Source organism: Psittacula echo (assembly GCF_963264785.1).
Source record: "Psittacula echo genome assembly, chromosome: 7".
Classification (NCBI taxonomy): Eukaryota; Metazoa; Chordata; class Aves; order Psittaciformes; family Psittacidae; genus Psittacula; species Psittacula echo.
The window spans coordinates 1923984-1992596 of NC_137740.1; the positions used below are offsets into that span (position 1 = coordinate 1923984).

The 68613-nt window shown below is 51.3% G+C and overlaps 3 protein-coding genes across 6 annotated transcripts in view; 2 read left to right on the forward strand and 1 right to left on the reverse strand.

The window, feature by feature from the left end:
• The first annotated feature begins 1764 nt into the window (after positions 1-1764).
• GNG12 (G protein subunit gamma 12) lies at positions 1765-25375 on the forward strand. Its single transcript, XM_080623155.1, has 5 exons — positions 1765-1843; positions 9926-9983; positions 10593-10692; positions 22453-22569; positions 24319-25375. The coding sequence occupies exons 4-5, from the start codon at positions 22474-22476 to the stop codon at positions 24442-24444; spliced, it is 222 nt and encodes a 73-aa protein (XP_080479281.1). The 5' UTR covers positions 1765-1843; positions 9926-9983; positions 10593-10692; positions 22453-22473; the 3' UTR covers positions 24445-25375.
• Positions 25376-28767: 3392 nt separating this feature from the next.
• GADD45A (growth arrest and DNA damage inducible alpha) lies at positions 28768-30878 on the reverse strand. Its single transcript, XM_080623341.1, has 4 exons — positions 30748-30878; positions 30544-30645; positions 30253-30466; positions 28768-29563 (listed from the first exon to the last, which is right to left on the reverse strand). Exons 1-4 carry the CDS (start codon positions 30789-30791, stop codon positions 29450-29452), a joined length of 474 nt encoding a protein of 157 aa, XP_080479467.1. The 5' UTR covers positions 30792-30878; the 3' UTR covers positions 28768-29449.
• Positions 30879-52501: 21623 nt separating this feature from the next.
• SERBP1 (SERPINE1 mRNA binding protein 1) overlaps positions 52502-68613 on the forward strand; it is a 16237-nt gene continuing 125 nt past the window's right edge. Inside the window, exons 1-10 of one of the 4 annotated variants that reach the window (XM_080624325.1) lie at positions 52502-53053; positions 56051-56210; positions 57127-57264; positions 57383-57478; positions 58065-58139; positions 60295-60472; positions 63608-63655; positions 66201-66374; positions 67330-67368; positions 68349-68613. The exon at positions 68349-68613 is cut by the window's right edge and continues 125 nt beyond it. In XM_080624325.1, the coding sequence (XP_080480451.1) occupies positions 52669-53053; positions 56051-56210; positions 57127-57264; positions 57383-57478; positions 58065-58139; positions 60295-60472; positions 63608-63655; positions 66201-66374; positions 67330-67368; positions 68349-68405 (1350 nt within the window). In that variant the 5' untranslated portion in view covers positions 52502-52668 and the 3' untranslated portion in view covers positions 68406-68613. The remainder of the gene's footprint in view (positions 53054-56050; positions 56211-57126; positions 57265-57382; positions 57479-58064; positions 58140-60294; positions 60473-63607; positions 63656-66200; positions 66375-67329; positions 67369-68348) is intronic. The other 3 variants (XM_080624326.1, XM_080624327.1, XM_080624328.1) reach the window with 3 other exon arrangements.

Consider the following 68613-nt stretch of genomic DNA (forward strand, 5'->3'; position numbering starts at 1 on the left):
GGGGCCTGGCTGGCTGCGATACTTGGGGAAAGTGGCAGCTCTTTATTTAGGAATTCGTTCCCTTTTCACAGTTTTCCTAAGGGATTCGGGTTTTTTATTTGGCACTGGGCTGTAACACATGACAATGTCCTGAGCATCCAGCACTTCACAGCACTGAAGTGTCACCGGATGTAACACAGCAGAAACACAAGGAAAAGGAGAAAACCAGAATCATACAATCCCAGCCTGGTTTGTGTTGGAAGGGACCTTAAAGCTCCTCCAGCTCCAACCCCTGCCACGGGCAGGGACACCTTCCACTGGAGCAGCTTGCTCCAAGCCCCTGTGTCCAACCTGGCCTTGAAACTGCCAGGGATGGGGCAGCCACAGCTTCTCTGGGCACCCTGTGCCAGCGCCTCAGCACCCTCACAGGGAAGAGCTTCCTAATACCTAACCCTGGATGTTCCTGTGTCCTCCTGGAGTTTAACAGCACGAATCTGGTATAAAACCAAGGCTGAGACCAAACCTCACCTGCTCTATGGAGTGCTCCTGCAGGCTCCCAGGCGGCAACCGGTATTTAAGCATTAATCAACGCCCTCCTCTGCTCCGTAGACAAATGTATTCCCAAGCAATTCACAGCATCAAAGCATTCAATCCCACAAGCAGAGGCACGTTAGGCCTGTCTGGGCAGCAGACAAGTCTTCGCAGAGGCCAGGCCTGCTCCTCCCCATGCTCCCACAAATCCTGTAGAATGCCCAGCTCATTCCTTATGTGGGGGAACAGGGATGCTCCTGGTCCAGTTCCTGGGATGCTCTGCACAACACCCTGTGGGGTGTGTGTGCTCCAGGGCCCAGGGCACACACTGCTCCCATCATATTCCATTTGGAAACTGTTGGCAGGGCTGAATCTGGCCTTCAGAGCAAGGGAGACTGGATTTGGCTGTGTAATCTCCTGTGGATCTGGAAGAGGCACTTTGCACATCAGTTACCTGCAGGTCTCTGTAGGGCTTGGTGGGTGATGGGGTTTGGAAATCCTAGAATGGTTTGGAAGGGACCTTAAAGCTTACCCAGTTCCAACCCCTGCCACGGGCAGGGACACCTTCCACTGGAGCAGCTTGCTCCAAGCCCCTGTGTCCAACCTGGCCTTGAACACTGCCAGGGATGGGGCAGCCACAGCTTCTCTGAGCACCCTGGGCCAGTGCCTCAGCACCCTCACAGGGAAGAGCTTCTGCCTAAGAGCTCATCTCAGTCTCCCCTCGGGCAGGTTCAAGCCATTCCCCTTGGCCTGTCCCTACAGGCCCTTGTCCCAAGCCCCTCTCCAGGTCTCCTGCAGCCCCTTTAGGCACTGGAGCTGCTCTAAGGTCTCCCCTTCAGGAGCCTTCTCTTCTCCAGGCTGACCCAGCCCAGCTCTCTCAGCCTGGCTCCAGAGCAGAGCTGCTCCAGCCCTCGCAGCATCTCCATGGCCTCCTCTGCCCTCGCTCCAACAGCTCCACGTCCCTCTTGTGCTGCTGCCCCAGAGCTGGATCAGGGCTGCAGGGGGGGTCTCCCCAGAGCACAGCAGAGGGGCAGGATCCCCTCCCTGAGCTGCTGCTCACGCTCTGGGGGTGCAGCCCAGCACACGGGGCGGTTCTGGGCTCAAGCGCTCACTGAAGCCGGGTCATGGGGAGCTTCTCCTCAGGGATGCCGAGACCCGCGCCCGCAGGGAGCCGCGTAGCCCCGCCCACTCCGTCTGTCCCCGCCCACCTCTGCGCAAGCCCCGCCCCGCCCCCGGAGATGGGCGTGGTCTGCGCGGTCGGTGGGCGGGGTCAACCCGCAGTCTCCGGTCGCCCGTGGAGACGCGCTGCGGGCGGAGGACTTCAGCGTCGGGGGTGAGTTGGGGCCGGCCTGGGCGGGAAACGGGCCCCGGGCCGGGGGCTCCGCGGGCGGGGATCGGCCGCTCGGTGCTCTGTGGGGCCCCGCCTGTCGCTGAGCCCCCCCGGCTTGGGCCGCGGGCAGTGCTGGGCCCGGCGGGGCGGGCTGGGCCTGGGCAGTTTTGAGGTTGTTTTGGGTTATTTTGTGGTGGTTTTTGTTTCATTTCCCGTCCTTCCTGAGGAGACGTTGAGGGAAGAGGCTCAGTGTGGAGCTTGGAGACGCTTTGCTGTGGTTCAACAAGTTGTTTGTGGCTCCGGAAAGGCACAAAACATGCTTAATTCCTTAAAAACAACGCTTAAACAAGCCTTTCCCTTGAGGAATGGTCTCTGCAGGAGCAAACGGCATTCCTGCTCTATCCAATGGGATGGATACAGAAGGCCGGGAACACAAAGTGCCAGAGCCCCAGCTTTTGGATAAATCACTTAAAGTTTGTGTTGTAACGTTCCCAGTGTTCCAGCATTCCCACCCTTCCAGGCCACGGGCTTCCCATGGCGGTGGCGGCTCTGGCTGACGGAGGACACTTTCCCATGTGCGAGGAGCTGTGGGATGAGTGTGGGAAGCAGTTTAATTAGCGGTGAGCGTCATTGTTCGGGGAGGTTTCGTGTTGGGGCTGGGGTTACACACCCCGCTGCTGTAATAACTTCACTTTAATCACTTTTAAATTGCGATATTCTATTGGGAGCTTAAATCATAGAATAGTTAAGGTTGGAAAGGACCTTAAGATCATCTAGTTCCAACCCCCCTTTCCCCTCCCGAAAAACAAGTAGGGATTTGGGGTGTATAATGTGTGCTTAGCTTGGTGCTGTTGGGAAGGAGGACCCATGCCAGGCTGCTCCATCCATCTCCGTTTCCCCTCACTAGCACTGACCCACTGAGGGGGGGGGGGCACTGGGGTCTTGTCACTGCTTGAGGAAGGGTGGTGGGACACACATTGACACGTGGCTTCAGCCTGGGGGGGGATTTGTCACAGCAAACACAATGGAGATGGACGTGGGGGTTATCCCAAAGCCAGGGAGGGCGCAGGAAGCCAGGCTGGTTATGTAGGAAGCTGTGCCTCGTTAGTTCTGATGATCAAGAAAACCATTTGATTAGTACAGCTTATCAAATTGAATTCCCAGGAACTGGTCAGCCCATTAGCTGGCATTTTTATGGACTGGGAGCTAACAGCATCAGTGATGAGTTACTGGTTTGCATTTATCTTGGTTGGAAATTTGTTTAGGAATGAAATTCAGTGAGTAACTAGCAAGCACTGGACAGCAGTTGGGGTATATGCTACTGCAGTGCCACTAAATGGGATTGAGGGATTAGGATGTAGTTAATGACTTCTCAATCCCGTATTTCATCCTTGTGTTGAGCCTGTTGCAGTCATGTAGGGTATCTTTAATCAAGCACTAGAGCGGCAAATAAACTCTAGAGGATAGCAGTGGATGGCATCTAGGGCTGCTTTTGTACTCACTGGGCTGAGGGGGCCAACATCATGTAAACTGGAGCTGTGCTGATGTTTGGAGAAGCTTCTGAGGGCTTCCAAACAGCAGAACCACTGCCGCCATCTCTGATCTTGCTGGTATTATACTTAGTGCAAATATTGAGTTGTGATGAAGGTTTTAGATACTTCTTTTGCTTCAAGTTGATGTTTCTCTGTATATAGTAACTTTTAAAATGAATACTGTAAATTCTTAATTTCTTAAGCTCTGTTTCTCAAAAGACTCAGTATGTTTAAGCCAGGCTTATGAGAAGTTCTCTACAGCAAGGTCAGGGATGCAAACAGCACTGGAGTGATGGCTCCATGATCCCTGCAAGTGCTGGAGAGATCGAGTTCCTGCTTGAACGCTGAGTCTGTTGTGGAAGATGCTAAACACGACAGCTCTGCAGTGTGGGAATGTGCTTCCTTCCCAAAGCTTCCCAATCCCTGATGCATCACCCTTTGATGAGGCTCTGTTGCAAAATGCAATTCAAATTGCTCCAGAAGTTTGTGGCCCAGTCTCATAAGTCCTCACCCTTGGCCCTTTCACTTTGTCCCCAGTGCCAGAGCAGAGATTTCTGCAGGAGCTGGCTCCGTGGGGATGCAGGGGAGTACTTCCCAAGCAGCATGTAGTTAGCATGGGAAACACCACCACAGCTTTGGCTGAGCTATGGAGCAGCATTCCCAGGAGGATTGTATTGCTGCAAGTTCATCTGAGCTTACAAAAAGCCATAGAAGTGGGCAGGGCTCGTGGGTCGTGTCTTCTAGCACAGAAAAGCCCTTGTGCGGAGGTAGGAATTGGTAGGGAAACTTTGCTTAAGCTGTAATGGAAGAGGAAAGCAGGTTTCCCAGATCCTGAAAGTAGTTGTGGACTAGCTGTTTCTTGGGAAATGGAAGCTGCAGATGTTTGGGGACTCTGGGGATTTGCTCCACATTAATCACTGCTGGAATCGTGCAGCTATTTTCTGGATTTTGCAATATTACACAACTAGACCTCGTTTTTTGGAACCTGAGTGTGCCCCTTGCTGTCAGCATTGTGACCTCTCCTCAAAGCACGTCTCCTGCTCTGAGCAGTAACCTATCAAGTAAGGCAGAAGGGAGGGAGAAGAGGAAATCCTACTGGCATGAGCAAAAGGTTTTCATGCTGTATTTTGCAAGGATTAATGAGAGGGGCATGAAGAGCAGGGGAGTGATAGAAGTCCTCACAGTGACTGAGTTAGGATTCTCTATGGGTTTTTTGGAGGTGGGAGCACAATGTGGGTACATCCATCCCCAGAGAAAGAGGCAGCGTGGGGGGATCCAGCATTCCCATGGACCATGATGTAGAGCTCGATACTGCGAAGCTGCTCAGCCCCTTTCAACTGGGTGTCCATGGGGATGAGAAGGTCCTTAAACCTGAGATCTAGGGTATGGTGTACCCCACATCAGCAAGTTCTTTGATGCTTGGGCCCTGCAGTGTTGGAAAGGGTTTGTAGCTTTGTGATGCTCGGGAACACCACTGACTGTATTTTTAGTCATGTTCCTTCGTGTTTGGTCAAACAGGCAATGTGCTTATACTCAGCTTCCTGTATCCATATCAGCATCTTGGCATGTGATGGGGTTTCAGAATAAAACAAGAAACCAAGTGTGTTAGAAGGGTTATTTGTACTGCAACAGCTGATGGCTGTGGGATGCAGCCTCTGGGATGCTGCAGATCCTGAGACCACGTACAAGAGCTGGTGCCATATTGGCTCCTGTGGGATCGCTGGGACTCGTGCATTGGCATGGGGTCATCTCCTCTTGTTTAATCAGCTCAGCTCAAAGCAAGGACCAGGCTTGCTGTGCTAATCATAGTGGGGGTATAGGATTAGCTATGAGGAGAAGAAAAGGTTTTCTGGTGCTTCAAGTTGAGGAGAGCAAGAATTAAACCCCTTCCCAGTTTCCGTCATAAGATGATGCTGGAGGACCCAGCGCTGCCCTTGTAGCACAAAGCATAGGATAAGGTGTAGGATGTTCTCATGAGGGACTGGTGGATATAGAATCATAGAATCACAGAATGTGGTTTTGAATTGGAAAGGACTTTAAGGTTCATCCAGTTCCAACCCCTGCCACGGGCAGGGACCCCTTCCACTGGAGCAGCTTGCTCCAAGCCCCTGTGTCCAACCTGGCCTTGAACACTGCCAGGGATGGGGCAGCCACAGCTTCTCTGGGCACCCTGTGCCAGCGCCTCAGCACCCTCACAGGGAAGAGCTTCTGCCTAAGAGCTCATCTCAGTCTCTCCTCGGGCAGGTTAAAGCCATTCCCCTTGGCCTGTCCCTACAGGCCCTTGTCCCAAGCCCCTCTCCAGGTTTCTTGTAGCCCCTTTAGGCACTGGGAGCTGCTCTAAGGTCTCCCCTGAGCCTTAGCTCCAGTATCATTGGAAAGAGAAAAGCATGGGCTGAGAACTAGGGGAAACTGCTATGGCTATGAAAGCTGTGCTGTGGGTCTGGCTTGCAGAGCAGGAAGGGTTGGGAAGAGCTGCAAGAGGGGACTTGGTGGTGACAGAAGGTATAAAGGTGGCCTGGCAGCAGAGATGGCTTATTCAGCAGAAACAGGAATTCTAACCATTTATAGATTTAAGTTTTCATTTATAATTAGTTGTCATGTAGGAAGTCTGTCCCTGGAGGGGCCTTTCCTGAGCTGGATATGTTTAGATTTCTGGCCTCTGTTGTTAGGTCTTTGGACTTCAGTCTCCTCAGTGACTGGTGCAGTTTGAACTCAATGTGTCTATGTATACCTTTGCAGTTAATAAAGAAGGTTCTTTGCCATGTCATCAATCATCCTGATAAACAGCCAGAGTATTTCCAGAAGAAAATTGCCTTTCTGTTTTTAAGACCAAACATAAGCAGATACCAAAGGCATTTACACCATTTCTTGCATGCTGCTGTATCACAGTGGCATGGAAGAAATTCAGTCCCAGGGCTGTTCATTAGAGTTTGTGTTAGAAAAACAAAGCTCCTATGAAGGATTCTGTGCTGTAGTGTGGGGCAGCTTTACATGTGTTTTCAAAATCTTGTATTAATGATCTTCTCTCTTGCTGATATCCCTCATCAGTTGTCCTTATGAAACACTGTGACAAGAAGCTGTCCTCTCTGGAAAGCTGTGCTGTTGTAGGAAGTACTCAAGGTGAATGTAAAACAGCATGAAACAGGGATTTGCAGTCGTGTGGCAGTGCTGAAAAAGCCCAGGAGGCCTTTGTGTCTGAGACAAAATAATTCCGAAAGCATCTCCAACTTCATTCACCAGGCAAGGGTCTGTTGGTGCAGAGAAGGAGGGTGTTAAGCAACAGAAAGTCTCATTTCTGAGAGATTAAGTGGAAGGGAATTATTTTTGTTGACAAAAAGCCTTGATCTTTCAGCCAGTCTTGTTTTCCTGCATCATCATCTTCTCGTAAGAACTCTTCGTGCTTCACAAGGTTGTTATGTACTCCAACCAAGGCTGAGGCTTTGCAGCCCTCTGAGGCGTTAAACCGCCAGGGTCACTGCCCTAACAATGTTGGCGCTGTTTGTAAGTAAAATCACAGAATCCCAGCCTGGTTTGTGTTGAAAGGACCGTAAAACTCATCCAGCTCCAACCCCTGCCACAGGCAGGGACACCTTCCACTGGAGCAGCTTGCTCTAAGCCGCTGTGTCCAACCTGGCCTTGAACACTGCCAGGGATGGGGCAGCCACAGCTTCTCTGGGCACCCTGTGCCAGCGCCTCAGCACCCTCACAGGGAAGAGCTTCTGCCTCAGAGCTCATCTCAGTCTCCCCTCGGGCAGGTTAAAGCCATTCCCCTTGGCCTGTCCCTACAGGCCCTTGTCCAAAGCCGCTCTCCAGCTTTCTTGTAACCCCTTTAGGTATTGAATACTGTTGTTTTGTTGTTTGTTGTTGTGAATAAGTTTGAGTAGATCTCAAAGCATATTTTCAGCTCCCCAAGAAGTCAGGCTTTTTGGTCTAAGTGTGGAGCTGGGATAAGCAGAAAGTGTCACTGACAGTTTTGGAAGATGGACCATCATCTTCCCAGCTGAATCTGGTTTGCCTTACTGTAAAACTTGCAAGGGGTTCATCCTGCAGACAGGGATGCTCCGGCTGGAGCTGGCTGCCGGGGCCTGTTGTGCAGGAGGACGTAGGCTCGGGATGCTGTCTCAGAACCATTTGGCAGTGGTATTCCCTCATCTCTTCCCTCCCATGCACCCTTTTCTGATTTATTCCTTCCAAAGGATGTCTTGACCTCTGCACACTTACACCCCAGCTATACAGCGCAGAGGGGGTGCATTACACCAGCCTCAAACTATCCTTGTAACATTGGGTTTGTGGGTTTCTATGACTAATTTGATAGGAGCTTGGATTAGGCAGGAGTATTGAGTCTTCATGGCTCCAGGGTGAAAGTGGCCTCTATGAGCTGTATGTCTTTGTTAGATGCTTTTACAGATGGGGTAGGACTAGATGACCTTCGAAGGTCTCTTCCTAACCCAAACCATTCTATGTGAATCTGTGTTTTGACTCCATCAGGAAGCAGAAGTAACAGATTAACGTTCTTCTTGCTGTTCCTTAACAATTTTCAGGGATGTGACTGGAGGGAGAAGCCACGTATCAGCAGAGCAGAAGTTTTCCCATTAAACCCCCTATTTTGCACAGCACAGTTGTCACGTGTGTAAAGAGGGTTCTGGGCTTGATTTATTTGTGTTCCTGTATGTGGAAAGCACAGCTTGGCACTGGGACAAGCCCTGGCTGCGGTGACAGAGTCTCTTTTCCAATGCAGTTTATTTCCCTGCTCCACACAATGACTTTAACTGCTGCTATTAAAACGGTGATGCTGTTTCCATCCTGAGAAATGGCGTGTGATTTATAAAGGGGAAATTTCCACCTCTCTGCCTTGTTAAGGGCCATCCCTTGGGAATCTGCTGTGCCGGGAACCAGCTTTGCATTTCATGCATACCGGGGCTGGTCAATCTCAGGGCTCATTGTGTTACTGGGCCTGTTGCTGAGCAGTGCCAGGGCTCGAAGCCAGATCTGCCCTGACAAATGATAGTTGGTTTCCCTCCAAGAGGTGTCAGTGGCAATCCTGGATCCTGCTGTGCCCTGGTTAATGAGTTATCGGTGTCCCAGCAGCTTTGCCAGGTTAGTAAATACCCCATGCAGTTAATCCATGTTCTGCACTGTATTTGACAGTGGGTGTCTCTCCAGGGACACAAAACAGTCTAAAGCTGTTATAAATGACAGGAAAGGTTAACATAGCAATTACCAGTCAGTGTTAGGTTATTAATTTCTGGGTTTAGAACCTGAAACATGTATTTGTGTGTATTGCACTGAATGTGCATGTCCTTAAACTTCATGCAGCAGCAAAGCAATGTGAGTGAAAAGAAAGACAACTTTACCTGACAATGAAGTCCCCCACCAGCTATCACAGGAGCTTATGTTTTTATCACCTTATGTTTTCTATCACCTTCTCTTTTACCCATATTATCAAGGCAGCCAACTTGGTCTGTGACTGTAGTATACATGTTTTTAAGCAAATAAACCCTTGGAATCTCTCAGGTGTTCTTCAATCGCTGGTTGATGCCCAGTTGTACATTTCAGGTGCCCAATTCCACTGTCATTCATGACCAACACTCTTGGAAAACCGCTGCCGTCATTGGATTCTCTTTGTTGCGTAGTTCTAGTTTTAAATAGTGTTTTATACAATGAAAACTTAAGAAGGGTGTTAAGTATCGTGTGCTCTGGATTTGCCAGTCCTGCAGCAATGAACAGTACCTGGTACAGGAACTTGTGCAGCTTAGGACTGATCAGATTCCAAGGTATTTTCTGAATGTGTGTCCTGGTTTTGTCTGGGACAGGCTGAAAGGGGTCTCCATAGGAAACGTGGGCTCCCAGATTTGTGTTTCCTGTGGTTTAAACCCAGCTGCTGGCATCTGTCAGCGGAGGCTCAAGAGATGTCTCCAGGGAGCAGAGTAACACACGTGCTCAGCACCAGCTATGATGGCACTCAATGGAACTACTACCCCGAGTAGTTCAACTGGTTCTAAAGCCAATAGCAATTCTACCTCTGCCTCTGAACCTCACCTGCTGTAGGTCTGGGCGGAACCTCTGCCGCAGAGCGTGGGCTTCAGGAGGAGCCGCGGTGGCAGTGAGGAGGAGGTGCAGAAAGGCTGCACAGACTTGTTGGCTTTGTTCACATTTAGGAGGTGCCAGAGGGAATTGGCTACCCATGGCCATATCTGTGGATATCTTCATAGCACAAATGGGAAGTGGAAGTGTTCAGGGCCCTGGGAGTGATCCAGGCCAGGTTGGACAGGGCTTGGAGCAAACTGGTGTAGTGGAAGGTGTCCCTGCCCGTGGCAAGGGTTGGAACTGTATGAGCTTTAAGGTCCCTTCCAACTCGAACCATTCCATGATGTCCTTAGGAAGGGAAATAGGGGAGGTTGCCATAAGAAAAGTTTGAAGTAGAGTTTTCACTGAGGCCAGTCTCAAAATACTGCAGTTCTGGGGACTAGAATTAACCCACAAGTGCTGCCCCCTCTTAGCTTTGGCTTTTCTGCACCATGAAGTACTCAACTTCTATTTTGCTCTGTTTCAGGATCATTGCACCGATAAAATCAAGGCACGCCGGACAGGTTGCAAGGCTTCCTATGTAGGTGAGTTTCCAGTACACACTTGTTCCTTTCTTTCTTGCAAAATGTAAATCAGCAGGGCCAGTCCCAAACCCCAGTGATTTAATTTCAGTCTGGAGTAGAACAAACACAAAATCCTTGGAGGCTTTATGGAGGAGAGGCCTCAAGGACAGCACTGGCTCTATGGCAGCCGGGCAGGCTCTGTGTTTGTGGCTTGGTGCAGCGCTGGCTGCTCCCTGCTCTCCAAGGCATTAGCAGCAGTGGTTGCTGACACTCATCCACCTCCATTTTTAGCTGTCTGACCACTCTCGCTTCGAATTTTAGGAGGCAGAAACACTAGTAATTTTAGGAAACTGATTCTCCCACAGGTATTAGGCTTTTCCTTGTTTATTCCACCAGTTAGGAAGGGACAGTGGGTGAGTTTTCATCACTGCTGTATTCACTGTGTTAATGTTTGACCATCTTAGAATGCAGTCTTCCTGTATTCAGCCCATTCCTAGAACAGGTACTTCCTTAAATCCATGTAGCCAGAAGCTGGTGAAGTACTTTGCACCCTCTCAGTGGCTGTGACCTGAGAAGCAGCTCTTCACAGAGCATCTCCCACCACCGTCCTCTGCTTTATCTCTCTTTCAGACTGAAGAATTTGCTGAAGGTCACATAACCTGAGGCCAAGCTGGATCTTGTGACTCCCAGTCTGGTGCTTTAATCACGTACGGCTCCTGCTTTACATGCTGTAAGATGAACTGATTTTGGTACAACTAAAAATCTCCTTGCAAATGCCTCTTTGTACTTTGTGTATGATTTTTCTGGTGTGAGTTAGCTGGGTAGTGCCCCATAGGGAGAAACAGGTACCTCCTGTGGAGAAGCTGCAGTTTGTTAGGGACCACAGGCTCTCTTTTCTAATGACTTCAGGCTGATGTCTCTGAAATAATAACTCTCAGATGTTTTTCAAAGTAACCTTGATCTAGAAGTCAGTTTCCATGGCTGTTATTTGTACTTAAGACACAAAAAGTTAAGTCAGAAGAAACACAGAGGGAAATAAAAGCAGGTTTTTCCACTACTCTTTTCCTCCAAGTGAGTTGGATTTGACCGAATCCCCTCTATGGAGGCTAACTTCAAAACCAAAATGTAGCTGTAACCTAGTTTTGATTGGCAGGATGGTACTGGCAGAGCCTGTGTTCCTTCATAACCTCTAATCCACAGATGTGTACTGTAATCCAGGCAAGAGGCAGCTGAACAGAGCTGAGGCTTGCAGGGCCCCTGCTCTCAGCTTGCTTTTATACCTCCTCTGTGTAAAACCCCATCTTGGTATTTTCTTGGAGCTCACATCAGATGTAAGATCTGTGTTTGTGCAGACTGTATAAAAGACCAGATGACTCTGTGCAAACCAAAAGTTCAGTCTTCTAGGGCGCCTGAGTTTACTTGATGACTTCAGCTGGGGTGCTGTGCAGGGTGTGTATCGCAAAGCATCCACGTCCTTCACCATAACACTGTCTGCAAGCACTGCAGCTTTTCTGTGTGCCTGGCAATAGTGCGATCCTTGAAAATGCAAAGGAGTTGGTTTTGTCTGGGGAGGATCTTACTTTCTTTTACCAAACCCAAACTTTCCAGTGCATATAAAATATTTGTACTGTGATTGTAAATCTTGCCTGATGGCTATTTAAGTCATAGATCAAGTCATAGAATCATAGCATGGTTTGAGTGGGAAGGGACCTTAGAGATCATCTAGTTCAAGCCTCCAGTCCTTCTGGAGCCAGGAGCCAGGTAGCATCACTGTCACCACTGCTGTGAACAGTCTGGTTTGCAGTAGCTGCAGAGGCAGGAGCAGAAACCTTTCCCTGGCCACTGCAATGCCACATCTGCAGCCACAGCCTTGCTGCTGAAGGCTGCCCAGGCCTTGGTTAGGGCTGTGCAGGGGGAGAGCGAGGGAGCTGCTCGCAGCCCCCAGAGCCAACAGGGAGCTTAAGGGCAATCCTGGTCACTGTTTCTGCTGGGAAGTTTGCATTGTGGATACAGCGTTCAGCACTGCAGAGTGCAGGAGTGTCTCGGAGTCTTTCGCTTGCTGATGTCGCACAACCTTGTGTCCTTTCATCGAGTGTTGGAGCAGGCTGCCCAGGGCAGTGCTGGAGTCACTGTCCCTGTACGTGTGCACACACTGTGGAGATGGGGCCTCAGTGCCATGGGTTAGTGGTGGCCTTGGCAGTGCTGGGGAATGGTTGGACCTGATGAGCTTAAAGGGCTTTTCCAATGTCGCTAATTCTATAAGTACCATAAAGCAAGAAATGACCAGAGAGCATCTCTAATCCCTGTTCCACTTTCTGAGGGCAGGGCTCTGGTGTTTTCCTGCTAGCCAGATTTTGTTTTCCATTCTATCGAGTAGCAGAGCAGAAGGAAGTGATTTCAGCTGCAGTTTCTCTCTACGGGCATCTCGCCGTGGTTTCCACTGGGTGTCAGCACCGCGCTGGGGCCGGGGCTTTCCCTTTAGCTGCACCCACCGCTGGCAGGACTCGGTTGGCTGCATAACCAGAGCAGGGTGCTGGCTGAGGAGCAGCTTTGCCACGATGGGTTCACCGTGCACAGGCGCAAGGGAGGGTGAGCTCCAAAAGCGCTGTTGTGCTGGAGGTGCTGCTTCCCTCCGAGCAGAGCAACCGGTTGGAGCAGGAGGAGTGTTGAACATACCCTCCTCATTCCAGTGCTCTCTAATTAGGGTTACATCTGGGACAGCGGGTGCCCATTTCTGGAAGATCAGCCTGGATAACTCTCACAGTGTTTGCTTTGAAGGTGTGGATGTGATATGCATGCAGGAATCGGTGTGTGCTGGGCTGTGTCTGGCAGGCGTGACAGATCAGGGCTGCTCACCCTTGTGCTTCCTCCATGCTGATTCTTCCTCTCTTTTTCCATGCTGGATATGCATACTGGCTTCCCAAGTCCTTTGTAAAATCCTTTGTCCTGCCAACCCAATGCACCACCTTCAGGCCCCCTGAATCCATATGCTTGATGTGGGGTGAGAGGCAGTACACCCCAGGGCAATTTGGGTACGAGGTGGGCAAAAGCATCCCCTGGATGCTCATTTCTCCCACCTCATGCTGTCGGGCACCTTGTGCTTCTCCCACCCTCCCTGAGGATCACCTCACAGGGCCAACAAGCCTGTGCAGGGAAGAGAAGCTGGTGCTGGAGAAGGGGCCTGGGGATCTCCAACCACCCCAAGCAGCAGCAGCTGGAGCCCTACACTGAGATGCTTGACCTCGGCACAGGGAAGAGGAGAGCTCCCAGCCAGCTGTGGGAACCTGCATCCCATTCCAGCTGTGGAAAGGCACCGCTGCATGCTGGGACATGCAGGGTCCGGGGGAGCTTGTGCCAGCGCTCACTGAGACTCTGAACACTGCCTCCCCTCCAGGCCTGCTCCAGCACAGAGGCGAGTGGTTTGGCTGGAGGTAGTGCCAGGTACTTTGAGATTCCTCCAACTGATTCTTCCATCAGGGACTTCACCATTCAAAAATGGAGGCCATGAAATACCACAGTTACAGAGACTTTTGGCCACCTGTTTCTTGCACCCTGACATACCTGGTTTTGCAATGATGCAGCCTCGGAATAGAGTTGCTTATTTCTGCACCCAGCTACAACCTTTAATGCCAACATCAAGCTTCTTGGCTTGGACTGGGAGAGTTTTTGGGTTCTGCAAGTTGGGACAAACCCGTTCCCGAGCAGCCACGTCTGCCCTGTAAGAAAACCCACAACCAGCATTCAAGTTCCAACCAGCCACCAGCCTTCCCGGCTCCCAGAGGAGCCCTGGGAAAGTGGCACGTGCAGAAGCACTCGCAGCATCCAGAGGACCCAGGGAACCTCACACCAGAACAGCCCTGCTGCACATAGTGGTAGTGGGGCAATAGCCCAGGTGATGGTGAGGGGCTCTGTCTTCACACCCTCCTTGCACAATCTCTCCAGGGGCCATCAGGACTCTTCTTCCTCACTCTCTGTGAGGATTGACCTTGACTTGTTTGCGGCTCCTCTCCCTTTTGCTGCTTTCTGGCTCATTCCACCCTCTCCAGCCTGTGCAAGGTGTCCTGTTTACCCAGTCTGTGAGTGAAGGCAGTGCTTGCCTCCTGCAGTGCCTGTTCCCCCTGAGGCAGAGCTTTGAGAATCTGCAGGGTAAGGGCTGATGTGGCGGGGGAGGTGCTGCTCACCATCAGGAGTGCAACAGAGCCTTTGCATGGAGGCAGAGGAGCTGCAAAGTGCAGCTTGATCGAGGGTTACTCTTCTGAGGAACAGGCAGTGAGCCCTGGCTGGCAGCTCACTGCACTGTGCCACAGGCAGTGGTACAGCTCAGCCTTGGGAGGAGCTTTATAGAGCAAAAGCAACCATAAAAATGCCACCTTCCTGCCCAATACACATACTCTGTTTTCAGGACGAAAAATTGCTGACTTCAGAGCTAGGAGTGAGCTCCTGGGTTTTATTCCTGGGCGGCATCAAAGGGAGCGTGAGCAGCAGCTCAGGGAGGGGATCCTGCCCCTCTGCTGTGCTCTGGGGAGACCCCCCCTGCAGCCCTGATCCAGCTCTGGGGCAGCAGCACAAGAGGGACGTGGAGCTGCTGGAGCGAGGGCAGAGGAGGCCATGGAGATGCTGCGAGGGCTGGAGCAGCTCTGCTCTGGAGCCAGGCTGAGAGAGCTGGGCTGGGGCAGCCTGGAGAAGAGAAGGCTCCTGAAGGGGAGACCTTAGAGCAGCTCCAGTGCCTAAAGGGGCTGCAGGAAAGCTGGAGAGGGGCTTGGGACAAGGGCCTGTAGGGCCAGGCCAAGGGGAATGGCTTTAACCTGCCAGAGGGGAGACTGAGATGAGCTCTGAGGCAGAAGCTCTTCCCTGTGAGGGTGCTGAGGCGCTGGCCCAGGGTGCCCAGAGAAGCTGTGGCTGCCCCATCCCTGGCAGTGTTCAAGGCCAGGTTGGACACAGGGGCTTGGAGCAAGCTGCTCCAGTGGAAGGGGTCCCTGCCCGTGGCAGGGGTTGGAGCTGGATGAGCTTTAAGGTCCCTTCCAACACAAACCAGGCTGGGATTCTGTGATCTACAGGTTTGGGTTATCCAACTTAAAAGCTGTTTTACTTCCAAAGAAATAATGACAGGATACTCTTTTGAACCTTTATTCCCTTGCTTGTTGGATTTCAGAGCTGCTGTTTAAGCTCACTTTACATAACTGGAGTGAACTGGGAGCTCCTCACACAGCAGAGCTGCTGGGCCATTCTTGGTGTACTTCAGCAGTGGGGATTTAATTACATGTTCACTCAACAGGTGGTTCCTAAGTCCTAGATCTTAAAGAGTAAGGAAGGATTAAACTGGTGTTTAATTATCCCTGTTGGAACTCCAGTTTGGTGCTGCTGTGTGGTAACCTCATTCCCCAAAGCCTCTGGGAAGAAATAGGGCAAGGCCTTGAAAAACAGGGATTTTCTAGGGAAAAGGGGTAGCTCCTCCTCTTTGCAGGTGTTGCTGCTGGTTATAAGAAGGAAAAAAATACAGGTGAATGGCCTGTATGGATTGCATTGGAAGTTTCATGTGCTGGTGAGCATCCTCCTCTTTTGAACCAAGTCCTCAGTTTTCCATGGGGAAAGGTATTTTTCCCTAAAGGATGAGCTAAGCCTTCCCACTGGCTTATTTTCTCCTTTTGTTTGTTGCCCACAAATTCCAGAGCCCAGGCTGTGCCTCTCAGAACTGCTGTTCCTGGAGAGGACTGGCAGCCTTGCTCCCTCCCCATCCAGTAACCATTCTTGTAGCTTCTGATGACTTTCAAGCAGAGCAGGAGTGGGAATGAACAGGGAAAAAGGGGGGAAAGGTGACCACGAGTGCACAGCAGCGTGTGCCCTGGTGCTTTGAGGGCTGGATGTGGGTCCGCTCTGCAGCAAGCCAAGGGATACTGGTGGGATTAATGGCTGCTGCAATGGAAAGTGTTCCTCCAGTTGTTTGCCTCCCTGCCCCCTTCTGCTCCTGCAGTCCCCTTGTGTTGAGAAGGGGAAAATCAAAGCTGCATGATGGAAATCAAAGCAGCAGGTTGAGGGAGGGGTTTCTCCCCCTCTGCTGTGCTCTGCAGGGGGCTGGAGCTGGGTGAGCTTTCAGGACCCTTCCAACCCAAACCAGGCTGGGGTTCTGTGCTTTCAGAGCCTTTTCTGCAGGAAGGCTTTGCCTTGGGCACGATGGCCAGAGGACGCTGTTGGTGGGACTGGTTGTCTCTTTTTAGGCCATGAGTCAGACCCAGAGAGAGTTGCAGCCATGCCCGCAGCTGCTCTGGGCTAGGGAATCTCTGTCATCACCATCCCTGGGTCTGGCAGCCCTCCTTTATCTCTTGGACAAGGCTGTCACTCACTGTGTGTTTCAGCAGCAGTGGGCACAGGGGACTCCCAGGTCAGCTCTTGCCTAGAGCAGCCTGAGCTCACACCAGCCATGTTTTGGTGGTGAACTGGAAAACCTTTTGGAGCTTTGCTTTTGGTGTGTTTAATAGCGAATGAATATCATGGCTGAGAGTGCTGCAGGACACGAGATCCCAAAGAGGAAAGTGATGGGAAGAGCTGGGCTCTAAGAGTGCCTTTGGGCAGCCCAGAGCCAAAAGCAGTGAGCACAAAGGCTGGATTCCTGGACACTGGAGCTGTGCCCTCCCCAGCTGAGTGCTCTTTTCTTTAAAGGGTGACTTAATTCTCCTGGGAGACATCCCTGGAGAATCCCTATCCCAGAATCCCTGCCCTGGCCTCTGAGAGCACAAACCCCCAAGTTCTGCAGGGCTGCAGCCGCCCCTGATACAAATCTGCAGAGTTCTCTGCAGGTTCTTGTGCTGCCTGAAACCGAACGTACCCTGTGAGAAACCCCAGGGGTTGAGATGGCCACAGAGCTTAGCGAGCGGGGTAGGTTGCCAGGAGCCCAGAGAGAAAACAGTATTAGTGGGTGATGACCTAGTTGTTTGTAAATCTCCCTGCAGAAGAGCTGTGCTAACCTTAGGCGGACTATTAAAGTCATGCTGCCAGTGTTTGTTTGGAGATGAGGAAACACAGCAATTTAATTTTCAAATGTGATGGTTTGGGTTGTTGGAGGGGATTTTTTAAAACATTAATTTATTAACAGAGCTGGGAAAATGAGCACTGCCGCTTTCCTAACCAGGTCATCCCTCTCCGATGGGAAGGCACTGCAGAGACACTCTAGCCTGTCCAGTAGAGAAAAGGGTTTAGGGCTGTGGCTCGGAGGTGGAGAAGGGAAGGCTGAGCAGAGTCAGCCTTGGCTTGTCCCAGTGATGTGAGAGGAGAATGGTTTAACCTGTGATTTTACAGTAACTGATTTGTAACTTCATGTCTTTAAAAGGAAAGTACTAAAATTGGAGGAATTGGCAAATGTTGAACTTGAACTCTCTTCTTGGAGATTCATCCATTGCTCTATAGAAATGAATTGCTTTGAGTTGTTTTTTTTCCCACACTGTAGTTTTTCAGTATAGTAAGTGAAAAGTGCAGGGTCTAGAATGGGGTTTGAGGCTCGGTTTGTTGTCGATCCATGTTTCTGTGTCCATATGAAACAGCTTGTTACTCCAGAGTGATTACTTCAGAGCACTCGCAGTCAGTTTGTGACCCACCAGCAGAGTTTGTTATCAAATTCAGCAGCTGCATTTATCCGCTCCAACAGCGTGTGTTGGAGGCTCTTGGCTGGAAGTCTCATTTTTCATGAGCCTGTCTGGTATGGGGAAGCTTTGGCAGCTCTGACCCTCTTCTGTGAGTCCTTCGGGACAATACCTGCACACAGTGAAGCTGTTGGGTTTAGGGTGCCTATGCCTCAGTCCCAGGGTCCCACAGAGGTTCTGGCCAGGTACTCCCAGTGCTGGTGATGGTAGGCAGGGTGAATGCAGTGCTCTGATGCTGTAGTTTTACTCTGATCAAACCCCTCTAAAGGTTGGGTCTTCTGATTTCTCACTGTATTCCTTGCACTGTAAATTTCCCAAAGTAGCCACTAGTCTCATCTCTATTATCTTTCCATAAGAGTGTGACCTAAACATGAGAAATTCCTTTTAAATTCTTCTCCTACCATTTCAGTTCCACGTAGCCAAGATGCTGGTTTATATTTGCACGGGTCCCACTTGGTGCTTGTGAACTTGGTGTCCATCCAGAGCAGGGTCATTTCCCTGTACTCCTGCTGGGAGCTGTTGGAGCGAGTGCAGAGGAGGCCATGGAGATGCTGCGAGGGCTGGAGCAGCTCTGCTCTGGAGCCAGGCTGAGAGAGCTGGGCTGGGGCAGCCTGGAGAAGAGAAGGCTCCTGAAGGGGAGACCTGAGAGCAGCTCCAGTGCCTAAAGGGGCTGCAGGAAACCTGGAGAGGGGCTTGGGACAAGGGCCTGTAGGGACAGGCCAAGGGGAATGGCTTTAACCTGCCAGAGGGGAGACTGAGATGAGCTCTTAGGCAGAAGCTCTTCCCTGTGAGGGTGGAACGAGTTACAAACAGGTTAAGCCTCATTTACATGTCCTGGTTGGACTCTGCAGCCAGTTGGCCTCAGTGAACACCAGGGTTAAGTGACAAAACCCCGGTCCAGGAAAGCCTTCAATCTGGTACTTTCCCATTGCTTTCAGAGGGAAGGCATCTCAAAACTTAGGTTTGAATATATTAATACATGTATATACTAATAATTAATATTCTGCTTTGAGCAGAATTGGGCCCAGGTGCTCTTTTGCCATGCTGAGAGGGGACAGTGGCAGCAGAGCATCCCCTGCCTGCTCTCATGGTGTGCCAGGAAAGGCAAGAAGTGTTCAACAAAACCTACAAACTCTGTGTCCTTTTAAACTTCCTTTCGAGGAACTCCAGCTTAACAGTGAAGTTTTCAGTGAGTAAATTCCTCAGATTATCGTAGAATAGTTTGGAAGGAACCTTAAAGCTCACCCAGCTCCAACCCCTGCCACGGGCAGGGACACCTTCCACTAGAGCAGCTTGCTCCAAGCTCCTGTGTCCAACCGGGCCTTGAGCACTGCCAGGGTTAAATACCCCAAATGTCTGCTAACTCCTGTTAGGTTTCCAAGTGCTGTTTTAAAGGAACATGTGGTGCTGCAGAATGCAGCCGTCATGATCCATCCGATCTGTCACTGACTAGAAATGGAAGAGGCTCCTTGTCTGAGTCAGAGCACTGCAGGGCTTACGTCAGAGGTGGGTAATGCGCCATGGCTTTTGCCTTGAATTCCAGGGAGTTTTTACTTTGTGTTTTCCAAACAATACGACGTGCATTCAACATACACCTCCTATCATCACTTACAAGGAGAACCGTGATCCCAGTAGCCTGCCCTTTCCCAGCAATCAAGCAGGATGTCTGAATATGCAACCTTTGCAATCAGATTTGTGACCTTTTCCAGACAAAGGTGTTTATGCTGCGTCAGTCACCTCCTGCTCTTGAGTCACTTGCAGGCTGAATCACTAAATGTGCCTTCAAAATGTGTTTTTAATATTTGGGTGCTGCAAATATTAGTAATTCCTGGTGCATACTCTGTGTACGTGCTGTGGGGTGTCACAGCTCTGTGATGAGCAATAACTCAACTGTAGTGTGTTGGATCTGGGTTACTGAGAGTTTCTGTTGTGATGTTGATGGAGAGGGTATTACAGACTCTTGTGCATCTCAACTCTCCTCCTGACAGCCAAAGCATGCTGTGCTGGGTCTCAGCTGCCGTGCACTGGCTCCTGGTTTGGATTTGTGACCTCCTGCCTTGTGCATGGATTAAACAAGGGCTGGAAGAGGCTCACGGGGCTGGAGGGGGAGCTGCTTTCGTGAAGACAATCCTGGCTCCTTTCCTTCGTGCTGCTCTTAAGGCAGCACCGTGGGGCAGCAGGGGAATGGGTGCTGAGGGAGGATGAGTGCCTGTGTCTTTGGTTAAGACAGTGCCATAGTGGGAACGCTGCTTTGGTGGCTCTTTAAGCTTTGCATTAAGTCCCTTCCATGGGTGGTGAGCAGTGACCCATGTGCAACTCAGTCCATAAGTGACCCCTCTAGAGGGAACTTGGAGGAAATGTGGGGTCGATGAGGGGCTTGTGGGAGCTGAGGCAGTGGATGACAGCCATGGACCGAAGCCTGGATGAGTGCCCGGGCTGTGGTGGAGGTGAAGCAGCCAGGGTTTACAAGCTGTGTGTGCACAGTCAGGGTGAGTCAGCTGGCCTGGGCAGCTGCTGTGCTCAATGCCCTCTGCTTTGCTGCAGCTTTACTCCTGGTAGCTGTGTGCAGAAACCCTGTGTGTAAGTAATGAGAGGAGTGGAAGGTGACTGTTTTCAGATGCAGCGTGCTTCTGAAATGGCTGAAGCCGCTCCTGCTGCAGGAGCTGGCACACACTGAAAGGCTCTAGAAGTACAAAAGGCCTTTTGTGCTTTCATAGAATCATCATAGAATGGTTTGGGTTGGAAGGGAGCTTAGAGCTCATCCAGCTCCAACCCCTGCCACGGGCAGGGACCCCTTCCACTAGAGCAGCTTGCTCCAAGCCCCTGTGTCCAACCTGGCCTTGAGCACTGCCAGGGATGGGGCAGCCACAGCTTCTCTGGGCACCCTGGGCCAGCGCCTCAGCACCCTCACAGGGAAGAGCTTCTGCCTAAGAGCTCATCTCAGTCTCCCTGGATTTATTTGCCCTGGAATCAATCATTTGGAGCAGCATTTTAAACTGTTTCTGCGTGTTGTGCTTGTCTCCTTTTCCTGGGAAGGGTTACAGGAATGTTGGCCAGGGAGCTGAGCAGGGGCTGTTACACAGCCACTTGAATTCACAGACATTGGAGAGAGTCATCAGTATGTTCTTAATATTTGTTTCAGGAGCTAAGCTTATGAATTAATTCAGTTTGATTATGACTGTCCCTCCTACCTTGTGTGCGAGCAGGAGGTGTTGTTACCTGCCACTTGGCAACTGCTCTCTGCCCAAGGCTGTTGCAAGGGAGGTCTTCCCACGTCCTTCTGTTCCCCAGCTATAGCTGCATCCCTGTGCCGCTCCTGTGGCATCTCACCACCAAGCGCTGCTGGTGTCCGCTGTGCAGAGGGAGAGAAGAGTGCTGAGAACCCAGGCCCTGCTGAGCAGTGTGGAAACAACAGCGCGTGCCGGAGCGGGGCCTGGGTGCAGAATAACGCTGATCCAGCTGGCAGGGCAGGCACCAGCACCGTGGGAGGTGTGAGAAACCTGAGGCACGCGAGGAAACGCTGCACGCAGCACATGGAAAGGTCAGATGGAGCTCCATGGGACTTTGGGACCTGTAACGCAGGGAGTGATTTATGCGGCACTATGGAGCCAGTTATTGCTCTGGATCTGTGGAAACAAGCAGCAGGGTTTGTGGATGGTCCTGCTAGAAATTGTGTGCAAGGGCTGGCAGAGAAAGGCAGTTTCACAGGCCAGGGCTGTTCTAAACCAGCTACTCATTGAACTCCTGGCTATCTGAATAGCTTCCTAGAATCACAGAATCCCAGCCTGGTTTGGGTTGGAAGGGACCTTAAAGCTCATTCAGTTCCAACCCCCTGCCATGGGGTTGGAACCACTAGAACAGGTTGCTCCAAGCCCCATCCAGCCTGGCCTAGAACACTGCCAGGGATCATACAGCCGCACATGCATGAGCCTGGTTCATTTCTTGCACTTTGGGTGGGGTCAGAAGCTTGTCTTTATCCTTGGTCCAGCTCTCAGGGAAGCATGTGGCATCCTGGCTTGGCTCCTGCCCTTGTGCTGCTTGGGGCTGTGCTCAGGTCACGTCTGGACCAATGGAGAGCATCCTCCCTTCTGATCACCATCCAAACACTGCCCCTGCTTTGGGATTGATGCTTTGCATTCTTACCCCAAGAAGGAAAGTCCTGGAGCAGCTCAGGATTTTTTCCACACCCCCCCATGTGTGTGCACACAGGAGCAGGCAGCAGCTGGAAGCACATTCTGAACTTGGCCTTCTTGTTTTCCTCTCACATGTTGTAAAGCTGCTGAAGACCTGAAACGCAGCCCAGATGAAGGAGATGGAGAGACTGAGCTGGCACGGCTGGTGTTGCTGTGCTTCTGCCCATCCTCCTCACTGCAACAGCTCAGCACAGGGACAGGAACCAGCCATGAAACTTTCCTTTGTGAGGGAGGATGCTCCTCACTCCCATTGCTCAGGCAGGCAGCAGCTCTCCTCCATCCCAGCCCTACCTGCTGGCTCTTCCCATAGCTGGATCCATCCCACTGGTGCAGAGACTGACCCTGTTGCATCCAGCCCTGTGCAGGTGGCAGGAGGAGCAGTGGCTGTGCTGCAGCTTGGGAAAAGCACAATGCACAAACCCATATCACCCATTAGCACAGGGAAGAGCAGGGCAGAAAGATGCACAAGACCTAATGCATTTCTCCTGGAGACTGTTTTGGCTCCAGAGCACCATTTCCTGAGCTGCTTCTCTGCTGCTGTGTGAGATAGTCATGAAAAAGAAAAGCACTTTGCCTGCAGTGTGGCACTGTTGCCTCTGTGTAAAAGCAGTTGAACGTGTCCTGCTGCCTTCTGGCACAATAACTTGCTGTCTTTCACAACAGAACTTCACCACTTGCCTGAAAATGTCTGGCAAAACAGCTAGCACGACCAACAACATCGCTCAGGCCCGAAGGACTGTCCAGCAGCTAAGAATAGAAGCCTCCATAGAAAGAATAAAGGTGAGAGCACATCCTCCTTCACCCCTCCTTTTATTCTCTTATGTTTTCCCCCTTCCCTGTGTAGGGTGGTAACAGAGTGTGTTTGTGTGTGTGCCTACAGTTCAATGTTTTCTCCCTCTCAAAATACATCTACATTTCAGCCCAGCAAACCTGAATAAATCTAAATCCTGTCACTGCTTACAGCAGCATCCTCAGGGAGCTTGGTGCTCTATAGACTTGTAAGAGAACCAAAGCGAAATCCAAAGTGCAGCTCAGATGGGTGAAACAGAAGGCAGGGATGAGTTTCCAGTTTCCTGCGTATTGTGGGATTTTGTTCCATCCTTTGACTGGCTGACTATGACATCTGCAAGGGAGGGGAAGATGTAGGGACACTGGAAAGATAAGAAGGTAGCAGTAACTGGATTCCTTTAACATAAGGCAGAAAATAAACCACACTTTTTTTCTAGCTGGCAGGGGTGGGATATTTGCTGCACTAGGCTTTTTGTGTCTTTTCATGTTTTGCCAGGTTCCTTGCACTGCTGCCCAGCTGTTTTTGAAGACCAGCAAACCAAATATACAGACCCATAGAGCAGCAGTGCCCTGCCTTGGTGGCTAGTCGTAGAATCCCAGAGTGGTTTGGGTTAGAAGAGGCCTTAAATCTCACCCAGATCCAACCCCTGCCACAGGCAGGGACACCTTCCACTAGAGCAGCTTGCTCCAAGCCCCTGTGTGCAACCTGGCCTTGAACACTGCCAGGGATGGGGCAGCCACAGCTTCTCTGGGCACCCTGTGCCAGCGCCTCAGCACCCTCACAGGGAAGAGCTTCTGCCTAAGAGCTCATCTCAGTCTCCCCTCTGGCAGGTTCAAGCCATTCCCCTTGGCCTGTCCCTACAGGCCCTTGTCCCAAGCCCCTCTCCAGCTTTCCTGCAGCCCCTTTAGGCACTGGAGCTGCTCTCAGGTCTCCCCTTCAGGAGCCTTCTCTTCTCCAGGCTGCCCCAGCCCAGCTCTCTCAGCCTGGCTCCAGAGCAGAGCTGCTCCAGCCCTCGCAGCATCTCCATGGCCTCCTCTGGCCTCGCTCCAACAGCTCCACGTCCCTCTTGTGCTGCTGCCCCAGAGCTGGATCAGGGCTGCAGGGGGGGTCCCCCCAGAGCACAGCAGAGGGGCAGGATCCCCTCCCTGAGCTGCTGCTCACACTGAGGGTGCAGCCCAGCTCACAGGGGGTGGGGGTCTGGGCCTGGGCTGCAAGCTCATGCTGCGAGGTCATCTGAGGACACTTGTGTTTACTGTCCCTGCTTTGTTCCTCGTTACAAACCTGCTGTATTATTTTGAACCTCCTCCTGTTTATTTTTAGTCTTCTGTAGAAGGCCTGTTGGGGCCAGGCAGTACCGCCTGGAGTCACACACTAACCCGAGAGAACTAGGGTTCATCCTTTCCTCCTCCTGCATGTAAAGCTGGAGCGAACCCAGGTCTCTTTGCAGGAAATGAGGCCCTGGAGAGGGTGTTGATCTCCAGATACCTTTGCCATCCCACACAGAATCCCAGACTGGTTTGTGTTGGAAGGGACCTTAAAGCTCCTCCAGCTCCAACCCCTGCCATGGGCAGGGACACTTTCCACTAGAGCAGCTTGCTCCAAGCCCTGTCCAGCCTGGCCTTGACCACACACATCACACACAGATCACACACAGGGGCTTTGTACCCAGCAGCAGCACATGTGATCCTGTTACCATGGAAAGCACCATTTTATTGGCTTTTTCCCCCTTTATTCTGCAGGTGTCAAAAGCATCAGCAGACCTAATGCTCTACTGTGAAGAACACGCCAAGAAAGATCCGTTGCTAATGGGCATTCCAGCTTCTGAGAACCCTTTCAAGGACAAGAAGACCTGCATTTTGTTATAGGAGAGTGACAGCAGCTCTGCTCCCTCCTGGGCAAAGCCAGCCACCGGTGGGCCTATAGGCAAATACTCTGTAAGGTACCAGCTGCTCACTGTGTAAGAGTAGCTGTTCTTTTACCATGTGTATAAATGATTTCTTAAGCTTTCTAAAGCATTCTGTTCCCTCTCTTTATTAGGAAGTGAGGTTTTAAACTGAATTAACTTCTTTCTTGGCCAAGGGAATGGGGTTTTGGATGCAGTGGGATGGGCAGGGTGAGCCAGGGCTCTCATCCTCTGCAGGAATGGGGTTCACCTCTCCAGTTACACAAACAAAACCAAAGTTGCCTGAGCTTTGCTACCAGAGCAGAGGCAAAGGTGTAGAAACCTGATTGAACATGATTGGGTCTGCACCTTTTTAAGATGATGTCTGTGCTGCCTGTCTTTGTAGCATGTGTTTAAGCACAGACACATTTAGAAGTGCATTATCTAGCAAAAACTACCTTAAAAATGATTGTAGCAATGAGTGGTGAGCTCGAGGGAGCCATGCCTTCAGCCTTCCTTACGCTGGCTTCTCTTGACAGGCGTTTCGAAGTGTAAAACCTCAAGAATGGGAGATCTGCAGGTTTATTTGCCTGCTTTTTAAGTTGAAAATGCAGGATTTTCAGCTTTGATCCTGCTTCTCTACATATTCTTCTGTAGTATAAAAACCCTGTCAAGAGAACCAAAGGCTGCGAGGTTGCGCTGCTGAGCTGGAGGCATGGTTCTGGCACACCACATCCCAGTTCCATTCTGTGCAGGGAGTCAGAACTTGACTCTTCTTTTTTAAACTCATTTTTTAAAGGGGGGGGGGAATGCCAAATTCTATCCAGATCATGGTTCTGCAGCTAGAATGGGAGGATCTTTCCATCGAGTAAGTGATTTTATATATACACATAATAAAACATTCTTTCTCTGTCTGTGTGTGTGTATATATATATATATAAACTTTCATAGTATATTTATACAAACCTTGCATCTTAACATCAAACTTGGAAGGGATTGAAATTAATGCTGCCTTCAGCTGGCTACAAATGTCTTTCTCAGTAGCTGGTGGTTCAGAGGTTGGATGTGTGATCATGCCATAACTGCATTTCTGTAATTACATTTGCAGAACTTATTAACCACTTGTAATTTACTGTCTTACATTGCGTATTTGTCCTTTCTATATTAAATTATATACACACTATTGAGAGAGATTGAGAAAGTCTCTGTTTGTTTAACAGGCCTCTCGAACAAAGAGTTCAAAGATCAACACACAAGGCTGACAGGAGCTTGGTTCTGATGATTCTGTGCTTCCATGCAGCTTATTTTTATAAATAGAGTATACTTCTAGTGACAGTTTTAAAAGCAATAATGTAAATTCACACTGTTTTGGGGTGTTTTTACTTTTGTTTCATTTTATAACACCTCTTGTTACAAATAGCGATTCACTCAGGCTGTCGAGAGAACTCCAGCCTTGCTCAGGAGTGTGCAGATAGGTACATGGGGAGGGTGAAGAACCTCATGCTGTTGCCTCAGTATTGTCCTCTCGCCAATCTGTTGTCCCTGTAGTAATCTACCTTTTTATCCTGTTAAGCTCCCTGCCTCTAAAAACTCGCCTGTGGAGCTGCAGAGATGCTGCTGTGTCTGCCCTTAAAGCCTGCAGCAGGGACTGGTGCATGATCCAGCTGTGGGGCACTGGTTGGAGATGCAGCTGTGGGGTCCAGGCAGCGCTCTGAGCTGGAGCATGGCCACTTCCTCTCACCCCATCACACCATGTCCGCAGTGCTGGTAACTCTGCACTTCCTAATAAAGAGCTCCTGGCACGTTCCTCGGGCTCGCTCCCTCTCTCCTCTCCTACAAACCCATTATGTTTGCCAAGCCAATGCTGAGTGTGCCCTGGCTGGGGCTGGGGCTCCATCCCGGCCGCACAGCTGAGTTTAAGTGTGTTTTTCAACCTTTTTCCGTGTCGTTTTGACATCCTTGCAGCATGTTTTGTGCCAGCAGCTATTTCACGCTTGCTTACATGCCCAGAGAACAAAAGGAGTGATTGTAAGTGGCCATGATCAGAGGAGCAGGATAAAACCACTGTGCCAGGTTCTCTTTTTCAGGTGCTTTCTCAGTTTTAGGCAGAAGACTTGGAATCAGCAGCTCATCACCACCAGCTGCCTGCTTCTGATGGTGTTTAATGTATAGTCACTAAACTCCTTATTTTTTAAATGCAATATATAGGGGCTTGGGTGGCTACGTTTGCACTTTCGTTTTTTGCTGTAAATACTCCTATGAAGGAACAGGAATGGTAAAATTCAGAGGAAATACAGACTCTGCTGTAGTAGAATGAAAAGGAGAAGTGAGACCATCTGCACCCGCAGCTGCTGGGAGAAACCCATGGAGGTGGCATGCTCTTTATCTCTCTTTTATATCAAGCTCCAGAAGGGGTATTTATTCTATTTTCCCCCCATAAATTAAGCAGCCAGCTTGTTATTTGTGATTATTTGCTCTTTATGTTCTAATTTGACTCTTTCATGCTGTGTTCCATTAACAGAAGAAGGGCTGGTTGGTGGCTTGGAGACCTGACTCTTGCTAAAACAACCCCTTGCTAGAATATGTCTGCTTTTCCTATGCTTCAGGCTTATCATCTTCATTTCCTTGGCCTCCTGGAGCTGGTGAGCTGCAAAGGTTGGACTCTGCTGCTGCACTGATGCATTGCTGGGTGTTTCTCCATGGGAAGGGTGGTGGTGGGGTTGGGATGGGGATAGGGCCTGGTGCAGGTGCAACTAGTACCCCCTGCTCCTAGTCTGCTGGGGGTCCCTGGAAAAGCCTGGTTGTCCCCATGGTGGCAGCAGGAGGGCAGCCCTGAGGTGGGATGATGGCCAGGGTGTGCCCACCAAGAACCTCAAGTGTGCTTGGAGGCTGTGTTTAAACCTTGGGTGAGAGCTGTTCATGGGGCTGGAAGGTGGAAAAAGGAGATCGCAAAAGATCTGCTCACAGTTTGCTGGGCATTGGGATGGGTTTATTTGGGTGAGCGCTGCAGCAGGGGTGAGAGCTGCAGGACACCAGCCCTGGAGCAGCCACAGGAGCTGGGTGTTCAAGGCCAGGTTGGACGCAAGGGCTTGGAGCAAGCTGCTGTAGTGGAAGGTGTCCCTGCCCGTGGTAGGGGATTGGAACTGGGTGAGCTTTAAGGACCCTTCCAACCCGAGCCAGTCTGGGATTATGTGATGCTGAGGGTGAGCGCTGCCTCTTTGCAGCCCCAGCACCGGGCAGAGCTGGCTGTGGGGTACCTCAGAGTGGTGTCTGAAGCTAAAAATGTTTAGAAAACGCCTTTTGGCGCAGCTCCTGGGCCAGAACCTGACCTGATCTCTGTGTTTTAAACACTCAGACCTTTCCCTGGGTGCAGCTCATGGTGGGCAGCGAGGGTGCCTCCTTCACAGGGTGTCCATATGCTGATGGTGATGCTGCTCCTGCACCATCCCATGGCCCCGGGGACTGAGGACGGCGCCGGCCCCGTCCCGAGCTACGTGCCGGACCCGGCTCGGGGCTGACGTGTCCCTGCAGCCCCGCGCCGGACGGGGCTGGGAGCGGGCGGCCTCAAGCCGGAGCACGCCATGGGAGCGGGAGAACTGGTCCAGCACCTGCCGGGGGCAGCGGCGCTGGGGCCGGCGTGCCCAGGGCTGCGGGCAGGGAGCCGCGGGGCAGCGCACACATGCAATTAGGGGAGCCCTGATGTAGGTCAGCGGCGTCCCTGTGGCTGCGCAGGCACAAGGAGGCTGCTTTCCAGCTCTCTTTGTTAAGGCTTGGAGAGAGATTCCCGCCCCACGGAGCGCAGCTTTTGCGTGCCAAGAGTATGTGTGCAGTTAAAGCCGGAGCTTGGCACAGAAACCTCCTAACCCTGGAGGGGTCTGGTCCCTGCTGGGGGGGGCACAGGGAACACATCCAGGAGGGTTTGCAGCAGGCTGTGAACACCTTCCTGGGAAAGGAAGCACTGGGTCAAGTTTTCCTCCTCTAAGGCATCAGGTTTCCCCACTTTCCAGGAAGGCTCAGGCTCTGCGGAGCCTCCAAAATAACTCCTCCTCTTGTTGTTCTTGTTCAAACTCTGCTGTGAAGTGGCAGCACTGGAGAAAAAGAAACACAATTCCCAGCATTTCCTGCTGCACATCAGCTGCTTTTCCCTTTAATGGCCTGGGAGGGGCTAGGAATAAACCCACACAGGAGCAGCACAGCAGGACCTTGCCCAGGGCCAGGACAAGGAAGAAGCTGCTAAATGAACCCTTTTGACTCTACACTAATGAACAGGGGGAAGAAAGCAAACCCCAGGACCCAGGGTTGGAGTTTAAACTTTTATTTCCAAAAGAAGCCAAAGCCAAAAACCCAAACCCCCCCTAAATCCTATCAAATTTCAAACAATTCCATTAATGTAGCTGCTTCCAACAGCCAACTGTTGAAGAGTGGCTGCAGATGAACTGCTTAAGGGCATTCTGGTTCTCAAACCTCCCGGTATAAATAATTTTTCCATCAATAATAGCATAAAATAACTTATTACATATCTTAGCATAAAAACTTGAGAATTAACACCCCAAACAATATATTAAAAGGGGTTGTAAAATGCTTTGATTAATCTTACGGGGTTTCTTTTGCTCTTTAAGGTATTTAATCCAGAAGCTGTAAGTTGCACTTAAAATAGGTGGAGGCTGTCGGGCGTTTTCCATGAGGAATCTGGCCGTGCAGCACCCCGGGGCTCACTCCTCCAGCCACGCAGGCGCTTCTCTTCCCTTTACTTCCACGCTCCTCCGTGTCGCTTGGCAGTCCCACACAACGCGCGGCTCAACTCCAACCTCCCCCCCCCCCCCGTGATATCAGTTTTATCTGGGTATTTTTTTGTTGTTTTCTGCTTTTTTCCCCCTGCCCTCCCTCCCGGGTGATCCTCGTGCCAGGGCAGGGAGTAACTTCCTGAGCAACTGCTTGTAAAGTGATTGCGAAACTCGAGTGCAGTCGGGTTCAGCCGAGCGCTACCGTCACCGCTCGGGGAGGTTAATCACAGGCACCCACTGATCCATGTACCGGCTCTCCCGGCAGAAGCACATCAGCTGACTCAGCGCTGGATCCTTCCACTGCGAGGCGTGGGGGTTCTGGAAAGAGAAACAAGGGGGGGGGGATGCTTTAATACAGGAGCAAAACCAACTCCTATAGAGAGGGATTTAAAAAGCAGAGCAGGAAACCCAGGAGCATGAATCATCTTAAACTGGCACTAAAGCAAACAAACCAGTCGACTCCAGAATGATGAGTGGAGTTCTGCAGCTTTGGACTGCAGGGGAAGGGAGGAAAAGGGGTGAGAAGGGGGAAAATAGACTCATAGAATGATAAAAGTTAGAAAATAGACTCATAAAATGATTAGAATTTAAAAGAAAATCATGGACTCTCAAAACAGACTGGGTCGGGAGGGACCTTAAAGCTCATCTAGCCCATGGGCAGGGACACCTTCCACTAGACCAGCTTGCTCAAGGAGTTCCCTATGTATCCTATAGGATGTTCTCTGTTCCAGACAGAGGTCTGGGAGCCAAGCAGGCAGCTCTGTGCCCACAAGCACGGTCAGTTCTGGCTTTATGGAATGATACTGTGGAATTGCATTCAATTCCAGGCTTTGCAGGGCACCTCCATCAACACCCACTGGAAAGACGGGTTATGCCTCATGGCCAAGCTGGATGCCTCATGGCATGGACAGGCGGCATTCGCCATGAGGCATCCGGCTTGGCCATGCCATGGGGCATGACCATGACACACCGGCTGCCCCCAGCAACCAGGATCCATCCGGACTCACCGTGACGAGGACGCAATGAAGGTCGGCGGGTGGCCCGGGGCCAGCGGCGGGCAGCAGGAGCTGAGCCAACCGTGCCGGGTTGTTGACACGGAGGATGTTGATGTCGTTCTCGCAGCAGAAAGCCTGGATCAACGTGAAGTGGATCTGCAGCGCCGCATCTCCCTCCTCTTCCTCATCGGCCGCAAGTAAGCACAGCACCACGTTATCCGGATCCCTGCGGGGATACACAATGTCACCGGGAAGGGTGGCGGGACACCGGGATAAGGGCTTGAGCACCGGGGTTTCACTCACACATTAAGCAACTTGGCTGCCTCATAGACACCAAGGGTGAGGCTCCGCTGGCTCAGCGCCTTGCTCAGCACCTCCTCCAGCGCGTCCCCCGCCTGCTCCATCCTGCCACCGGGACAAGCACAGACAGGCAGCCACCGGTTACCGGGGGGGGTTGACACCACCCCGCACCCCCCTCCCTTCCCGCATACCGTGCCCATACCTTACCTCCCTGCGGTGCGGTGGTCCCCGGGCAGCTCCTCCAGGGTCATAGTTCCACTGCGGGCCGTTCCCGCTGCTGGGACCGCTCTCGGTAGCTCCCCGTCCGCTGCGCGCCGCGCTGCCGCCTCTGCAGCACAAAGGCGCCCCGCAGGCGTTATCCGGCCCGCGTCCAGCCAATCCGCGCCGGCGATATTTGCATATCGCTCTCCTATAGGTTTATGCAAATTAGACCGCGCCCCCTTCTCGCTGACACCGTGCCTTAGAGCCGCCGGCGACGGGAACCGGCGGCGAGGTGGCTGCTGATTGGCTGCTGGAGGGGAGGGGGGGGGCGGAGGCGCCGGTTCCCGGCAGGGAGGAGCTGGAGGTCCCGGGAACGGGAATGGGGAGCAGGGCCTGGGAAACCGGACGCGTTCGCTCTCCTAAACCGCAAAACCGGGGAACGCTCGGGGCCGGCTCCCGTTCTGGCAGCGCGCGGCCGTGGGGCGGCCATTTTGAGCGCCTCAGCTTTGCTCCCCCTCCGTGCGCCCACATCGAGCCCGAGGCTCCCGTGCGGGTCGAGGTCTGCCAAGGGGCTCTGCTGCCTGTGTCCGGCGCCACCGGGATGTGCCCGGGATAACGGTCCTGGATAGGTTACCCCTCCATGAGCATCCATCCTGTGTGGGTCCAGCCCATCCGGCCTCACCAGCAGGGCCGGTCTGTGCCGGGCATCCTCCTGCACTGGGGTGCTCCCGCTTGCTGCGTCCCCAAGGACGCGAGTTCCCTGTGGGATGGGGCTGCCCCCCCGCACGCACTGACCCCGTGTCTCGGGCAGGAACCGTGTGCCCGTGCCCGCGGTGCTGGGAGCCCCGCGCCGCGGCGGGAGGCAGGCGCTGTCCTGACGCGGTGCCTGGGCACAAGGTGACGAGCGCCAGCGCGGCGGTGCCAGGAGGCAGCCGGGAGCTGGGAGGGATGCGCCGGTGCTGAGCTGCACAATGGGACTGAACCCACAGCCCTGGAGAGCGTCGTGTGGGGATACGGGTACCGGGGCTGCAGCCACCCGTGTGCCGCCTGCCATGGGAGCAGCTTGCTCCAAGCCCCTGTGTCCAACCTGGCCTTGAACACTGCCAGGGATGGGGCAGCCACAGCTTCTCTGGGCACCCTGGGCCAGCGCCTCAGCACCCTCACAGGGAACAGCTTCTGCCTAAGAGCTCGTCTCAGGCTTCCCTCTGGCAATGTAAAGGCACTCACTAGAACAGCCTACCCCAAGCCTTGCCTTGGAGGACACCACCACCTCTTGTACAGCTCAGGACACCGGTGTTTGACCCAGAGGAGGCAAATAAGGCATCAGAGTGTTAAAATACATGTTCCGTGTGCAGTGAACAGTGTAGTTTCACTGCAGCCTTGCTGGCCAGGAGAGGTGAGCCAGCCTGTCGATAAACCCCAGGCTTCAGAGGCAGCTTCTGCAGCTCTGGCCTCCAGCCTGCATGTTGGCTGGGGCCAGCAAGGCGAGTACTTGCTGCTCAGCTGTGTTTGGTGCAGGTGGTGCTGCAGGTACCCACATCACTGACCTGCACTGGGGGTGCAGGATGCAGTGCTGCAATGCAGTAACCCTACCATGAAGAGTCAGGAAGGGCAAGCAGCAGCTCTGTAGCACGGTGGTGTGTCTGACAGCCACAGCTCCGCGTGCATCCTCCTGCTGCAAGGAGGGATCTGTTCCCTCTCGCTGGTTTGTCTGGTGCCAGGACACATTATAATTTCCTGGTGAGTCACAGGCATCGCACAGACACCTTTCCTGAAGCTCCTAAGAGTCTGAAGTTACAGAGTTATCCCCATTTACTGCACTGGGAAGAGGGACCTGGAGCTGTTGGAGCGAGTGCAGAGGAGGCCATGGAGATGCTGCGAGGGCTGGAGCAGCTCTGCTCTGGAGCCAGGCTGAGAGAGCTGGGCTGGGGCAGCCTGGAGAAGAGAAGGCTCCTGAAGGGGAGACCTGAGAGCAGCTCCAGTGCCTAAAGGGGCTGCAGGAAACCTGGAGAGGGGCTTGGGACAAGGGCCTGTAGGGACAGGCCAAGGGGAACGGCTTGAACCTGCCAGAGGGGAGACTGAGATGAGCTCTGAGGCAGAAGCTCTTCCCTGTGAGGGTGCTGAGGTGCCTGACAGTGCCTCCCCCTGCAAATACCCCTCATGGGGGGACTCTTTGACTTCTGCTATGGGGAAGCAAAGCTTCACATCCCATAGAGCCATGAGACCGCTCTGCAGCTGGTGCTGAGCTTGCTCCTCAGATGCTGACTCAGCTGAATGGGGGGGTTTGACCCGGTGCACCGCAGCCCCTCCGCAGGGTTTCCAAGAGCTGGGTCCAACCTCGTGTTTCTCCAGAGCCGGCTTTCCCTGCCATCTGCCCCGTCTCCAGCTGGAGCCTCCGGGGAGGGCTGCTCCCGATGGAGCCGTGTCAAAGATCGCGTTGTCTCAGCTGTTGCACCCCAGAGCCTCCATCCTCCCCTGCTGAGAGCCAACGCGCTTGCCCAACCCAGGCTGGCGCGGTCCCACCGGCCCCAGGCGCTGCAGCAGGACCTGGGTGCTCCCTCAGGCAGCTTTGGGCTTCGAGGGTTTGCCTGTGGCAGCGTTTCCCTTCTCCTCACCCGCAGCAGCAGCCGGTTCCCAAGGCGGTGGTGCTGGACACGGTGCTGTGTGTGCTGCTGAGCGCAGCTGAGCCCTGCAGGGCGGCAGAATCACTGCAGGAGCCACCCGGGAAACAACACTGGATGGGAACCTCTTCATGCAGCAGCATGTAGGGAGTGATAAAGGGAATACAGAGCTTAAACTGCAACAGGGAGAGTTCAGGTTAGATACAAGGCAGAAGCTCTTCCCTGTGAGGGTGCTGAGGCGCTGGCCCAGGGTGCCCAGAGAAGCTGTGGCTGCCCCATCCCTGGCAGTGTTCAAGGCCAGGTTGGACACAGGGGCTTGGAGCAAGCTGCTCTAGTGGAAGGGGTCCCTGCCCGTGGCAGGGGTTGGAGCTGGAGGAGCTCTGAGGTCCCTTCCACCCAAACCATTCCATGTTCCTATGACTGAAGCAGCCCTTCGGTTCTGTTGTCTCTGGAGAGGAAAGCCCCCAGAGCTCGCGTACGCTCAGCTCCCGGTGCCCCTTGTCCTGCTGCTGCTGCAGCCTGATGAGCTCTGACACAAGGAAGCGTCAGGAGGAAGGGGCAGAGGCTCTCTCAGAGCAGGTGGAGGTGGCAGATGGCAGCGCCGCAGCGAGCAGGTGGAGCTTTGTGCGCCCAGCCCCGAGTTAAGCTCGCTTAATTTGCTCCATCTCTGTTAGCAGCCCGAGTCTGGCCTCCCTGCCAGGGCTCAGATTGTCTCTCGCAGGCAGTCAGGCCACCAGGCCCCATCTGTGCCCGGCTGCAGGGCTAAATCTGGCTCGAAGGCAACTGAAAAGCAGCTGAAGCCTCTTTTCTCTCCCCTTTGTAGCAGCAGCTCCTGCCCTGCGCTGGGAACGGCAGCAGGCGATGCTCTAAAGCTGCGTTGTCCTGCAGGGTTCCCAGCTGGGGGCAGTTTTCCTGCCCTCCCTTTGCCCTGGGAAGCAGCAAGGATGCTGAGGGAACGTGTGGGTCCCTCCTGCTTTGAGTGGGGAGGGACACGGTGGCCATGCTGGGGGTGCACTGTGGCTGCAGCGCTGTGCAGCCTGAGTCGGAGCCGCAGTTGTCCCTCCACAGCTCTCGGCTGGCAGCTGCCTCCGAGCCTCCCTTTCATCGCCTGCCAAGAAGCATCCAGGGCGTTTTGTTCCCCCCTTCTTGCCCTTTAGTCCTGACTTTCATAACTCACCAGCCTGCAATCCCCTCCTCGCTCAGCAGCGCAGAGACGGGGCCTGCTTTGGGCTCAGCCGTGGGGACTCGGCTCTTCCCCCGTGCCGGCAAACCCTGCGCTCCAAGCGTTGTCTGGGGCCGTGGGGTTTAGCTCAGCGGTGGCTCAAGGCAGCTTGGAGAGCACTGGGATAACACACGGGAGATGCTCGCTGGAGCCCTGCCTGTGGTTCACGGGAGCTGCTCCTGCAGGGGATGTTCTCAGGCAGCCAGAGACGCTTCCTGCACGTAAGAGCCCCACGTTGTTTGGTTTCAGTTGCTGGGAATGAGACCAAACATCAGAGGGTGTCGGTGAGGGGAGACGAGCCCGAGCCCTGGCCCTGCCAAAGGGGCCGGCAGCCGCCCAGGAGCCTTCCTGGGGGGCTGCCCATGGGGTGGTCCTGGCACCGCGGCTGCTCCTGCTCCAGCAGCTCCCTTCCCACTTGGCTCCGGGCTGTCCCTGTGCTCCTGGGGCCCCATTCCAGTGATTCAGCCCCTCAGTGCCCTGTCCTGTGTGGGCCCTTTCCCCAGCTCCACTGACCCCTTCCCATTGCTGCATAGAACCACAGAGTCCCAGCCTGGTTTGTGTTGGAAGGGACCTTAAAGCTCCTCCAGCTCCAACCCCTGCCACGGGCAGGGACCCCTTCCACTGGAGCAGCTTGCTCCAAGCCCCTGTGTCCAACCTGGCCTTGAACACTGCCAGGGATGGGGCAGCCACAGCTTCTCTGGGCACCCTGGGCCAGCGCCTCAGCACCCTCACAGGGAACAGCTTTTCCCTAATATCCCATCTAAACCTGCCCTGGGTCTGTCCCTCTGCTCAGCACTGCAGGAGCGCGCTGCCTGCACCCCGAGCAGCACAGGACCCTGCTCACGTGCTGGGGCCGTGCATTCCAGGGTGGTGTGTTCCGTCCCTTTGAATCTCCTGGATAACGAGGGCAGCGAGCCCTTTGCAAAGCAAACGCCAGCTTGCACATTCCCGGGGTGGCCTCTGGTCCAACAGTCACTGCGTTCTCCCAGCGGCACCCGCTCCCGTGTCACTGAACTGACCCCAGCGCCCGGCCGGCCCCGCTGCTCCCAGCCGGTGCAGGCAGCAGGATCCAGATTCACCTTCCCAGGCCGGGGCATCCCTGCCTGCATCGCCCTGGAATCCTGCGGGAGCAGGGCCTGGTGCTCAGCAAACTTGCCCCATCCCTTGTTCCTTGGCAGCAGAGCCCAGCCCCTCCTGGCTCCATCCTCCTCTCAGGCACTTGTAGGGAGCCATCAGGTCCCCCCTGAGCCTTCTCTTCTCCACACTGAACCCCCCAGGTCCCTCAGCCCTTCCCCATCACACTGTGCTCCAGGCCCTGCACCAGCTCCGTTGCCCTTCTCTGGCCCCGCTCCAGCCCCTCAATGTCTCTCTTGCAGTGAGGGGCCCAGAGCTGAACACAGGATTCGAGGTGCAGCCTCACCCGTGCCCAGCACAAGGGCACAATCCCTGCCCTGGCCCTGCTGCCGCAGCGGTGCTGGTACAGGCCAGGGTGCTGGGGGTTTCTTGCAGAGTGAGCAGTACCCTGGGTTTGCCCCAGTCTGCAGCCCCCGCTTGCCCCCATCACTGCACGCTCCTTGCTTGGGCTCAGGGCACCACGCTAGCACCAGCATCCACACAAGGACAGGGTGGGGGACATGGGAAGGGGCCATGGACAGAGCCTGTGCCCTACACTGGGCTGAGCCTGGCCATGGCAGGGTTAGAGGCTCTGGCAGTGTGTCCCCGGAGCACTAAACCCACCAACAACCCAAACCCAGCCATCAGAGTGCAGGCAGGATGGGCAGGAGCATCTCCTGATGCAGGCACAGGGGGGTGGGACCCCTGTGTGCATGGGACAAGAGATCGTTTCCCCTCATTGCTCTGGAGGAGTTTCTCCATCCCCAGCGGGTGTCAAAGCAGGGCTCAGCTGATGCAATCCTGCTGGCATCCAGGGGTTGACTTTGACCAGCACCCGGGGCAGCCGGGAAGTGTGGCCCTGGTTGGGTTTGGCTCCAGAGCAGGGCCCTGTGCCAGCGGCTTTCCTGACCCCCCTGGTCACAGGAGGCCGGTGCCACTCGGAGCAGGGATGGGACTTTCCTGGCAGAGGCATTCAGCATTCCTGGTGGATGTGGGGAGAGCCTGGGCCAAGCAAGAGCTGAGCCCTATCCCCACAGCCAGGGGTTTGGGTTGTGCAGAGCTAAGTGGAGCAGGACATTGGTCCCCAAAAGCCCTGGAGTGTGTCCCCGTTGTTGCACCACCCTGGAGAGCTGCTTGAGTGTCTTCCTTCCTCAGTGAATTCCACAGCCACGGCTGTGCTGCCACAGCAAACCCGGCCCTGCTGCCCGCTGCCCAGGCAGCTCCTACATCCTGGTGATTGCTGAAGAGTGCTGGAGAGGAGCTGCTCTCCTGGCAAGGACGCTCCCGCTGCCTGTGCCTGGCCATGGGTGCAGCCTTACACCCCCTCTCTCTGGGTGGGCAAGGCATTATCCCACTCTTTGCTTGTCCACCTTCATGGATGCTCCCACAACTCACATTGTCCAGCCCCTCAATGTCCTTCTTGTAGTGAGGGGCCCAGAGCTGAACCCAGGATTCAAGGTGCGGCCTCACCAGTGCCCAGCACAGGGGCACAATCCCTGCCCTGGCCCTGCTGCCGCACTGGTGCTGATCCAGGCCAGGATGCTGGGGGCTCCCTGGCTGCCTGGGCACAAGCTCCCCATGTTCAGCTCCATCAATCAGCACCCCCAGGGCCTTTCCCATGAGCAGTTTCCAGCCGCTCTTCCCCAAGCCTGAAGCACTGCATGGAGTTGTTGTGGCCCCAGTGCAGCACCTGGCACTGAGCCTTGCTGAGCTCATACCTGGAGCTGTGGCTGGGGAGCCCTGCAGCCTGGGCGCATGGACCAGCAGTGAGTGCTTGCAGGAGCCATTCCAGAGCCAGGAGCCGGAATCCAGGCAGCAATGGGCAAAGTCCGGGAGCTGAGACATCCCCTTGGCGCCCGCAGCACTGCTCCCAGATAAAGCTGCAGTTAAAGGTAGAGCCTAACTTTGTCCCATTTAACAGCTGCGTGGAAGGACAAACCAGCATGAGTGGCACTTGCATGAGCAAACGCTCTCCTGCCCTCTGTGCTTTCTCCATGAGGAAATGGGCTTTGTGCAGGAGCACTGTGGAATCGTTGGAGGGTCACTGAGCGATCACTGCAGGATCACTGTGGGGTCACTGCAGCAGTGTCCCACTCCCCCATCCCGCCTCTCCCGGGATGTTTCCTGTTGGCATTCCCGGTTCCTGCCGGACAGCACCGGTGCGAGCAGCAGAGGGCTGAGCACCCCCAGTGTGGAAACAACGCCAGTCACGCATGTGGAAACCAGAACTGGTTCAGTGGCAGCCACCTGAGCTGCGGTGCCTGTCAAGAGCAGGTAGGTCATGTGGGGACAGGAAATGAGTTGGCACTGATTTCATTCTGTCTCCTATAATGAGACAAAGGGGGAGAGGGGAAAAGGGGAAGGGAGCTTGAAGGCACAGTTTGGTGGTCATTGCAATGATGACGGTTGCACTTTGTGTACATGAAACCATGATGATGTTTGAAAGTGGATCTTAAAATGCCTGTAATGGTCAGAAATGCAGGAATTTTGTTTCCAAGGACATTTGCAAATCCTTAAGGTCAATACCTAAAGGGGCTACAAGAGACCCAGAGAGGGGCTTTGGCCAAGGGCCTGTAGGGACAGGCCAAGGGGAACGGCTTTAACCTGCCAGAGGGGAGACTGAGCTGAGCTCTTAGGCAGAAGCTCTTCCCTGTGAGGGTGCTGAGGCGCTGGCCCAGGGTGCCCAGAGAAGCTGTGGCTGCCCCATCCCTGGCAGTGTTCAAGGCCAGGTTGGACACAGGGGCTTGGAGCAAGCTGCTCCAGTGGAAGGTGTCCCTGCCTGTGGCAGGGGTTGGAGCTGGATAGGCTTTAAGTGCCCTTCCAGCACAAACCAGGCTGGGATTCCAGGATTCTATGGATTTTGACCTCCATGGGACATTTTCTCACCCCAGGACATGGCCCCTCCTGCTGCAGCAGTGCGCAGCACCTCTCAGGGCAGCAGAGCCCTCCTACCCCATGCAGAGCTGGCTCAGCAGCTGTAGGGCTGCTTGGGTGATTAATGGTGCCTGTGGCTGCCAATCAGCTGCTTTGCATCACATCCTCATCCCAGCTCCTCCAGCAGCAGTGGGGCAGGGTGGCAGAGCTTGGTGCATGCATCACCCCCCCTGCAACCTGCTGCAGCCTGCCTGGGTGCTGGAGAGGAGAAGAGGCAGAGGCAGAGGCAGAGGCAGGAGCTGCACGCAGAGGCTCAGCATTGGACCCAGCTCTGGGGCAGCTCGTGGAGCCAGGAGCCAGTGCTGCCTTTGCTGTGCAGGAGCCTGTGTGAGTCAATGGATTCTGCCTCTCTGTAGCCATGCTCCTGCTCCCAACACAGGCACCTATGGGCAGAGACCGCCTGGCTATGGGTGTCCTTGCAATCATAATCAAAACCTGCACTGGGGGAGAAAACTGCTGACCCCTTTGAGAAGAGGGCAGGGTGGCCCCAGGCCCTGCTGCTCCCAGGGGCCCTGTGGGTGCAGGCACGGTCCCTGCATGGGTGCAGGTGTGGATTCCCGTGGGGATGTGGATCCCTGTGTGGATGCGGATGTGGATCCCTGTGTGGATGAGGATGTGGATCCCTGTGTGGATGAGCATGTGGATCCCTGTGTGGATGCGGATGTGGATCCCTGTGTGGATGCGGGTGTGGCTGCGGGTCCCCGCGCGATCGCCGCCTGCGCAGCTCCCCCTGGTGTCCGTGCCGGGAGCAGCCAGAGGGAATTCCTGGCGCCCGATCCCGGGAAAAGGCTGCTTTAACGCAGGAATTACCTGTTCACTAAGGGAGAATCCACCGAGGTGCGACGGCAGCGACAGGGAATCAGCCTCCAGCGCCTGTCCGGGGGGGAGGGCTGAGGTCAGTGACCCCATGCAGGTTCATCCCATCGGGAGCAGCAGGATTGGGGTGCTGGTGGCCACAGGCACTGGTGTGAACCCCCTGGTGCGGTTTGGGAGCCACAAACTGCCCGGGGAGCGACTTGGGCTGCACAAGAGGGGAAAAGGAGCAGTGAGAAACCTTCCCGTGGCAGCAGGAGGATGGAGCAGCGGGAGCCCTCCTGATGGCATCTCCTGTCCCTGGCACAGGGAGCAGCCACAGCCCCGGGGGGGACACAGGAGCTCTCTGTCCCCCAGCCCAGGAGCTCATTGGGAGGAATTAGAGGGGATGAAGCAGGCAGGAAAAGGCAGCACCATGTGCTCCGGGGCATCCGCAAGGAGCCACTTCCTGACTGGCCTCATCCAGCAGCGATGTCCTGTGGGACATCGGGTCATGGGTGGTGTGCGGTGTCACTGCAGCACCCACATCCCTGCCTGCAACGAGGGGACAAGGACCTGCCCTTGTGCTTAATTTCCAAGCTTGTGAGTACAGGTAAGGGCACAGAGAGCATGGGACGCCTCCTTGGAGGGTACATTCCTGGTTGGTACGGGGGCATCTCTGCAGAGCGCTTGGAAATGGGGCAGCTGCAAACTGATGGCAAATTAACTTATTAACTGGGTTGTAGTGTTGCTGGCATGGCAGAACTTGGTAACCTGGGGTAGGAGAAGACCTGGGATTCCTTTATCTTCCACTACTGAGCTCTTAGTGCCTGCTGCAGCACTGGGAATGCCAATGGTGAGGGCTCAGCCCAGCTGGGTGTTTGGGGGGCAGTGGGGCTCCACTGCGTGGCTGGGGCAGCCTGTCCTTGTTCCATCACCTCAGAATGGGAGCTGTAAGAAAAGCATCGAATCACCCCAGATTCATGATCCAGCCACAGGGAAAGGTGCAGGCAGCCATCCCTGCAGTGCAGGGCCTGCCGGCAGGAACAGCCAGGGAAGGGATGGGGCAGAGAGCCTGGAGCAGCACCTTTTGGGCCAGGCCTTTAATGTAAACTTAACATAAACTGACAGGCTGAGAGAGCTGGGCTGGGGCAGCCTGGAGAAGAGAAGGCTCCTGAAGGGGAGACCTTAGAGCAGCTCCAGTGCCTAAAGGGGCTGCAGGAAACCTGGAGAGGGGCTTGGGACAAGGGCCTGTAGGGACAGGCCAAGGGGAATGGCTTGAACCTGCCAGAGGGGAGACTGAGATGAGCTCTTAGGCAGAAGCTCTTCTCTGTGAGGGTGCTGAGGCTCTGAAGAGTTGCTCAGGAGATGGAGGAGGGTCTTGGGTCTAAATCACTTGCAGAGGGTGGGCTGTGACCCGAAGGACTCCTCTGAACCCTGAATGAAAAGCGATTTCCTTTGGGAAAGGGTTTCACAGCTGCATGGGAGCGCTCCCTGCCTTGAGCAGGGATCAGAGCTTGCCGAGGTTGGCCTGGCCCTGCTGGCAGTGGCTCTGGTGCCGTCCCCCACGTTGCAGGCCCCGTGTCAGTACCGCTCTGTTCTTGGTTCTTTCACCAACGGTGTCAGTGGTTCACAGTCGGTGCGTGCAGCACGGCCACAGCGAGCACAGATCCTGCTCCCCTTCTTCCCACAGGCAGCAAGGGGCTGCCCAGGCTGCCGGGGGGATGCAGCAGGAACAGGGATGTCCTTGGTCCAGCCAAGTCCCTGCTGCATGGGATGGGCTTGTGGCTCTGCAGCCCTTGGTCACCAAAGGCTGGCTCCTCGCTGCACAAACTGGTTTGGCTCCATTTTTACTGTGCCTTTCCATCCAGGAGAGCACTGTCTCGGTCTGATTCTTCTACTGCCCTCCAAAGTCTGTTTTTGGTGATGTTTGTGGTTATACATGGGATATGGTGGCGTGCCCCACATCTCCCCCATGTGCTGGGGACCTGCAGTCTGTTATCAAGGTGGGCAGCCCCATGCTGCTGCTTGCTCCCACCATAAATGGGACCTTCACCATGACCAGGACCTCCACCACCAGCCCTGGAACCACGCTTCCCGCCATGCCTTATCCAGGCAGGCAGCCCTGCAGCTCCCTGCTCATCCCTCACTTTATCTAAAGCAGCAGCCGTGGGTACCCTGCAGGACACAGAGGCTGGGACACTCGATGTGCGATGCAGCGCAGGCAGTGAAGCACTCCAGGTCAAACCTGCATGGGGAAGTGTTGGAGGTCTTGCTGCAGGTCCTGGGCTGCAGGCTGAGCATCCTTGGTTCATCTTCTGTGCTGGTGGTGGTAGGTGCCTCCAACCCCGGAGCTGAGCAGGTAAAGGTTGTGCTGCCCCAGCAGGAGTTGAGGGTGCCCAGGATGTCTCAGAAACACATCCTGAGCTGTTGCACATCCTCCTTAGGTGTTTTTAATGATCATGTGTGTGATGAAGAACCAGACCCTGTTACAGCATCAGCTAGGTGGGAAAAGACCTTCAAGATCATTAAGTCCAATGCTGCTTGTGAGCAGTCTCCTGCATGCTGCTCTGCGGCCTCAACAGCAGCCCTGGCTGGGGTTCAGCTGCCTTAGTCCCCCTGCACCATCCATGGGAGGTGATTGGCACCTCAATCTCCCTGTCTGTGCAGGCCTGATGGGCTGGGGGAGCACCCAACTCTGCTCTGCACCCCAGGGATGCACCCCCAGCCTGATGCAGCCACCAGCACTGGGGTGCATGATGGGACCCTTTGCAGCGCAGATTGGGATGAGCTGGAGCAGAGGGAAAACCTCCCTGGCTGCAACTGCAGCCACGGGGCTGGTTTGGGCAGAGCACAGGGAGCTCCTGTCACCACCCTGAGGAGCACTTGCAGCAGGGGCAGTTCTGTGACCTGCTTTCACTGTGCTTGATCTCACTTTGGTTGTGTTTCCTCCCCTGTCACCATAGGTAGGACCGAGCGCATGTGGTCTGAGTGTGCGCAGGACCTGCACGTCGACTGCAGCCGATGTCCCTGGGGCTCACTGCATGTGCCCTGCTCACCTCTGGGAGCACAAACCCTATCAGTGACTGACAGCATCAGCATTAATGGCTCAGGCTAATTGCCCAACCTGACATCACGCTGGGGAGGAGGTGGTGCCTTCCACACGCTCACAACACACCAGGTTTGGTGCACGGGAGCTGCTGCTCCTGCACATCCCATCTGCCCAGAGATCCATGGAAATCCTGCGGTTTGCCTTGAGCCCTGGAGGGGGGTTGGAGATTCCCCTCGCTGGTCCCCAGCCTCCCTGGTGCCTCTGCTGAGGTTTTGTCCCTGGCGAGAGGAGCCAGCAGCCATCAGAGGTGGATGTGGGGATGAATCATGGTCACTTTGATCCCTGTGTTGGTGGCTTTGATGTGGGATGATCCTGGAGAGGAATGGCTCTGCTTCTCCATACCTGCTATGGGGATTCAATTTCCATAAAGGGTTTTTCTGCATCCCAAGGAAGAGCTAAAATCAGTGCTGAATAACACCCCCAGGGTATCGCTGATGCTTGTTTTTTGAGGACTGCGGCTACCTCCAAACCACCACCCCAATGGCAAGCACGGGATCTCTTCCCAGCCACTCCCCTTGTCCTATCCCTGCAGGCCCTTGTCCCAAGCCCCTCTCCAGCTTTCCTGCAGCCCCTTTAGGCACTGGAGCTGCTCTCAGGTCTCCCCTTCAGGAGCCTTCTCTTCTCCAGGCTGCCCCAGCCCAGCTCTCTCAGCCTGGCTCCAGAGCAGAGCTGCTCCAGCCCTCGCAGCATCTCCATGGCCTCCTCTGCACTCGCTCCAACAGCTCCACGTCCCTCTTGTGCTGCTGCCCCAGAGCTGGATCAGGACCGCAGGGGATGGAGGATTCACAGGACTTATTTAACTGAAACACAGCAGAGCAGGTCAGAGCCTCAGGTGACTGCAGTGTGCTGGGGAAGTGGTGATAGAGTCACCCCAGTGTCACACACCCCAGGGACCTCTCCTCCTTCCCCAGGGGTCCTGCTGAGCTCTGCTCCTCCTGGAACTGAAGCAGGCAGGGAGAGGCAGGCAGGGAGAACAGGCAGGGTGAGGGGAGCTGGGGCGCAGATCTGTGGGTAGCTGGGTTTAGGGTACTGAGTCTTTTCAAACCCATTAGGTTGCTGACTCCTGGGGGTTGGGGTTTGCAGCGCTTTCAGGATAGCCGGGAGTGACCCCGCTGTGATATCGCTGCAGCTGAAGATGCAGCAAAATGTGATGTTTCTGATGATGCTTTGATGTGGTAGAAATTTCCCTTTCCTTGATCGCTGCATTTCTGCGCCAGGCCACAAGCACTTGTGCTTACACGAGTGCCTGGAGGCCATGGGACGTGCCTGGGGTTCCTCTGGGCCATGGGAGGGATGGTTCCCTGTTTCAGGACTGATTATCCCAATGCCACAGGGCTGGGGCTCCGCTGGCGTGGTGGGAGCGTGGCCGGATCACAGGTCCGGCTCTGGCTCCTGCTCTCCCACAGCTGCCAGGTGGGAAGCGGCATCTTCCTTAACTGAGCTCTCTGCCTTGGCCGTGCCCCAAAATAAACCTGCGCTCGCTGCCTGCCCTGCACCATGATCCATAGACGGGGCTTGGAGCAAGCTGCTCCAGTGGAAGGGGTCCCTGCCCATGGCAGGGGTTGGAACTGGATGAGCTTTAAGCTCCCTTCCAACACAAACCAGGCTGGGACTCTGATGCAGAGGCGAGCGCTGTCTCTCCGCAGCCCCACACCAGGCAGGGTGTCTGCGGGTGACTCAGAGCTGCTCCTGCTTCCCTGTGTCCTGCGAAGCTGCCGGCTCAGCAGCTCTCCCATGGCTGCTCTCCACACCCCGCAGCCCCGCTCGGTGCTGGGTGCACAAACAGGACGGGCTGGTTTTCAGCACGGAGCAGGGCTTGGTGCTGGGAGGCAGAGCTGCAGAGCACAGCCTCAGCCCCACGCTGCATCCCCAGCAGCTCTGGGAGCAGCCAAAGCTCTCCTGGAAGCCTCGGTGGCAGTGCCAGCATAGGGCACATTAACAGTTGTACCCCAGGGCTTTTCACCACTATGGGTGGTGCTGGTCCAGATTTTGAGTGTCCATCTGTTCTGGACATGGGGTGGCAAATCAGCTTGCTGCAAAGACACTGTCCCATTTGCACATTGTGGCTCCAGACTTAGATTTGGCCAAATCAGTAACTTCAGGATACTGGAACCCAAAAGCCCAAGCCCAGCCCTATGCTTACAGGCTGGACACAGCAGGGACAGCCCCAGGCCTTGCTCACTGGCATGGAAAACCACGCTGATGGCAGCAAAGAAGGTGCAGAGGAAAACAACTCCCGACATTGTCCTGCTGCTGAAAGCACAGGAACATGCAACCCTGGGCTGCCCCTCACCCGGCTGCAATCATGGTTTAACGTGTTCCCTTTCCTGTTGGCCACAGGGCTGTGGTGTGAACCAGGCAGCCTCAAATACAGTAACACAGGGGGAAACCCAGCATCTTTGGTGTTTTCTCCTGGGATTTTGGCCCGGGTGCAGCCCGTGGGCAGTGCCAGCATGTGGGAGGCAGCAGCAGGCACAAAGTGCCCATGTCAGTGGCAGCCGGATGGGAACCTGCCCATGGAAGCAGAAGGCAGCTTTAGCTGCAGGGAGGAGACTGCTCTGCCCAGACAGTTACCAGCTGGCCCAGCAGGTTTCCCTTTGGCACATCCCAGACTTCCCAGATATCTGCAGACAACCCCTGGATATTTCACTATGGGACACTGGGTTATTTCATAGAATCCCAGACTGGTTTGGGTTGAAGGGACCTTAAAGCTCATCCAGCTCCAACTCCTGCCACGGGCAGGGACCCCTTCCACTGGAGCAGCTTGCTCCAAGCCCCTGTGTCCAACCTGGCCTTGAACACTGCCAGGGATGGGGCAGCCACAGCTCCTCTGGGCACCCTGTGCCAGCGCCTCAGCACCCTCACAGGGAAGAGCTTCTGCCTAAGAGCTCATCTCAGTCTCCCCTCGGGCAGGTTCAAGCCATTCCCCTTGGCCTGTCCCTACAGGCCCTTGTCCCAAGCCCCTCTCCAGGTTTCCTGCAGCCCCTTTAGGCACTGGAGCTGCTCTCAGGTCTCCCCTTCAGGAGCCTTCTCTTCTCCAGGCTTCCCCAGCCCAGCTCTCTCAGCCTGGCTCCAGAGCAGAGCTGCTCCAGCCCTTGCAGCATCTTTGTGTCTCTCCTTCTAATCTTCCCCAGTGACAACCCTGAGAGGAGCTGCTGTGGGTGCTGGTGGTGGCAGCTGGAGCGTCTCTGCTCAGGGACACCCGGGCGGGAGGGCTCAGTGCTCATGGGGAGCTGAGCCAGGTGCCTGCTGCATGATCATGGTTGGGATGAGCTTTTCATCCCAGAGGCTCTTTTCGGTCCTGCAGTGCCCCGCCCCTGGCATCCTCGTGCTCTGCTTTTAGGAAGGGAAAATACTTTTTCCTCCTCTTTTCCTTCTTTTCCAATTAGGAAGACAGGAAAGCTCCCTCTCCTCCAGGGCTTTTCCCAAGGGACCTGTCTGATCACTGCAGCCAGGGAGGCTCCTGCACACCCCACTCCCTCCTGGCACCCCCTTTCCACAGCACCAGGGCCTGGGGAGCCCTGGGGATGGGGTGGGTAGAGGGGAGCCCATAGAGACGATACAACGTGTTTGGTGTACCTGACCTTCTGCTTTGTAAAGCTCCAGTGATGCTTTTCTAGGCTAAAAATACCTTTTGCCTTGACTGTTATTAGAGAAGAACACTGGCTTGGCAGGTTTTTAGGATTCAGGGGAAGAAAGTTCAGGCAGGGCTCAATTAGTCTGCCTTAATTTACAAGCAAAGTTCTGCATCTGCATGATTTACTTCACTTGCCTGTTGCACGTTGAATGCACAGAGCAGAGACTGGGCTTCTTTCTCTTTCCACGCACGTACCTAATGGAGAAGCACTGGTGTCATTCCCATGTTTACAGCCCTTCTCATAGCGAAACTGCTAGTTAAAAACATCTAGTGCTGTGCTGAAATGAGCAGAATATGTGGGAAGATAAAGCTGTGTGGTACAGAATGCATCTTCTTGTGTGCTCTACCTGACTTCTGGTCACTCCTCTGTCCTTCTGCCCAGTGCTGCTTAATTCAGGGAGTTCCATGGGCTATGAACGTGCTCAGTATCAAGTGCTCTGTGTTCTTGCAACCTGCAGTGAGCAAGCACCAGCAAGCATTAGGTACCAGTTGGCTAATGCAATGCATTTATTATTATATTACTAATGCAATAATAATTAGCAATGCAAAAATATTATTAGTATAATGTTAGTAATGCGAAGTAATTGCAGAAGTTACAGTTTTAGGTAGTCTGCTTGCTGTCTCTGCTGTCTGGTACTTGAGGCTCCCCAGCACTGGTGTGCTTTGCTTACAAAGAGTGCCAGGAGTGGGTCATCTGTCACACTTTGAGCTGTCTCTGCTAAAGCCATGGGATGGCTGCAGAGCATCTCAGGTTGAATGGTTGTATCTTCCTGCAGCAAATTGAAAATCCAGTGAAAACAATTGCCTGAGAAAGGTGAGAAAGATGTTAAGTTTTGACTATGTGGTACCTGATGGTTTTCTCACTGGTCAGAATTTGTGGCCATACTTGACTTTATTCAGAAGCAAATGTCATGTTTTATGTACAAGAAATTGCTCTACTTTTTATGGCCTAGGAAAAAATCCCAAACAACCTCCTCCTTGTCCATATATTGTATATTCTGACAGCAAAGTAACACAAGCGTAGAGTCCCAGACTGGTTTGTGTTGGAAGGGACCTTAAAGCTCATCCAGTTCCAACCCCTGCCACGGGCAGGGACCCCTTCCACTGGAGCAGCTTGCTCCAAGCCCCTGTGTCCAACCTGGCCTTGAACACTGCCAGGGATGGGGCAGCCACAGCTTCTCTGGGCACCCTGTGCCAGCGCCTCAGCACCCTCACAGGGAAGAGCTTCTGCCTAAGAGCTCATCTCAGTCTCCCCTCTGGCAGGTTCAAGCCATTCCCCTTGGCCTGTCCCTACAGGCCCTTGTCCCAAGCCCCTCTCCAGGTTTCCTGCAGCCCCTTTAGGCACTGGAGCTGCTCTCAGGTCTCCCCTTCAGGAGCCTTCTCTTCTCCAGGCTGCCCCAGCCCAGCTCTCTCAGCCTGGCTCCAGAGCAGAGCTGCTCCAGCCCTCGCAGCATCTCCGTGGCCTCCTCTGCACTCACTCCAACAGCTCCATGTCCCTCTTGTGCTGTTGCCCCAGAGCTGGATCAGGACTGCAGGGGGGGTCTCATAAGAAACAGCAAAGCAGATTCACTGAGGCTCTCAGGTTAAAAATCAGGTAAACCATGAGTTGGGAAAGGATCAAGGACCCAAATGGGTTCTTCTTCCCCTGCCCTGAACTTGCTGCATTTCCCATTCTTGCTTAATAAGCAGGCAGCCGACAGCTGCTGGCAAAGCTTGGAAATAGCAGGAGAGTGTAGTGTGTCAGAAAGGGCTCCGTGCCTCTTTTGGTAAGCAGGAGCAGCTCCTTGGGTAGGTTATCTGTAGTCTGGCTTCAGCCAAGGAGCATTGCATGTCCCAGCCATAAATAGCACAAGCAATCCACTTCTTTGGGTGGTGGAAATGTTGGTTTTACTCCAGTGTGAAACGATAACACAAGTGTCTGCTATGCAGGAGAACTGCACCAGCCTGCCCAGGCCTTGATGCCAGCTCCTGGAAATCCGTGTGTGTTCACATTACCCCCTCACTGCTAGTGTCTAATGGCTGCACCACCAAGGAGGGTTAACAAGCTGACTGCCCTGACACTGATGTGGGGGGGTTTGGTGATTTGGAAGCTGTAATATAGAAGCACGTCCTTTATTAGGAGCAGAAGTGCCGAGTTAATAGTCCTTGGCTTTTTAATTCCCAGTCAATGGTCATCTGTTGTTCAGCTCTTCAGGATTAATTGCAGTTGGGCATCACTGAGCACGAATGAATGCTTCTGTGGTAGGAAATTCTGCTGACATTTGGAGAGTGGCAAAGCCCCAGAGTTTTCCATCTATCCTGCCCTCAGCCCGCTGCAGTGTGATCCTTTACCAACGTGGGCTGGGACATGAGGAGGTGCGATGCCCCCATGCAGCAGCCGTGGGGACACGTCTCAGCGCATGGGGCTTTGTCAGCCAACGGCTTCTGCAGTGTGACAAGCAGTTGGGGCAGTCTGAACCTCCTCTGGTGCAGCTTGAGGCTGTTTCCTCTTGTCCCATCCCTTGTTCCTTGGGAGCAGAGCCCAGCCCCTCCTGCCTCCATCCTCCTGTCAGGCACTTGTAGGGAGCGATCAGGTCCCCCCTGAGCCTTCTCTTCTCCAGACTGAACCCCCCAGGTCCCTCAGCCCTTCCCCATCACACTTGGGCTCCAGGCCCTGCACCAGCTCCAGTGCCCTTCTCTGGCCCCGCTCCAGCCCCTCAATGTCTCTCTTGTAGTGAGGGGCCCAGAGCTGAACACAGGATTCAAGGTGCAGCCTCACCAGTGCCCAGTATGGGGGGGCAATCACTGCCTGGGTCCTAACTGTCCTGCCACACTGGTGCTGGTACAGGCCAGGATGCTGATGGCTTCCTGGCTGCATGGGCAAAAGCTGCTCATGTTCAGCTCCATCAAGCAGCTCCCCAGGTGTAGGAAACAAGCATTTTGGCTCTGCTGCTCATGAAGGCATTGGTTTGACCTGAACATTTCCTCCTCTTTTTCCCAGGAGGGAACAGCAGGCTGCAGCCCTGCCGAGGGATGGGCTGGAGGAAAGAGCTGCCATGTCCATATTCAGGCTGGGATCCCTGCAAGGCTGTGCCTGTCGAGGGAGTCAATCAGTTTGAGTGTGCCAATTAATGTGTTCGCTTTTCAGATACGGCTAAAGCCCAGGTAACTTCTGCCCTGATCATGCCGGTCCTTTGTGTGACAGTGGGAAGTACAGCACTCACCTGGGTATGACACTCAGACTCTCCCTTGGGATGAAGGCTCGTGGTTAGTATAAAAATGTTAACTCCCCTTTTATAATGTTCTGAAGTGAAATGTTTCCCTATGGCCTGAAAACTGTGAATTATGTTTGGTGGACAACGTTGTCATTTGGACTTTTTACCTGTGTGGCTAACTGTTGGTGCTCTTTATCGCAAACACCAAGCTGCAAGCAAGGAATATAAGGAAGAAGGTTGGTCAGGGCCTTTAGTGACACGGTCTAGGGTGAGGCATTCCTGCCTGTGGCAGGGGGTTGGAACTGGATGAGCTTTAAGGTCCCTTCCAACCCAAACCAGTCTGGGATTCTGTGATTCTCTGATTCTATGAAGCGTGCAATGGTCCTGAGAAGAGCTGGAGCTTCCACCCTGCAACTCCTGTTCCCTGCTACACAGAACGAGTAAGTGTGGTTATTGGTGACTATATTCACGTGGTGATCAATGTCCCCATTTATATTATCATCACAGAATCATTAGGATTGGAAGGGACCTCTGGAGATCATCTAGTCCACCCACCCACCAAGGCAGGGACACCCAGAGCAGGTTACACAGGAAAGCATCCAGGTAGGTTTTAAAAGTCTCCATGTGGAGAGGGAGACTTCACAACCCCTCTGGCAGTCAGTTCCAGTGCTCTGCTACCCTCAACGTAAAGAAGTTCTTCCTCATGTTGAGGTGAAACTTCTTGTGGCTTAGTTTATGGCCACTGCTCCTCATCCTGTCACCAGGCACCACTGAAAAGACTCTGTTCAAGGTGTGACCCAAAACCTACAATGCTATGTCTGCACCTGGAAAATCTGGGTATCTGAATGTATGTTAGCTTACAGTATAGCATGGAGGAGATGGATGTGCACAGTCCTTGCAAAGGCAACAAGATAAATGCTCTGAATTCCCTTGGAGTGAAACATCCCAAGCCTGAAGACAGGCAACACAGTCCATTTCTGTGATAAATGCCTTTTTACAAACAAGAAGCTGTCCGTGGCAAGCAGCGTGTCAGGGCTCCAGGTGAGAAACCACCTTATTTTGTTCACAAAATGTATGTGATACGATGTAGACTGGGGATATGATTTATGGAGATTACTCAACAGTATACGGAGAACAGGGTGAATGTCTGGTGTGATGATGATGCAGTGCCCCAGGCCCCTCAGACCTCGCAGTGGTACTGCAGGAGGGGCTTCCTCCAGGGCCTCCAAGAGCAGAACAGAGGTGGCACAGCAGGGAAAGCTGATGAAGAACAATAAATGCAACCAAAATAATTTTCATTATAGAAGAAATTAAACTGTGGATTTGCTTTTCAAAACCAGGGTGTTTGTGGAGTCCTCAGTTTCCAAGCAAACGCACATTCAAGAGCTGAGCAAACGAACTTAATTTCTAAAGCAATTACTTAAAGTGGTCTAACTTCTTGGAGCAGGCAAGGTAAATATTAGCCATACAAGAAAATATTGCTGAGGATAAAGTTAATTATACTAACAGGCGCCTAAAGGTTCAGATAACTTATTTAAAGTGTGAGCATGGGAAATGGTGGTTTAGAAGGATGTGTCAAATCCATGTCAGTTAAATAGCTTTTAATCTTGATAGGATTCCCATTGGCTGTAACTAGAACTATAAAGATTAATTAATACTGTGAATATTTACATTTGCACTTGATACTGGCTTCTAATTGTGTGTATCTGCTAATTAGGTGAGTATAAATGTTAATGAGAGTCGGAAAATTTTATTGTACATCTAAGACCCATCTGCAGGGTTTTGAAATAACGACTTTTTATTGGTTATAGCAGCCAGTCTCTTAAAACACTGTTGCTGATGTTGCCTTCAGTGGCACGTATTTACCTCACTCATGATTTAATGATAGTGAAGGTGTCAGACTTACAGGGTTTTAATGTGAAAACGCTCCTTTTATCTTCAGCCGAGCAATGCTGCATCCCACATCAAGTCTGTCTCTCATCCAGCCTCTGTATGCGGGGTACTTCGCGCACTCATGGCAACGATGTAGGAAGGATGTGCTTTCAGATCGAGCACCGTGGCACTGCATCACCTCCCCAGACCTGACAGGGCGCTCCTGCCCAGGTCTGCACCGGATCTGATGGCAGATCCAGTGACAGGGGATAAACCCTGCCGTGCCTGAGCGTGGCACTGCCTTGCAGCTGGCTGTCCCATGGCTGCGTGGGAAGGCCCCAACACCCAAAATGCCCATCTTCAATTCCATGCCCTTCAGGCTTTTTTGACCTATTTTCATAACGGCAACAAGACAGAGGAGAAGGCTGAAGTGAGGGAGCAGCTTCATGCATTTGTGTGTTTATCCAGATACATGCAACGATGACAGGATGAAACTTGTGTCCGGGTCACGCTTTCACTCAGACCCGTGAGCGTGCTTTTAAAGTGTCTCCAGTTAACTAAAAACTGAGTTTCTTGCAGCCAGCCCGCATTATAGGCCAAGGGGAATGGCTTTAACCTGCCAGAGGGGAGACTGAGATGAGCTCTTAGGCAGAAGCTCTTCCCTGTGAGGGTGCTGAGGCGCTGGCACAGGGTGCCCAGAGAAGCTGTGGCTGCCCCATCCCTGGCAGTGTTCAAGGCCAGGTTGGACACAGGGGCTTGGAGCAAGCTGCTCCAGTGGAAGGGGTCCCTGCCCGTGGCAGGGGTTGGAGCTGGAGGAGCTTTAAGGTCCCTTCGAAACCTAAAACCATTCCGCGATTCTGTGACTATTTAATCCTTAGATATGCTCAACATACATCCTGGTGGTTTGCTCCCTGACAGGAGGCTCTCCAGAGGCAAAGCGCCCAGCTTCTGAGGAGAGCGGGATGCGACAGGGGCGAATGGCGCCTGGAGTGCAGACAGGCGCTTATAAAACATCTTTAATGGCGTCAGGTCTGATGTCACCGCGGCCGGCAAACCCCTTCCAGGGCCCTCCGTTACCCCCGGGGACATCGATCACAGCCGGGCTCCGCGAGGGGCCGCCGGGCACCACCCGTCCCAGTCCCGCCGCGGGGCGGCGGCGATGGCGCCGGCGGGAGGCCCCGCGCCCCGCCCGGCCCACACAATGGCTGCGCGGGGCACGCCGGGAGTTGTAGTCGTGCGGGAGGCGCGGGCGGCGGCGGGCGCGGGCCGCCTGCCACTCCCGGCGTGCCCCGCGCGGGGTGAGGTGCCCGGATGTGCCCGGCGCCGGAAGAGAAGCGGGTCTCTTCGGGGCCGGCCATCTTGTGCGGCAGCGAGCAGGGTGCGGGGGGCCCGGCAGCATCGGAGGAGGATCCCGCCGACGGGGGCCCATCATGCCCGGACACCTGCAGGAGGGCTTCGGCTGCGTCGTCACCAACCGCTTCGACCAGCTCTTTGATGACGAGTCCGACCCCTTCGAGGTGCTGCGGGCAGCCGAGACCCGGAGGAAAGAGAGCGGCGGCGGCGGGAGCCAGGGGGGCGGCGGAGCCCGCGGCGGTCCGGCGGGCGCCCAGACCAATTCCTCCGGTGGGGCCGGAGGCGGCGGCCCAGGCCAGGCAGGCGCCGGCGGTGGCGTCGGCAGCGCGGCCAAGCAGCTGCGCAGGGAGTCCCAGAAGGAGCGCAAGAACCCGCTGCCCCCCTTCGCCGCCTCCGCCGGGGGCGCCGCCGACCGCCGGGAGGAGGGCAGCGGCCAGCCCGGCGCGCCGCTGCGGAAGGAGGGTGAGCGGGGCCGCGGGGGGCTGCGGCGGGGGAGGAGGAGGGGGCCGAGCGCCGCTGCGCTGCCGCGGGGCCGCCCCTCGCGGCCCGAGTCCCGCCGCGCACAAAGGAGCCCGCGGCGGCGGGAAGGCGGCGGGGGCGGCCCCGGGCAGGGCCGGGCTTTCGGCTTCAGCGGCAGCCCCGTCCCCGCGGCGGGCGGCGGCCTCGCACCCACGTGGGGGAGCGCATGGCGGGGAGGCCGCCGGGGCACCGCCGCGGAGGGGCCTTTATGGGAGGACCCGGGCAGCCGGAGCTCCGGAGGAGCCGTGGCCGTGCAGTCCGGCCGCACGTGGTCCCGGGCGGTGTGTCCCCACTGCCCGGCCCGGCCTGCGCAGAATGGAGGCGTGGGGTGCCCGGGTGCTGCCTCTGCGGCGGGGCACGGGGAAGAGCGAGGCGAGACATAAAAACCCCAGCGACGCATCCCAGACTTAACCTGTTTGCGGTGGCCTGCCGTATTTGACAGGATGGGTGGCAAAACATGGGCTTCCCGAAATTCGCCTGGGTCATTTTTCTACCGAGCAGTATTGATAGGAATCGCGAATATATTTTAATAACAGGTTGTGCGCGTTCTCCACCGTGTTTGTGTAAACCTGTAGGACATCCCACACGGGAAACTATTGAAAACAGGAATCGAAGTATAAACAGGGTAAACTAATACGATGTGAGCATAGTAGGACACAGCTCTGCACGAGGAGGCGTAGATTTTGCCTGCACATGTTGTGGACAGGCAGTTGTGTCCCGCACAAGCTTCATTGCTTGTCAGAATGTGCAGAACTGATTAAATTTGAATGCTTGAAATGGGTCAGAGTGTGGTGACAGCAGTTGACGGGTGGGTGAAGAAATAACTGGCTCGCTACAGTTTAACTCTGTAAATGGCCTTTCTAGAAATGGGGCCAGTTTGGAAGAACACAGTGCTATATGAAAGCATCTTAATACTTCCATTATTTACTGCAGTGCATGTTGTAGGATAATTCTCTACCGTATTTTATGCTTTTAATATACCACTTGTTTTGGAAAGTGGCCTCCCGAACGTTATTTGGAAACACTTGGTGAGAGCAGGAATTAGGAACTGTGTCACAATACTCTCTGCTTATGGTTCGTTTTGTGCTTAAGAGTTATTTCCACATGAGGAATGCAGTAATTTGTCCCAAGCCAGTGTCCTCTGGAAATATTAGTCACGTTCAGAATTAAGGTGGTGTTCCTCACAAGGTAAACCTGAAGCATAGGCAGAGGCTTTGGCCAACACAAGGGGTTTTGGCAGGGCTGGCAGCCCGTGTTTACCTGCTAGTTTTCACATTCCTTTTCAAGAACAAGAACTGCTTCACTATGAAAATCAGTATTTCGTGGCTTCTTATAGCTGTGAAACAGAGAAAGTGTGTGGAGCACTGCAGGAAACAAAGCCACTTTCCAGTTTAAAAAAGTCCATGTTTTGTTTGAGGCAGTAGTTCTAATATCATAAAGGTGTTTGATGCTATAGTATCAATGAGTTTTGATTCTTGGATTGACTGTATTTCACTTAAAAATCATTCCACTGCTCTGTAAAGGTGTAGGTTATTTGTCTGGTGAATTACCAGTTCAAAGCTTTGTGATACTAAGAAGAAATAACTTCTATTTTTGGTTTGGCTTCAAGCAGGAGCCAGGTTTTTGTGAGCGCAGCAGGGTGTTGAACTTGAAATTCAAAAGGCTTATTCCAGTTCTGCAGCATACCTCCTATGTGACACCAGTCTGTTTGCTTTCCTCTCCGTGCTGAGCTTTACCTCTTAAAATGAAATGGTCGTCTTGGTTTGAGAGTCCTTTTCAAAGCAAGTGTTAGTGAGCTTAACCCTTGGGTTTCCTCGGGGAGTGAGGGTTACTTAGCCAGCAATGTATGTCATGCAAACTTGATGTTAAGTACAGCTTGTAAGGTAAGAAGACATTGTTCATTTGGGTGTGTTGGCTTGGATATCATTACAACTGTAACTTCTTTAGCCCCACCCAAATATGACATTGCTTGTTAGGCAGGACCTGTTTCTTTAAAATATTTAAGAATAGGCAGGTTTAAAATTGAAAGATAATTCACAATTCTTGAGCCAGCTTTGGTTTGTTTAATGCTTTATTCCTAAGTATTTTGGCAAGAAAATAGCATAACAAAGCACTAATTATTTGTCCAGATTTTTCTAAAGAAGGGTAAACAGGCCTTTGGGATGAATAGAAAAGAAAACTCTGTTTAAGATCTTTTGGATGTCTAAGTGGAGAAGGTAATGGAAAGTTACCATTTAAAATAAACCCCTTTTAGAAGGCTTATAGAGGGAGGGAAGAACAGTGGCCAGTTCAGTGGCACGGTGTATTCTTAAGCTGGTTTAAGTACATACCCAAGGAGGTGAGTCTTTGGCAGGAGCTGTATTGGGCTGTGAGGATCGGTGTGGATGAGGATGCTGTTAGTCATTGAGCAGTACCTGCTGCACATCAGCACGCAGGTGGTACCTGCCTGAGTTTGAGTTGCTGCCCAAAACAGTTTCATAGGACATGGTGTGATGAAGCAGGGTGGCTGTCAGAGGGTCCAGTGTGGTGATGCGCAGCAAAATAAAGTCAGCATCGAAATAAAAACCACTTGTTTTACCTGAAAAGCACCTTCTGGAGAGAAATAAAAATCTTGCTTACCTTGATCCGTCTTTGAAAGTTGATGCTATTATTTTAACACAGATTATTTGCGTATTGTGTGCTCTAAAGGTTTTATTTCTTACAGTATTGTAAGAGTTTGTGCTTGCACAAGATCCAGTCTGATTGAAATGCTGTGTAAAAATGTGAATAAGAAGAGTCCGGCATCTAGAGTGCCTTACAGCTTCTCAGATTATCCCGTCACAAGGCTAGAAGAAAGGCTTCAATTCCAGCTTACCTTCAGTACTGTTTTATGGTGTTAAGGGTGGTATCTATCCCCGAGCAGCTCCGCATTCCGTTGATGTGTTTCGCCTCATGTTTCAGGGATAAGACGCATTGGCAGGAGGCCTGATCAGCAGCAGCAGCAGCAGCAGGGTGAAGGCAAACCGATTGACAGGAGACCGGAGAGACGACCTCCTCGTGAGCGCCGCTTCGACAAACCTGCTGATGAGAAAGGAGAAGGAGGAGAATTTTCGGTGGATAAGTAAGAATTCTGCCTTGCATGACGAAAAGCTTTGGTAGGAAGGAGCTGTCCTGCCTTCTGCTGCTAAGATATAAACCAAAGAGCTGATTGATTCAAAATTAAATGGGTTGAATTACATTTTTGTCAGTCACAAGAAGAGCATGTGTCATCTAGACTATAACACTTTTCCATGATTTTGATACAAACTTGACTCAAGTTTTAGATTGGAATGAACTAAGATGAGCAGTTCCATGGGTGTAACTGAAAATGGGGTTGAAATCATTGGTACCCATCATATCTCTCTAAATCTAGTAGATAGCTCTGGAAAGGAACCCAGGTGTAGCGGTTGCCTGCAGCATGATATTTGTTTGCTGTTATGCTGTTGCTTAAATCCATACAGCTGACTTCAAGCCAATAAAAGTTGTCCATGTAGGTGTGTACATCTTGGCTGCAGCAACTTCAGATCTGGAAGTGTGAAGCCATCTTCCGTCAAGGCAAGATTTAAAGTGTCTCAAGTATCATGAGGGATCCAGAATTCAAGTGTTCTGAAAATAATGTTCAAATACTAAAATTTTGATAGGCAAAGATAAAATTAATTTTAAAAGTAAATTGGATGAATGTAAGTGGAAATTGTTATATCAGCTACTTATGTAACACAATACAAACACTAAATTTTGGAGTTTAGTGCCAGGAGATGCAAACAAACAGTAATCCTGAGCATTTGTTTCCAGATCCTGAAATGCGGGCATTATTATTTATATGGGTTTATTCAGTGTAACAATTTGGCACTGAAATTAGAGCCTCGACACGGTTACAAACAGTAATTACCGAAGGAAAAGTAAGGAAATAAAACTCCCAGAAGAGAAAAAGAAACCCTGAAAAAATACGTTGTAAACTTTGGGAGGTGAAATACTCACATTTGGCTGTTCCATGGTAGGCCCATTATTGACCGACCTATGCGTGGACGTGGTGGACTTGGCCGAGGACGTGGCCGCGGCCGTGGCATGGGCAGAGGAGATGGGTTTGACTCTCGTGGCAAGCGTGAATTTGACAGACATAGTGGCAGTGATAGATCGTAAGTCTTTAACTTTTTCTATTGTTGGTGTGGCTATTCTTTATAATTAATATACATTTTAATAATTGCTTTTGAATTTCTGTCTCTGGACACTATAATGTTAACTCAGTTTTGTTAGTTCTGTTTCACATTCACATTTCAGCGGCCTAAAGCATGAGGACAAGCGTGGTGGCAGTGGATCACACAACTGGGGAACCGTCAAAGACGAGCTAACGTTAGTAATCTGTCATTGCTCAGACAACTCTTAGCAGAATGTTAATCAATCCTAATTCTAACTGCTTGCGAAATACAAAGATTGAGCTGCCTTTTTTGCCTTTGATTTTGATAATTTTTGCTATGCTATTAAAGCAGCCTGTGCAGAATGTAGCTACGGAACAGTTTCTTGTAACACAAGGGATGGCTTTGCTGTTAAAAACAGGATTTTGGGGAAGTTTGGCATGGAGGGTCTTGTGCTGTTTTTTTTTCTTCATAGCTCTTTTACTTAATAGCACAGTTTAACATTTTTGATCATGCATGCTTTTTTTACGAGTATTACATTGAAAACAGAATTTTTAATACCCAAACCTGTATTGTGTTTGAAAGCAGGAGGCTTTCAGAAGGGGTGTTAGTTAAGTGTTGGGGAAAACCTTTAGAAAGGTGAATGTAAAAAGCACAGAGAGCACCAGTCCTTAAAGAAATAGTTGCTTTTAAAGAAGAGTGGCTTGTGTAAGTTCACTGTAGAACTTAGTAAGTAATCTTACGTAGCTTTAAAGAGGGATGAACTCTTAAAAAGCCGAACTCCAAACATTATGTAATTGCAGTGAGTTGGATCAGTCGGCTGCAACTGAGGAAACGCCAGAGGGAGAGGAGCATCCGCCTGCTGATTCTGAAAATAAGTGAGTACCACTCCTCCTAATGCTCTTTGCTTCAGAGGCAGCATTACTTTGCCTTTAACCTCTCATACTCATTCCTGCTTCTCTTTTACCTAACTCAGTTTTTGCTTTCTTTAGCAGATAGGAAATTATGCACAATGCTGCTGAACAGCTCTCTTTAAAGTCTGTGTGTCTAAAAATTGTTACCTTAAAACTGTTCATTAGTGTCATGCAGGCGCTTAGGTCACTTTCAAATTTAATTATTAATAATCAGTTCTAATACGCTTAGGGTCTGGGGATTGCATCTCCTAAATACCAAATCCAGAAGCGTCTGTGCTAGTAATTAGGTAGAACCACCAAGCAAAAGGGACAAAATGTCCCTCTGCCAGTGGAGGGCACCTGGTTTTTTTAAGCTTAGTTCTTCAAAGCCGCTGTTGAGACAGTGTGACCAGCCTGTGGGAGAAAGGTTGTATCCCTTTCATTCTCCAGCTTTTGTGTGTTAACCTCAAAGAAGTTCACTTGATTGCCTCTCATTTCACTTGAGCATGTCTTACATCCAGTGACTGGATGAATGAAATAAAGTAACTAGATAAGCAGAATGAAAAGGTGACACAGTTGATGTTAAATGTGATGCAAATTTTGATGGTAGCACGGTACAGTAAAATGTTGTATTTTAATGAGAGATGTGCTTTATGATGGATTCAAAAGGAAAGGGCAGAGAATATGAATTTTGGAATACTTGTTTGCACAAGATCTCTAACGTGCAGTTTGCTGTAGCTTTGTTTCCTCATTAATGACTTTGCTTAGTTTTAAAGAGAGTGCAGTTATTGCATAGAGAGTAAGAAATGGATTTAGCTTAACTAAAAGAAGACTAAGAGTTACTCTCCAAGGTTGTGGTGGTCCAAGGTTAAGGTCAGTGTGTATACAGAAGTAGTACGAGGATTTGTAAGGAAATACAGCATGAGCATTGGTCAGGAAATGCAAGCTAGCTAGTCCTTGAAAAAGTTACATGTATTGGAAAGCTGGATATATTAAATTTGCTGTGACTGCAGTATTTCCTGGACCTTTATTAGTAGCAGTGTGCTGGTGCTTCCTCAGATCTGCAGAAAATGCAGGTTTCTTAGTTTCAATCATAGCAAGTCTGTTGTAATCAATCAGTTATTTTTATAGGAAAGCATCTTTACATGGTTTAGTTTCAAGTTGGCTGTTTTGGTGTGGATCTCACCTAAATGCTTCAGCAGAACCGTAGGATGTTTTACTGCAGTAACATGTACAGAATGCTGAGAGGTAATATCTTGGCCTCGAACAACAAAAACCCTTCTGAATATATACCATGTAAAAAAATATTCTGTAGGACAGAATAGAAAATAATGGAAATAGAGTTATTATTACATCAGAATTAATGGCTACAAAATGAAGACCTTTCCTCTTAGGTTGAGGCTTTCATGATCTTTTTGCAGTACATACATGGGACTAGTTTTCTATAAATCAGAAATTCAGTTGCATAACCACACAAAGGAGTGACTGCAGGATTGATGCCTTTGGCTGGAACTTGATCTGTTATTGAGCATAGTGTGCGTGTGTTTTACAGAAAAATAGCTCTTTGGCAAAAGGTAGGGGCCCCAAACATTTACAATGAGGTGATAACATTGCACAAGTAGTTAAGTTGTATGCTGTTGTTCTTTTCCAGTTAGCTGAAAGTAAAAACAGTTTCAGTTAGATAGGAAATTAGTAATTATCTTTGGCTCAATAAAGGAAGCAGGATATCCAAAGCTGATTAAATCCTGTTACTTAAAAAACTAAAGAGCTTGAAAACTGTGGTGAGAACAAGCTGTCTCTTACTGCCTTAACTTGAACCTCTGGGGGAGAGGTATCTCAAAAAAAGGGGGGGAGGAAGCTCCAAACAAGTCCATTGCGCAAGTTAGGCTGTCGTATTTGTAAAGAAAATTGTCATTTATGTGGAGAATAGACATCATGGGGCTCAGAGGTGTCTGTCTGGCTGTGATATGTTTTTGGCACTGTGACTAAAGGAGATGAGTTTTCATATATAAACCTCTTAACTACTAAATACTAGACAGGCTTTTATAATCTACTGACAAATAACAATTGATTTTGAATTTGTTGTATCTAGAATGTGAGTTCTATAAGTCATGACCAATAATCCATGAATTTACTGCAGAGAGAATGAGGTTGAAGAAGTTAAGGAAGAAGGCCCTAAGGAAATGACCCTGGATGAGTGGAAAGCAATTCAAAGTAAGGATCGTGCAAAAGTTGAGTTCAACATCCGTAAACCAAATGAGGGTGCTGATGGGCAATGGAAAAAAGGATTTGTTCTTCACAAGTCAAAGAGCGAGGAGGTAAAGTGGTTTTTAATACTTGCTAGTATCCAGATTGTGTAGGTTTTGCCATTGATGTGCACTTCTTGGAGTGGAGGCTTCATTCTTTGAAACACTGACCTGTAGCTAAAAGCTTGTAAACTGGCAACAGCATTTATCTTACGTAGACATTCTCATTGTGGTTAGATTTAGCAGTTAAGCAATGCTTAGGTTGATGTATTCTGTGATATAATCTAGGGATAAGGCTGGAATACAGCTGCATCTGGGCAGGTAACTTTGTAAGGAGAGCTTCTTGGTGAGCATTTTAGAAGGGGGTTGTCAAAATCAAATTTATGTGCATTTTTCCTCTCTCTTTTTAAGAAAGCTTATGTTATTTAGCATCTGTTTGTCTTACGCAGTACACAGACTTATGGTGCTTGCTAAACACAATGTAAGATTGAAGAAATACTGGTCATGTGGTAGACACCTTAATATGTGAACTGTGTATCTTACCTTTGTAACATGGGTACTTTCTCATTTTGTAATATTACATAGACACCCCTCCTTGAAGCTTTTGAGAATCAAGGTGATGTTTGTACGCTTCAGTGATGTTCAGCATGGTTGCTGAAGGATTGGAGTTTCTCAGACATACTCCAGTCATTGCAAGGTTTTCATTCTTCTATTCCAAGATAGTGCGAGTGGCAAGGAGAGACTAAACTTTCACTTCAGAAGGGAGGGAAGTGCTGAGAGCTCTGTTTTTTAATGCAGGGTTGCTTTAATCTTTGTTTTTAGCACTGTAATGTATTCAGTGGCCCACTTAAGATACGGACGGCCTGCAGCTTTACCAGATGGTTCTGACTGCCTTTGAAGTAACTAGATAGTATGTAATGTTCTGTTTGGTCTGCTAATATCTATTTCTGCTTTTTCACACCTTGTCAGTGTTTTCTTGTAAGCTGGGGACATAATACTGAGGGGGAGGCACTACTCAGTACTCTCCAGTGAAAACTCCCATTTCCAGTCTCGTTGAACTTAGAATGAGTTTGACTTTGTCACAGTCATGCTGTTTTCTTGCCTTGCCTTGCTGTGTGAGTTTTTTAGTTCTTTAAATGATTGTGTATCTTTGTGTTTACCTTAAGCTTTTCAGTGAAGCATTCATTAAATACTCCTTTTTCTGGCTTGTGTAGAAAAGGGAAATGGATTTAGACTTAATGGTGCTGTATGTTAGAAGACTATATTTAAACAGAAATACTTCTGTACTTGACTTAAGATTTGCTAAACCTTTAGTCTTTCAAGTTCCTCCAGCCCCAGTCCCTCTAAAACAGATATATTTGGCATTTAGTCAGCTGAAGACAGTCTTTTTAGCATACATGCATGTATAGTAATGTAAGAACATGGTGGTACTCTCGATTTCAAAGCTAGAAGGATCAGTACTGTGTTTTCCATTTGAAAACACATTGGTAGACAATTCCAAAACCCCACACAAACCCAGTGAGAATAACTAATCACGTTACTTCCATGGAAGAACTGAGATGGTTACTAGATTATTCTGTTTGAGAGGTGTGTTGGTTAACTTCTCCTTAAAGAAATGAGTCGCTTATTTCTAACACTGTCTCTTAAAATGTTAACAGCCTCTTGCTGTGTAAGCATAGAATTGAGATATTAATAATACTGCCTTTAAATTTAGAGGCTTTCAGCCTGCTTTTGGTGTGTGTCCAGCAGATGCGTTTCCCCATTTCACTTACTCATTGTTTCCTGATCCTGTGGGAAGCAGTATGGGGGGGTTTGGCTCAGTGTTATAGCAGAACAGCTCTATAATACAGGTGTTGGGAAAGCCTTTGCTGTGGCTCCTTTGTGAGCAGGTTTAGGTGGCATATTTGGAAGTTATGGACAAAACCTACCAGTCACCTGCTGTTCTTCTCCTCTTTGTCCTCGAACATACTTATGAGTCATGAAGTTAAGGTTGATGTAAGACTTCTCTGATTCTTATTTATGAAGGAGCTGATGTGTGGAAGTGTCTTGGTTTACAAGTAAATTTGGGGTTTCAGTCCCAATGTTCTGTACCTTATGGCTGAAAACGCACAGTGTGCCCTAGTGTATTTGAATTGTTGTGATGACCACCTTCATCCCTGTAGCTTGAGAACTACTGGGAGGTTGCTCTAGGAGTCTGTGGGGAAAAGTGAGTCTGAGGATCTGGTACTGTTCATCTGCCCTAATCTTGTGAAAGCACTGTCCTCTTCATTCTTGTGCTCTTCATTGAGGGGTGAAATGCTTTACGCTGTCTGAGGTCTCTTCTCTTTTCCACATTTGCTATACAATTACTAGAAAGTGATGCTTTATCTAAAATGATTTGTCTTAGATTCTTGCTGTTTTAATATAAAATCCATGTGTTGTGGCAGCCCTAATCTAATGAGACTCTTTCCAGGAGATTGGGTTATGCCATAAAAGAGGTCCTCTCTTTTTCTTCTCAGCAGCTGATTTAGTGGCTTCAGTCTTGTAAGTTCTCCTGGTGCAGCTGAACAAAACATGGGAAGGAGTTATATTGTGGAGAGATCTTGAAGCTTGCTCCAAAAGTTGGATGCAAGTCTCCTGGAAAGACTTGATAGTAGATGAGGTCCTACTTGATGTATCTGCTCTGCTGTGCCTCTTTCCTGTGCCTTCAAACTTTCTTGCTAATTTAATCGCTTCTCTAGAGGAGGCTGCGGTGGGAGGCTGAAATACATGGTTTGGAAGAGAACAGTTCATCTTCTTCAGATTTGGAGAATGACTCTTGAATCAAGGCTGTGCAGGAATCTTTTTTCATTAGCAGCAGTTTTAAACATCCCACCCTCTTATCTGTCCAGTTCTGTGCCTGGTGGTTTGAGGTGCTGGAGATCATCCTGCATGCATCGTCTCTACTAAAGCTGCCAGCGGCTTGTGTTGACCTCTTTTGGTATCAGTCTGAGATCTGTCTTAGTCTTTGTGCCTGTGGTCTAGTCCATCCTCCAGTCTCTCTGGATGCTTGCACAGCTGTTGATCTCATCCTTCTGCTGTTCCATGTGCTCAGTGACATCTGTATCCAGCAAGCTCATGTGACCTTGTTACCTGTTGTTTCTATATGTAGTTGAGTCTCATTTCTTCCTTTTGTTTTCTCCCTTTGTTCCTTTTGTCACTTTGGCGTGGACACACAACTTTCATCAGACAAAGGCGATGACAGAAATGCAGGGGAGTCTGCTGGAGTCAAATGAGGTACTGATCCTTTATATCTAACCAGTAATACCTGTGTTTTGATAAGACCCCCTTCTCAAATGAGGATCTTGGATATACAAAAGACACCAAAATAGAGACTACAAGTAGATAAAATACAGAGCTTTTCTGTCCATGCCTGTTGTCTAACTTGCACCATATAGGACCCTTCAATATCCCTGCTCCTAACTGAGCTGAATTCAAACCTTATCATAAATGCTTTTGTCATGAGTCTTTATTTTCTGTCATTACTGCTGTTTTTCCGTATCTTGCTGTCTGCTTTGTCCCCCTTTCCTGTAGTAGCTTGTTCGTAACTTTGGACAGCATTCTCCAAGACCCATAAGTGCAGCAAAGCCTTCAAGAAGCTCTCAGTTGTTAGATCAGAGCACTGCTGAGAGTTGCCAGTACATATCAATGAAACGGTTCCAAAGATGATTCAGAGTAAGCAATTTGTGCAGTATGTCTGTGGCTGTTGTCACCAGAGTGATAGAAGTGGATGAGGAGAATATGCCAAGTCTTTTATTGGTGTTTTCAATTAGCTTTAGTTACTTTGGATAAAGAAGTTGTCAGGTTATGTACAGAATTTACTATTTGTAGGTTTGGTGGTTAAACCAAAGTTAAGTTGTGAAAATACAGTGGGTTTGGTGGATTTTAGTGTTTCTTTTTTAAGCGGTAAGCATAGGGAAGGGAATGCACAGAATTAATGTACAAGTCCACTGCTGCTGTGCCTCACAGAAGAGAATGTCATAACTCCCAGTAAGCTGAAAACACAATCAGTGATCAAAACTGTAGAGAAAACACTAAGTAGTAAGAAGGGAATCAAAACTGTAACAGAAGGTATCGTGTGCTGTTTTACAAATGAATGTATGAATATGTTTGAGTAGTGCCATGTCAGGCTGAGGTGTGGAATGACTTTTCTCTGAGAAATAACTTGCTTAGGCTAACTTCCCCAGTTTGGAAAGGAGATCTCTGAGGGAATGGTGTGCAACTCAAGTGTATAAAATCAGGAGTGGATGGGGTCTGGTGGTCACATGGAATGCATCCCAGTGAAACATGTCTGAAATAAAGCAGCGTGGAGGGCTATTTCTCATTGTGCCTGATCCAGCTGCAGGACATTGTGAAGGCCACAGGTACAGCTAGGCACAGAAAGGGGTAATTAGTTTGGTGGGGGAGAAGGGCCTTTATAGCTTTGTCCATCCTGGTGCTTGGGACTGACTCATGGAATCCCTGAAAGCACCTTTCAGCCTTTTGATGCTGACCTGTGTATCCATTGGCTGCCTTGTGAAGGATCTGCAAACAGTAATTAAAGACTATAAGGCTTAATTGCACAATATGTTGCCTTTGAAAGTCAGCATATTGTGTAATTACACCACAAGAAGAGTAAGTTAGGAGGCTTCAGCTTGCACGTTGCACTTCTGTAGGAGAAAAACAAGCAAATTGGTAATTGCTATGCCAGAAGTTAGGGGCTTGTAGGGAAAAGAAGTTAAAGAGACCCTTGGTCTCATCCAGTTTTCCATCTGTGAAGGTGCCAAAACCTGACCTGCCACCTGGAAAAACTATTTGTACAAAATAGGAAAAATAAGTACTTTAAAAACACTTTGTTCTTTTCGTGTTCAGTGTAATTGAAATATTTCGGTGTCCTGACTAACAGCATTTATGGTGTTAGAGGTACATACCTTGCTTCTCAAGTCTTGAATGCACTGTGAACAACCAGCTGTAAGACAATGTTGTATCATGGCACAGGTGGTGAGACTCAGTTTTGCAGTGCGTTTACTGGGGCTGGTTCTCTGTTCTAGCATTAATGTTTCAGCTATCTCAGTTACGTTGTGTTTGAACTGTTTGGTTTGCTGTGCTGTTTGGTGTGGCTGATGCAAACCAGTGAGAGGTTCTTGCCATCTCCCTGGTGTTAAATATCTATATATTCATAAGCTGTGGCTGCCCCATCCCTGGCAGTGTTCAAGGCCAGGTTGGACGGGGCTTGGAGCAACCCGCCCTAGTGGAAGGTGTCCGTGCCCATGGCAGGGAGTTGGAACGGGATGTGCTTTAAGGTCCCTTCCAACACAAACATTCTGTGTGGGGGATCCTATGATACGGGGTTGAGGAAAATGAGAAAGTTTAAAGTACTCATTGAGCAAAATAAAGATGGGTTATCAAGTAAGTATTTAAAAAGAAAGAAATGAACTTACAGAACTTGAAGATTTCTCAGAATATGAAGTGAGAAATGCTTGAAAATGAGGTTCAGTGCTGGCTTGGTGATAGTTTAGTCTCATGTAAGCCTAAACATGTTCCCTGAATTACGGAATGCAAGATACCTGTTTGCTCAAGTGCTTATTTAACTACCTGCCTGTGGTTTCTGGTGTTTGCACAAGTGGTATAACTTGACTCCGAACAATTTCTTCGTTTTTAACTTGAATCAGTCAATCAGTCATCAATTTGAGGTTGCATTTGGAGGTGAACACATATGCTGTGGTGGTAAGAGTGCGGCTACAGGTGGAAAGGTTCCTTTGGTGATGTTTTTTCCTGACTCATGAAGAAACCCTCATTTCAGGCTCATGCTGAGGACTCTGTAATGGATCATCACTTCCGCAAGCCAGCAAATGATATTACATCCCAGCTGGAGATCAACTTTGGAGACCTCGGCCGCCCTGGACGTGGTGGCAGAGGGGGACGGGGTGGCCGAGGACGTGGTGGCAGGGCCAGCCGTGGAGGCAGAACTGACAAGGTAAGAGGCTACAGCTTTTAGCTGCAGAGGAGTTTAGTTTCAGTTGTTACAAGTTTTTGTACATACAGTTTTAGATGTCTTTATTTCTAGGGCAGTTGCTCTGACAACAGACACCACCTTTTAAAACCAAGCGTCTATTCTTACAAGTCTACTTTGAACCAGGTTGCTGTTAGGACAGAAGGATGAATGGTTTTTATTAAACACAACCAAAGGGAAGGTGAGGAGTAGGTTGGATTTAAAAGAAGTGTCCATCTTTGTATCCAAACCCAAAAAATGACTCTTCAGTATGGCCATGAATGTACTGTGAGATACTTATGTGTGTGTGTGTTAGAGCAGAGCTGCAAGTGCTGGAGCTGTTTTCAGACACCATCAGGATGGTGTATTGGCACTGTGACCTGCTGGGGGTGAAAGACTGCTTTTACACCTGCTTGAATTTGAGTGGTTAAGGAGTTTTTCTGTGGAAATCAGACTCTTCATGCTTTTTGTGTTTTTCTAACCTGCAGTAGGGTTTTTTACTCCTCTCGTCCGAGAGTCTGAAGGAGATACTCAAGAAAAGTACTGGATGGGGTTAGGGAGGGCACACGTGAAATTGAAGTGCTGTAGTATAGCTACAGGAAAGATTGAATTTATTATGGATCACTTATTTAGCTTAAATGCATCTGACCATATGGTTACTAAAAAATGAGTTCAGTATGTGTGGTGTGGCCTTCCTCACATAGACCAGACTTAATCAGTTTTGTCTCTTCTGGACACTTCTCTTTCACACTGGATTACTTCAAGTTTTAGGGTTATTGGAAAGCTCTTCTTGAGAGACTTTTAAGGATTTGAAGTTAAATGGTGGTGGTTGCTCCAAATTGTTTCACTGATACATGAAGCATCTTGCTTCAACAATGCTGTCATAAAGTGGTTAAACAGTTTCCTGCAACTTACTTTAACTTTGCTTCTTTCCTTCCAGTTGGTTAAGGAGTTTGACGTGATCCACACACCCAACCAGGTTAGTGATCTTTGATGGTACTTGTGTTACCTGTGAACAAGGTTCTCCTCCTCTTGCAGGGACTGTAACTTCTTCTGTCGTAGATTGGCTTTTTTGACTTGCTTTCTGCTTTTGTGGAATGAGCAACTGACGACACTAAGGCTTTGTATCTTAATAGGCTTAAGGCCCTGCTATTCCTTCTTAACTCCAGCTTGTGGGCTGGGTGCTTCTGCAGTGCCTCAGTCTTGCCTCTAGGTGTTGATACAACTTTTTCGGAATGGTTTAAATATATCTCTTGAGAAATGAGCATGTTTACAGGAAATGCCACTGTCTTGGCTCTTCCACATCCCTCATGGACAAAGTGAAGAGTATTCTAAACCATGTAATTCCTGCATTTCATTGCAGCACTGGTTTCAGGTGTGGTGCAGAGCCTTTAAAAAACCCTGGGAAGTGCTGAGTTGATTCTTGGTCAATGTATGAATTTCTGAGGATTGGTTGGCCCAAAACTACTCTCTATCAACAGCTAGTTTGTGACTGGGGGAAAATACAACATGTGAAATTTAATTTGTGCTACAAACTGGGCTTTTCTGTAAAACTTGTGTCCCTTGGTAAGAATTGATGGCTATGTGCTGGTGGAATAGCGTAATGCCAGTCAATGTAGGGATGTCTAAGAATGGAAAAAGGCTTATAACCTTGTATGATAACCATGTGCGAACATGGTCTGTTTGCCTATAATGCCTCTTCATGTAGCTTTGATTCAGAAAGTAGTACAAAAGACTTTATAGTCCTTGGAATAAAAAAGCTGCTTATGATGGAGGGGGAAAGATTGCTCTTGCAGTAATTTGTCCAGTGCTAGACTCTTTGAATCCTGATATTCCCTACACTGAATAGGATTCATTCAGCATGATGAGTTCAAGGGCTTGGTGCTGTATGAAGAATCAGAATCATGGTAGAGCTTGATGCTGCTACAGGTAATAACTTTCTGATGTTTCTCTTTTCAGTCAAGTGCTTCTGCTCCTGATGTAGATGACCCAGAGGCTTTCCCAGCTCTGTCCTAAACTGGATGTCATAAGCCACCCCTGCCCTCATCGGGCCTTCCTCTCCGAGGCTTGCATGCTTAAGGATCCTAAACAACTAAGAAATTTAAAAACAAAACAAAAAAAAAAGAAAAAAAAAAGAAAAAAAAGAGACTGTCATTCATACCATTCACACCTAAAGACTGAATTTTATCTGTTTTGAAAATGAACTTCTCTCGCTACACAGAAG

Bases quoted from the DNA above. Each gene is read 5' to 3' on its own strand.
- GADD45A (XM_080623341.1), bottom strand. From the start codon at position 30,791: ATGACCCTGGAGGAGCTGCCCGGGGACCACCGCACCGCAGGGAG. The intron at 30,646-30,747 runs GTAAGGTATGGG...TCCCGGTGGCAG, and splicing joins GACCACCGCACCGCAGGGAG to GATGGAGCAGGCGGGGGACG. The intron at 29,564-30,252 runs GTGAGTCCGGAT...TTCTCTTTCCAG, and splicing joins TTCATTGCGTCCTCGTCACG to AACCCCCACGCCTCGCAGTG.
- GNG12 (XM_080623155.1), top strand. From the start codon at position 22,474: ATGTCTGGCAAAACAGCTAGCACGACCAACAACATCGCTCAGGCCCGA. The intron at 22,570-24,318 runs GTGAGAGCACAT...TTTATTCTGCAG, and splicing joins CCTCCATAGAAAGAATAAAG to GTGTCAAAAGCATCAGCAGA.